The 58,358-nt window shown below is 47.5% G+C and overlaps 3 protein-coding genes across 6 annotated transcripts; 1 reads left to right on the top strand and 2 right to left on the bottom strand.

Moving 5' to 3' along the window:
- Nucleotides 1-2,346: 2,346 nt before the first annotated feature.
- Nucleotides 2,347-24,394, top strand: ALDH9A1 (aldehyde dehydrogenase 9 family member A1). Of its 3 annotated transcripts, none has more exons than XM_030571465.1 (12): nt 2,347-2,365; nt 5,059-5,262; nt 6,385-6,530; nt 8,093-8,222; nt 9,452-9,586; nt 10,253-10,449; nt 11,896-12,036; nt 15,800-15,988; nt 19,061-19,148; nt 21,199-21,340; nt 22,815-22,927; nt 23,461-24,394. In XM_030571465.1, the coding sequence occupies exons 2-12, from the start codon at nt 5,085-5,087 to the stop codon at nt 23,553-23,555; spliced, it is 1,554 nt and encodes a 517-aa protein (XP_030427325.1). In that variant the 5' UTR covers nt 2,347-2,365; nt 5,059-5,084; the 3' UTR covers nt 23,556-24,394. The 3 variants fall into 3 exon arrangements, with proteins under 3 accessions (XP_030427325.1, XP_030427324.1, XP_030427323.1); XM_030571464.1 differs by lacking the exon at nt 2,347-2,365 and adding an exon at nt 2,940-3,219; XM_030571463.1 differs by lacking the exon at nt 2,347-2,365 and adding an exon at nt 3,356-3,479.
- A 1,672-nt stretch (nt 24,395-26,066) lies between these two features.
- Nucleotides 26,067-43,324, bottom strand: MGST3 (microsomal glutathione S-transferase 3). Of its 2 annotated transcripts, none has more exons than XM_030571468.1 (6): nt 43,233-43,324; nt 33,542-33,665; nt 30,319-30,392; nt 29,400-29,457; nt 27,766-27,838; nt 26,067-26,319 (listed from the first exon to the last, which is right to left on the bottom strand). In XM_030571468.1, exons 2-6 carry the CDS (start codon nt 33,656-33,658, stop codon nt 26,210-26,212), a joined length of 432 nt encoding a protein of 143 aa, XP_030427328.1. In that variant the 5' UTR covers nt 33,659-33,665; nt 43,233-43,324; the 3' UTR covers nt 26,067-26,209. The 2 variants fall into 2 exon arrangements, with proteins under 2 accessions (XP_030427328.1, XP_030427327.1); XM_030571467.1 differs by lacking the exon at nt 43,233-43,324 and adding an exon at nt 36,759-36,869.
- Nucleotides 43,325-49,342: 6,018 nt separating this feature from the next.
- Nucleotides 49,343-57,886, bottom strand: LRRC52 (leucine rich repeat containing 52). The gene is made up of 2 exons (XM_030571469.1): nt 57,253-57,886; nt 49,343-49,605 (listed from the first exon to the last, which is right to left on the bottom strand). Exons 1-2 carry the CDS (start codon nt 57,875-57,877, stop codon nt 49,343-49,345), a joined length of 888 nt encoding a protein of 295 aa, XP_030427329.1. The 5' UTR covers nt 57,878-57,886.
- Nucleotides 57,887-58,358: the final 472 nt, after the last annotated feature.

Genomic DNA, 58,358 nt, shown 5'->3' with positions numbered 1-58,358 from the left:
GAAAAGTAGAGCTAATTTTGATTCTATTAGGAATCTATCTAAAGACTGCTCAGCTGAATTCATGTTGAGCCAATGGTGCCCCAACACCAGGGCTCCTCTACTAAGAGCTGAAATCACTGAAGGGGCTGAGCTGAGCTGAGATCAGAGTGCTGTGTTAACCTGTGGGGGAGCCTGAAGACCTATTATTAAGCAGCTAGCAGAGCGGAGTGGTTTGCAGTGTTGGAGCAGCCCATAGAGCAGTGAGCAGAGTGAAGTGGTTTGCACGGACAGCTGGAGGAGCAGCACGGCTGGTGTGGTGGAGCGGGTTGTGGTGAAGGCTGCAGCAGAACTTCACGGAGAGGTGGAGCAGTTGGCCCTGGCCCACGTAAGGTGCCCCTCAACACCCTGTGTGGACTCTTCCCCCCTCTTTCCACCCAGGCTAGGGGGGTAAAACTCAGCAGATAAACTCTTGAATTCTGGGGTGGCACTGACCAGAGACTTTCGGGTTGTTGGACTTTGTGGTAATTGGACTTAAGATCCTAAAGGGGAAAGGACATTGCCAAATGTACTTGGAGGTGGGTTTTGTTTATGGTTTGTGTTATAATCCTGTTTGTGGTGTTTCTCCAATTGGATGCCGCATTGTTTCCTTCCTTTATTAAAAGGATTTTGCTACACTCAGACTCCATGCCTGCGAGAGGGGAAGTATTGCCTCCTAGAGCCGTCCAGGAGGGTGTGGTATGTAAGTGTCCCAGGTCACTGGGTGGGGGCTTGAGCCGGTTATGCATTGTGTTATTAAAACAGAACCCCTGGATACTGAACTCGGCCCTTGTTGCTGCCAACTCAGAGGGGCAGAAAGGTTACATTGGGTTCATAGAATAATAGAATATCAGGGTTTGAAGGGACCTCAGGAGGTCATCTAGTCCAATCCCCTGCTCAAAGCAGGACCCATCCCCAACTAAATCATCCCAGCCAGGGCTTTGTCAAGCCTGACCTTAAAAACCTCTAAGGAAGGAGATTCCACCACCTCCCTAGGTAACCCATTCCCATGCTTCATCACTCTCTGAGTGAAAAAGTTTTTCCTAAAATCCATCCTAAACCTCCCCCACTGCAACTTGAGACCATCACTCCTTGTTCTGTCATTTGGTACCACTGAGAACAGTCTAGATCCATCCTCTTTGGAACCCCCTTTCGGGTAGTTGAAAGCAGCTATCAAATCCCCCCTCATTCTTCTCTTCTGCAGACTAAACAATCCCAGTTCCCTCAGCCTTTCCTCCTAAGTCATATGCTCCAACCCCCTAATCATTTTTGTTGCCCTCTGCTGGACTCTTTCCAATTTTTCCACATCCTTCTTGTAGTGTGGGGCCCAAAACTGGACATAGTACTCCAGATGAGGCCTCACCAATGTCAAATAGAGGGGAATGATCACATCCCTCAATCAGCTGGCAATGCCCCTACTTATACAGCCCAAAATGCTGTTAGCCTTCTTGGCAACAAGGGCATACTGGTTGGTTTGGGATAGCGTTTGAGGATGGTTGGATAGATAGGGTTTGGATAGAGTTTGGGTGTGTTTGGGGTAGCATTTGGGTAGGATTGCATTGGTAGGGTTTGGTAGAGCTGCATGGGTTTGGGGTAGTGTTTGGGTAGGTTTTGGGTAACATTTGGGTAGTGTTGGCTAGTTGGTGTTTGGGTACAGTTTGACTCGGTTTGGCGTAGCATTTGGGTAGGGTTGGATAGGTAGGGTTTGGATAGAGTTTGAGTGGGTTTTGGGGTAACATTTGGGTAGGGTTGGATAGAGTTTGGTGGGTTTGGGGTAACATTTGGGTAGAGTTGAATAGATCAAACTGTCTGCAAAAAGTATGGGGTGGGGTTTTCTGAGGCAGGCCCGCCCAGAGGATTCAGGGGTCCTGAGGACAGGGCCAGTGCAACCATTTAGGCAAACTAGGCGGCCGCCTAGGGCGCCTAGTGGTTGGGGGTGCCTAAAAGTCCCCTCAGACGAGGAGGTGGAGTGGAGGTGAGCTGGGTGGGGGCCGCACGGGGAGGGCTGCCCACAGTAACGAGGGAGGGGGCGCACAGGGGAACAGCTCCCCGCCCCAGCTCACCTCCACTTCGCCTCCTCTGCTGAGCACACAGCCCAGCTCTAAGCCTCCTCCAACCAGCCCCGCAACCCTGGGGGGAGAATTAGAGCAGCACCAGCGTGCTCAGTGGAGGAGGCGGAGCCGAGGTGAGCTGGGGTTGGCTACCCAGGCAGGGTTAGCTGCCGTAGCAGGGGGAGGAGGGCGGGAAGTCTGCCCAGGCAGGGTTAGCTGGGGGGAGGAGGGCGGGAAGTCTGCCCAGGCAGGGTTAGCTGCTGTGGCGGGGGGAGGAGAGGGGGGAAGAGTCTGCCCAGGCAGGGTTGGGGGGGGAGGAGAGAGAGGAGAAGGGGGAAGTCTCCCCAGGCGGGGGGGCGGGAAGAGTCTGCCCAGGCAGGGTTAGCTGCTGTGGCGGGGGGAGGAGAAGGGGGAAGTCTCTTCAGCCGGGATTAGCGGGGGAGGCGGGAAGAGTCTGCCCAGGCAGGGTTCGCTGCCGTGGCAGGGGGAGGAGAAGGGGGAAGTCTCCCCAGGCGGGGTTAGCTGCAGGGGGGGGAAGAGTCTGCCCAGGCAGGGTTAGCGGGGGGGGGGAGAGTCTGCCCAGGCAGGGTTAGCTGCTGTGGCGGGGGGAGGAGAAGGGGGAAGTCTCCTCAGGCAGGGTTAGTTGCTGTGGGGGGACAGGGGGAGTCTCCCTGGGCAGGGTTAGTTGCCATGGCGGGGACAAAGGGGGAGAGGGGTTAGCTGTTGCAGTGGGGGGGGGAGTAGCTGCTGTGGGGGAGGCTCCCAGGGTGGGGGGCTGAGTTAGCTGCCATGGGGGGGCAGGGTTAGCCGGGGGGGGGGGCAAGGTGGAAGTTTCCCCTAGGGCTTGAAACTTCCTTGCACAGGCCCTGCCTGGGGAAAGCGGGGGAGCTGCAGTGCCTGTTCTCACCCAGCGGGGGTCTGGGTCATTGCAGCGGCGGGAGGGCCCTGCAGTCACTCCGCATCTTCGGCAGCTCGGAAGGGCCCCCAGACCGCCCTCTCTGAGCGGCCCTGCAGAACGGCGGCAGGATACTGGGGCACCGGAGTTCTCCCCTCCCCCGGCGCGTGTGGAGAGAGGGGGCAGAGGGCGAGTGGCGGTCTGACCCGCCCCGCCCCGCGCCGCGGCTCAGCCTGGGACACGCAGGACGGCCCGGGGGTGCGCAGACTAGCGTGTCGGGTCACTGCCCGCGTTCCAGCCCTGCTCACTCGCTGGGGCAAAGGGAGCCCCGCCGCCCATGCGCGCGCTCCTGCAGCGCGAGGCTTGCGGGGGGGAGCTGGGCGAAAAACGGGGCTGTCGCTCGCAGGGCGCGGGGCGGGGCCGAGCACAAAGAGGGCGCTGCGCCGCCTCGCCCCGCCCCGCTCTGCGCAGCCCCGGGGTAAAGTCGAGCCGTGCAGCTGCACTGAGCTGTTCTCGGGGTGAGTGACGCCGGGTGGGCGGACGTCCGGCTCCTTTCTCAGCCGCGGGGCTCCCGCCGCTTGCGCCCCGTGAGGGGTTATGGGGGATTTCATACCCCGCCTCTCGCTCCCCCTCCCCCGTATTGGCGTCCCCCCGCATGGCGGCTGTAGGGGATTCTATGTCTCCCCCCCCCGTGCCAAGGTTCCCTCTGCAGGGGGATTCTGGGGGAATACCACACCCCTCCCCCTCAGTGCCAGGGTTCCTCCTGCGGGGGGGCTATGGGGGAATACCACACCCCTCCCCCTCAGTGCCAGGGTTCCTTCTGCGGGGGGGCTATGGGGGAATACCACACCCCTTCCCCTTAGTGCCAGGGTTCCCTCTGCAGGGGGCTTCTGGGGGAATACCACACCCCTTCCCCTTAGTGCCAGGGTTCCCTCTGCAGGGGGCTTCTGGGGGAATACCACACCCCTTCCCCTTAGTGCCAGGGTTCCCTCTGCAGGGGGATTCTGGGGGAATAACACACCCCTCCCCCTTAGTGCCAGGGTTCCTTCTGCAGGGGGGTTATGGGGGAATACCACACCCCTTCCCCTTAGTTCCAGGGTTCCCTCTGCAGGGGGATTCTGGGGGAATACCACACCCCTCCCCCTTAGTTCCAGGGTTCCCTCTGCAGGGGGCTTCTGGGGGAATACCACACCCCTCCCCCTTAGTGCCAAGGTTCCCTTTGCAGGGGGCTTCTGGGGAATACCACACCCCTCCCCCTTAGTGCCACGGTTCCTTCTGCAGGGGGGTTATGGGGGAATACCACACCCCTCCCCCTTAGTGCCAGGGTTCCTTCTGCGGGGGGGTCATGGGGGAATACCACACCCCTCCCCCTTAGTGCCAAGGTTCCCTCTGCAGGGGGCTTCTGGGGGAATACCACACCCCTCCCCCTTAGTGCCAGGGTTCCTTCTGCAGGGGGGTTATAGGGGAATACCACACCCCTCCCCCTTAGTGCCAGGGTTCCTTCTGCAGGGGGGTTATGGGGGAATACCACACCCCTCCCCCTTAGTGCCAAGATTCCCTCTGCAGGGGGATTATGGGGGATTTCATGCCCCTTTCCTGCTCTTCCCCCACCAGTGGCAGGGTCCCCTATTCAGGGAGTTATGTGGGGTTTCATACCCCTTCCTTATCCCCCTCCCAGTGCCCAAGTCCCCTATGCAGGGAGTTATGAGGGATTTCATACCCCTTCCCTGCCCTTCCCTCCAGTGTCAGGGTCCCCTCCATAGCAGAGTATGGGGGTTTTCATACCCCTCTGTCCCCACCCAGTGGTGGGGTTTTCTCTGTAGGGGGTTATGGGGGATTTCATACTCCTTTGTCCCCTTCTGTGCTGTGGTCCCCTCTGCAGGGGGGTTATGGGGACTTTCATACTTCCTCCCACTCTCCAGTGGTGGGATGCCTTCCCCTGGTGGGATTATAGGGGTCTTGCACATCTCCCCTTCAGTTCTTCCTCCAATGCTTAAGGCCCTTTCTTTTCCTTGTGCATGGTGATGCTGGTGGTTCCTACAAATGAGCCTGGAGACTTGGTGATTGACAGCTGTCTCTGTTTCTCTTTCTCTGTAGCCTGTTCCTGTTGCCTTGCCCCTTGGATGCTCCCACGGCCCAGCCTGTCCCTTCTGCCTCGATTCTGCTCCTTCCTCCCCATTGCCACCATGAGCAGCAAAACCAGCACCTTCCACTTGCAGCAACCACTCAACTACCGGGCTGGGGCCCGAATTCAACCTGTGGATGGAAGCCACAATGAGGAAGTGTATGAGCCAGCGACAGGTAACTGACTGGTTTCTGTGCCAGTAGGGCATCTGGGATCCTGGATATCTTCAGAAATTGCCTGAAGATATATAACAACCTGCCAGTGCCCATGAACTGGATTGGAATGCTAGATAGACACAGCAGATGAAATCCCAAGCTTCACTGTGAGGCCCAGCCCTCTGCAGTGTCTCCAAGTAACTGTCCCTTTGACTTGGGGAGACAAGGTGGGTTAGATAATATCTTTTCTTGGGCCAAATTCTGTTTGTGAAAGAGACAAATGTCCATGCTCACACAGCTTTCTTTACTAATCTCTTTCAGCAACAGAAATTGGTCCAGTAAATCATATTACCTCACCCACGTTGTCTCTCTAATATTTTGGGACCAACACGGCTACAACAACACTGCTTCCCATTTGGGTAACACTTACACAGCTTGTCTTACCCATAAAGATGATGTTTAACAGGTTCTCTTTCATTTTGACTTGCATGGGATAGGAAAAGGATATCTGATACAAGGGCTCTGGAGAAAGAGAGTTAGTGCAGCAAATATTACTACAGCAGCTAAGTGGCCTGGATTTCGCATTCTGTTACATCAGCCCTGGGGATAGTTGGGTCCCAAGTTCTCATGTGGACTGAGCCCAGTGCTTTCTCAAACTTAACAGAATGGGGCGGGAGGCACTCGGCAGATCCCTGGTGTGCTGAGGTAGACAGGAAAGCATGGACTTCTCTCATCTCTCTAGCCAGGTGCCCTGCACTGCTGCTACACACCTTAACTAACCATTGAAACAGTTCACCATGGGTTGTGATGGATTCTTCATCACATGAAATCTTTTAAAAAGATATCCAATCTCAATTTAAAGATGCTGTAGTTCAACCACAAGTTATTGGGTTCAGTGTAGGAATTACTAGACGAAATCCTATAGACAGGAGATCAGACTAGATGATCACTGATTCTTTTTTTGTGGCCTTAAAATCTGTTTGCATACATGCAAAAGCAGTAAGAGACAGAATGAACACTTCTTCTGATACTCTAAACCATGGATCACATTGGTGCTACTCCTAGAAATGCTTGCTGACAGCGAGGTTAGTGGCAAAAATCTCTGAATAAAAGCTCTAAAATATAAACCTTATTTTTTCTTAGGTCGAGTGATGGGCAAGTTTCTATTCTCTGGGGAGAAGGAGGTGGATCTGGCTGTGCAGAGTGCCAAAGCTGCCTTTAAGATATGGAGCCAGAAATCGGGCATGGAGCGGAGCAGGGTTCTGCTGGAGGCTGCCAGGATTATCCGGGTATGTGGTGAAGCTTTTCTCTTGTGTTGGAATGGAGTGATCCTGTCCTTGATCCTCCTCCTGAGCTGTTCTTTTAACCCTTGACAGCTTGCTGTTTGGCTGTGCTTGCAGCACTAGATAAGACCACTAATGCAGTAACACTTAATCAAACTGCATGAATAATGCAGAGTTTGAAAGGCATCTTTGATCAGCACAGATAGTAGATTTCCTTGGGCAGAGCTTGGTCTCCAGTCTCATCAAGGCAGTTTTGTTGCATGTGACCACTAGCTCAGTCTTTTGTCTCTTCAGAGCCCTAAATGTGCCTGGCTGCCTTCCCTGTCACTTGGGTCTCCCATGTCCCAAAGAATATAGGCCAAATTTATGCCTGAGTTGAGGTCTCTGGATTGCTTATCCCACTACTGTAGTTTCTGTATCCTTACAGTAAACTTAGTTTTGTTTGCATCAGACATATAAAAATCCATGTAAGCTGGCTAGAAGTGAAACCTCCCAAAGTCCAGAACTTCTGTGCCTGCAGAAAGTACAGGGCACTATCCCTGTCTCCATTTGCTTTTGGAACTTAAATTGCTTAACTATTAGACTGCCTGATCTTCATAACTACTAAGGGCTTGTTTACACTTAGCTACACTAAGCTGCAGGGCTTTGGAGCGGAACCTGGAGCTGGAGCACAGACCAGTAGGTTTTTGCCCAGAGCTGGAGCGGAGCCAGAACAGAGCAATTCAGAAATTTGATTGCTCCAGATCTCTGCTAAGCTGTAGTGCTCAGTGAAAACACTGCCTACGCCGATGGGAGAGTTTCTGTCCCTCCTGTCGACATAGCATTTTCTACACTGGGAGTTATGTCAGTATCCCTGTAGCTTAGGGGTGTGGATATTCCACACCCCTGAGCAACATAGTTACACCAATATAAGTTTGTAGTATAGGCCTGGATTTAGTGCAGTAACCCTGTAACTGGAATGCGTTAGAATGGGACTCTTGCTAGGGCAAATGAAAGAATACGTACACTGAAAAATACATACATACTTGGCTGCATTTCAGGTTTGCCTCTGCTATATTTTTGGAGAGATTTGTGCTTATTTTTCCTTCATAGTCCAGCTTCTCCTACTGTCTGACCCCTACAGTGGCATTGTAGCGCTGTGTTCATGACAGTCTGGTGATAAAGATGATTTACCAGCAGAATTTATTTTTAAATCCATGGTTCTAGCCTCTTTAGGTCCCTTTTGGATTTTTCTTGTCCTTGTTGTTTGCAGTTCCTCCCAATTTAGTATATTCTGTGAACTTCCTTAATGTTTTGTTTTACTCCAGTTTCTAAATCTAAATGATCAATAAATCTAAACAAGGATGTTAAGCAAGAGTAGACCTATGGCAGACCCCAGCAGGTCTTTGTTTAGATACTCCTCTACACCCAGCTCAACACACTGGTGAACTGGTAAATGGCAAACACAGCTTTAGAGAGGGTTGGGTCATCACTGATGGCAAAGATGTCTTCACCTGTGTTTGGAAGGCAGCTGGCATGCTGTGGGCGGTGCCAGTCTGTCTAATGCTGTTACTGTGCTGCTCTTACAGGAACGGAGGGAAGAAATTGCCACCATGGAAACCATCAATAATGGGAAATCCATCTTTGAAGCCAGAGTAGATGTTGACATATCTTGGCAGTGCCTGGAGTATTATGCAGGTTTAGCGGGGGCTATAGCAGGTGAGAGCTGTACCGGTCACTGGAGCCTCATTCCTTTCCCCCAGCTGTGAGTCAGTTATTTATATACTGCAGTGATTGTTTAGTCAGATGATAAATCTTAAGGCCAGTGGAAAGTCCCTGGCTATTTGGAATAGGGTAGAATTTTGGAACCATGGTATCACAACACTTTTTATGCAGTGGTGAGTTAAACCTGGGCAAATTCTGTCCTGCTTTAAAACCTGTGTGACTCCATTGACATCATCAGGAGTGGCTGGGATTAAATTGGGCTGGAATGCAGTGACCAGGTAAACAAGGCAGCCATTCTATATGCAGCAAGAGTCCATTTATCATCTTTGGGACATTGATGCTGATTGTAATGGGAGAAAGGTAACTGACTACACCTCCAGTGATATCCCTGTCTTTAGTGCAGACTGGACCTTGGTTTAACATCTCTTAAGGATGGCTCTGCTAGTAAAGGCTTGACCATAGTCTGGAGCTCAGCTATGAATATAAATGGATAAGGCTGTAGTAAAGCAGGTAACAAATGGAAGTTTTCTTTTTTGTCTTTATATTCAGGAATCAGATTCACTGTTAGCTGGCGCTTTCAGATCTGGATGAGATCTGGGCCCTGTTTTGCTAGGATGCTGTTTATACATGTAGTGAGAGAGAGTTCCTGCTCTAAAGAATTTACAGCATAAATGGACAAGACAAAGGGTGGGAGAAGAGAGGCTTCTTCTCTCCTTTTTACAGATGTAGAAACTGAGGCACAGAAAGATGTAATTTGCTCAAAGTCACACATGAAGCCTGTAACAGAACTGGAAACTGAATCCAGATTGCTTGACTCTCAGGCCAGTGCCTTAACCACAAGACCTTCCTGCCACTGTTGGCATAATCAAGTGCAGCTGGTTTCAGTGGGCTTGCAGGCACCCATCTGGGCCAGCAATGAATTTTTTCTTTAGTGTCTGTCCTTTTGTTGGTTCCAGTGGCACCGTGGGGATTTCACTCTAATTCACTAAGGGGAGGAGCTTTTCCTTGAGTCAAGATCTTAAGACCTCTTTGGGCAAACCCCATTTGGTGTTACTGGTCTTGGGGCACTTGCAAACCTGTTAGTATAGAAGGCTTTGCTAGATCCCACTTTGGGAAGTGAGGCAGGGAAGTGAGTCTGAAGCTGTCTAAGGCTTGAAGGTTCTTTGTTAGTTTGTCCATCTAACTATATATATTCTCATTCACCTGTATTTATCCCTGCCCAGGTCAGCACGTCCAGCTTCCTGGGGGATCCTTTGCTTACACCCGAAGAGAGGCGCTTGGGGTATGTGTTGGGATTGGAGCCTGGAACTATCCCTTCCAGATTGCCTGTTGGAAGTCTGCCCCAGCCTTGGCTTGTGGTAATGAGACCCCCTGTCTGTGCAAGATTTTTGTGATTTGGTGATCAGGTGGTGAAGGAGAGAGTCGGGTTAAGTGTTCATGGACTAAGAGCTCCATTAGTGGGTGACGAAGCATCTGTTTGTCTTAGATCTGTTTCTAAGAGACGCTTTTTCTGGCTGGGAGGGGAGACAAGGGCAAGGGAGAGTTAGCAAATAAGTTATGGGGTGGGATCATGACAGGAAGGGGGTGCTGCTGTTGCCTCACACCAAACAGGTAGGAGTTTCAATGGAAGAGGGAGAGAAAGAGAATGGAGCAAAGAGGTGAGGCCAGCAAAGCAGTAGCCCTGCTCCTCCTCCTGACTTAGTTCCAGTAGCAGGTGCCATACTAGCACCTTCCTGTGGCTGTGAGACTTCTGTTGCATTTGCCCCCCTTTGTGCCCTCATTTCATCAGTTTCTGAGAATATGCATTTGTAAATGCTGTTGCTGCCCTGCCTGGATACCTGTCTGGATCAAAAGGGGAAAAACTTCCATTCACTCTCCTGTTTTCAGTGTCTTTGCAAAATCCATTGTCCTACTGGAGGGTGAGATATCTGAACATGCAACCCCCTGCCTCCCTGTCCCCAGTGTCTCTCAGATTTTAACACCCCTTCTCTTCTCCACTCCCCGCTCCGGCTGGATTCACATAGGTAATGCCATGATCTACAAGCCGTCTCCCCTCACCCCCATCTCAGTGGTACTGCTGGCAGAGATCTTCACCCAGGCCGGTGTGCCAAATGGGCTATTCAATGTGGTGCAAGGGGGAGCTGCCACTGGCCAATTTCTGTGCCAGCACCGGGATGTGGCCAAAGTCTCTTTTACTGGGAGTGTACCAACTGGTATCAAGGTAAAGACCACCCTGTGCTAGGGGGCAAGGCAAGGGACTTCTAATTATGCACAAATACTAGAGGACATGCAGCAGAGGTAGACCCTCCTACAAGCCTGTGCACAAGCAGCCTGCCCTGGAGAATGGGTGGGCACATGGGGCATGCCTTGCAGCTATTCTGCTGCGGCACAGAAATGTCAGACACAGGGCTGTACTTGTACTCCAGGCTGGCCCTTATAGCATTAGTTGTGGGGTGTTTTTTTTCAGGGTGGGGGGCTTGAAGGTTGCCTCTGCTCTAGAAAAGGAGCTATTAACCAGATAAAATCCATGGAGAGTCTCTGTTCTGATAGTTTTAAACTCCTCAGCCTGTTATGGCCTGGTGAAGAGTGTTCTCTAGCAGAGAATAAATACAAGTACCTAAATGGGTAAACTTGGGTCAGGATGTGTTTTGAACTAAGTAGTAAAACAACACATGAGAACTCCTGGAAACTAATATGTTTCCCTCCAATCAATCCAAACTCAGGGTAAATTAATATGCAGAGACCTCTCTTTTCCCAGGGGGTGGAGGGAGGAGAGGTAGCAATCATTGTTAGTAATTTTATACCCCATGTTATTGGACATCTGTTTACCTAGCAATAGTATCTTGGAGAATAAACCCTGACCTACAGCAAATTCCACTCATGTGCATGCAGTGAGACCATTAGTTCTTTGGAGCTGAGGAAGATTTATCCTGCAGCCATGTGAGTCTGGAACTCAAGCATTTCCCCCTAGAGAATCAATCCCTCCATTAGTGTGGGATACTAACTGATCCTGGCCATTTCCTGTGGTGGGGATCTAGCTCATTCCCCTCAGTTTCTAGTTGCAGCCTTTTCAGAAGCAAATGAAAATACTCACTCAGTCCCTGACAAAGTCTCTTTGCTGAGAAACCAGAGCCCTTGTCCATTCCCTGAGGCAGGTGAGGCCCCCAAAAGATGTGAAGAAGAGAGTAGCACAGCACAGACTGGGTCAATCTGCTTCTGGTATTGTAGATATTTTCACACACACATGCCCTATGTGCACCCTTGTCTGGTGCTGTGTGTCTGGATCCTTGCACTCAGTCTTATTACATGTTAAAATTTATACACCCTTAAAACTGTAAATCTTCAACATGCACAGCTCTTTGGGTTTCAACTACCATTTTAATCAGCAAAAAGTCTCTTGTGTCCATCATGGGGCAGCAGTCTGGGAACAGTCCTGAGTGCCCCCCATCAAAAAAAATGCAGTCCCCAGTCTTCTGAATGTGATTTACTTCTGTTGTTGCAAAGGGCATGTGTGTGGGCTGGGAGTGAATTTCTCCTCTGTCCCCCTTCTCTAGAATGGGGGCATGCATTTGTGATCTCCTGTGGCCCTTCTGGACCTGATTGGGCCCTCAGTCTCATTTCTGTTCATCCCCCAGCAGCCTGTCCCTTCTGTCTTTGTTTGTATTAGATCATGGAGATGTCAGCCAAAGGGATCAAACCAGTCACCCTGGAGCTGGGGGGCAAGTCCCCCCTCATCATATTCTCTGACAGCGTCCTAGAGAATGCCGTGAATGGAGCCCTGATGGCCAACTTTCTCACGCAGGGCGAGGTGTGTAGCTCCAAGGAGATGTAAATGCTACCTGCTTACTCTCTACTCTCATGTTTCCCTCCTCTCCCCATCTGCAGCCCCACAGATGCTACAGCGATTGATGTCCTTAAAACACTCAAGTTATATTCACTCTCCTTGTACCTGACAGGAAAAACTTCCCTGGGAGCAGTGTCCATGATGGAACCTGTTTATGAAGTTTCTTTCACAGGCCTGGGGAAGGGAACACACTAGAGCTCTGTACAGAACTAGTGTAGAGCCCTGCAGCGGGACTGGGGTCCAGAGGAGCATGTGGTAGTGGGATTAAGAATAGTCCCACGCAGGGCTATAGCACACACCTTGTTGTTTGAGGGGATGTCTCCTGGATTCTGCCTCTAATGAGAATCCTGATAGAGGGCAAAACTGGGGTTCGAATGCCTACTCCTGTGCCACCTCTAGCTCCTTCCTCACTTGCCCCAGCAGGTAGAATCATTCTCCAGAGTGGTGGTGGTGGCTCCAGGAGCTGCTTCTGTGTAAGATACCAGCCCCTAACATCAGCTATTGGAATTAAGCCTGCAGCACAGAGATCAGAATGTCTGGCTCTTCATCCCTACTGCAGCCTCTTTGGATTCCCTTACTGACTAGATCAGCTGCTGTGAGTCTGCAGCAGTGTAGGGATTTCCTCTCTTGCTTGCTGATGATGCTCCCATCCCCATGCCAGCTTGCAAGATGCTTACTCCCTGTGGGCCCAGCCCCAGGGGCACTTTGGGGCTTTCTGTAACATTTATTGCCATAATAGCTAAATGCTTAAGTGTCCCTTTGGGGTTTGAACAGCTAACTCTGATTACACTGCTCTACAGCCAAAATGCTTCAGAAATAAATATAGTCCAACTTTACTAATTCTGGGTCACTGAGAACGAAAATGATGCTTAAAATTGTTGATTGGCTCTCGTTTTCAAGATATGCAATTGGGTCAGTATATACGACCCTTGACTTGGGAATGGCGGAGGATAAGTGAGTTATAAAGGGAAGGGATCTCAATTTAAACCAGAAATGACTAAAATACATCTTTGACTGGATCTATGAATAAATCTATGACTGGGTTTGGACAGTACTTGGTTTTTAGGCAAAACAATGAATGATGCAATCTGAAGCTGGTATTGCGTCATACATGATATGAATTGTATCATGTTATTCCTAGAAGTCATGGATGATGCAATCATAACGAAGCTTACATCACTCTGCTGAACAAATTGCCCTATATCAGCTCTAGAAATCATACAGTGTCGTGCTCTCTTATTTGTCAGTCTTTGATTTTGCAAAGGGACACATTTCTGTTTAGCCAAAGTGAGCAGAGATGCCTCGTACTTGTGTGAACAGTGCAGATAACTTCTGCTATGTTTGTGGTGAAGTGACTTTTGCATCACAAAAGCGCAGTATAACCACTATGGTTAAGAAAGCCTATCACCTTTATTTTGGCTGCAAAATTGGAGATCAGGACAAGAGGTGGGCCCCACACACATGCTGCAAAACTTGTGCAACAAATCTTCACCAGTGGTTGAACAGGAAAAGGAAATCTATGCCTTTTGCAGTGCCAATAATTTGGAGAGAGCCAACGGATCATACCAGCAATTGTTACTTCTGCATGGTGCCTCCAGTTGGGAAAGGTGTGTCAAAGAAGAAAAAGTGGACTCTGCATTATCCAACATTCCATCAGCTATACGCCCAGTACCCCACGGAGAAGGACTGCCGGTTCCTGATGCACCAGAATCATTCTCACTTGAGTCAGACGAGGAAGAGGATGAAATTTCTGGTCCTGAACCATCAATGTCACAGGACCCACATTTTCTCCCATCCTCCTCCTCTGAACCACACCTCATAACACAAGGTGAACTGAATGACCTTGTCAGGGATTTGGAACTACCCAAGAGTAAGGCAGAGCTGTTGGGCTCCAGACTACAGCAGTGAAATCTCCTGGCAGGCTATCAGGGCAAATGGAGCCCATCAATGCTTGCGGACTATTGCTGGACAGTGACAAGAGATGCTGCATTTAAGGAATACAAGAGACAAGCCAAGAAGCGCCGAGTAGACACTGAATAGGACTAAACTATGTGCTTAATAGTTTTTTGCCTTTTTGTTTCATAATAAATTTTAGTTATATAACCCTTTTGCTGATTTTTAAAGTGTTACATAAACAGGACAGGTGAAATCTTATCATGTAAAGCAACCATAAACACATGAAAAGACCTAGGTTTACAATTTATGATTAAAACTCTACTATCTACACAATATACATAGACATAAAATGTAAAAACTTAAATATCTTAGAAACAGTAGCCAATCAGTTGTTTTAATTGTCATATTTGAATTCAGCACATCAAAATACATAATAAATATCACATTTTATCTCTGAAGCAGATGACTTCTCAAAAATTGTAGACCAATGTTATCCACTGCTGGTGGCCAAATGTATTTTCACCACTTGGTGGCACCGAGACCATTAAAATACAGTAGAGTTGCATCATACATGAATTTAACTATATGCGCTCGGCAAAAAAAGAAAAATAATGATTCTGCCACCATTCCAGTCAATGAGCATATGCCCCAGAGTGAGCATGAGATGGGAAACTTGAATCTGCTGTTCCCTCAGTCTGTCTCAGTTCCTGTATGCCTCTCATAGTGTGAGCCTCTCGCTGCGCTGAGTGTGATTCTAGTGTTTAAAGATACTGTCAGAAGTGAAAGTAAGCTGGTACAGCATACTGGACCACACCGGCTTCCCCAGGCTGGCAATTTAAAGGGCTGGAGCCTTGGGCCCTTTACATTGCCTCCCAAGCCCTGCTGCCAGAGCCCTGGTGTAGTAGCTGCAGGGCTCTGGCAGTGATTTAAAGGGGCTGGGGCTCCCTGCAGCAACCTGAGTCCTGGGCCCTTTAAATCACTGCTGAAGTCCTGCCGCCACTACCCCGGGGCTCCGGCAGCTGGGCTCGGATGGTGATTTAAAGGGCCTGGGGCTCCATACCGGCTTACTTTCACGTCTGAGTATACAGTACTGTACTTTATGGGCGATTTAAGGAATTTTCAAGGGTAATTTTGACTGTATACGCAGTTTTCGCCTTATGCGCTGACTTCAGAACCTAACCCCTGTGTAAGATGTGACTCCACTGTGTTTTGTGGTGAGGGAGTGGACAGCAAGCAGTCCCTTTGCCTTGATTGCCCCTGGGGATGGACTGAGCTACATAATGCAGTTTGCTTCTGTATCATGTCCAAACAGCCCCCGAGTTGGGAGGGAAGGTGCCTGGACTGTTTTGAGCTCCTCTCTAATCAATCAGACTGCCATGCAAACAGTAATCATGCTAGTGGCCCGTATGGAGCAGGTGGTGATAGAGAGGAGCTCAAATTCTTCAGCTCACTCCCAGTATAGAATCATAGAATATCAGGGTTGGAAGGGACCTCAGGAGGTCATCTAGTCCAACTGCCTGCTCAAGGCAGCACCAATCCCTAGACAGATTTTTGCCCCACATCCCTAACTGGCTCCTTCAAGGATTGAATATGTTTGAGGGAAGATAGTGAGGGGGTTAAACTTGGTAGCTACATTGGTCACTTAATAGACACTTGCAGCCGAATCCCATTTCTTGGAGGTAGTGTAAGTGAAACAAGTGGTTGGTGCATGTGCTGCTTCGGTGGGTGGGATAATGTGCCATGTGGGGAGTCCTGTGGGCGGCCATAGTATGTTACATACTCCTCTTCCTAAAGAGCCTTGTATAAAATACTGCTGATTCTGATGTCCCAGGTTTGCTGCAATGGCACTCGAGTGTTTGTGCAGAGGGAGATCCTGGAGGCCTTCACGGAGGAAGTGGTGAAACGCACCCAGAAGATTAAAATTGGAGATCCACTTCTGGAAGACACAAGGATGGGGGCCCTCATCAGCCGCTCCCACCTGGAGCGAGTCCTGGGGTTCATTAGTCAGGCGAAGGAGCAGGTGAGAGCATCTGGCTTTCTTGGATTTGAGGAGGCTTGTTGGAAAGAGTCACACACGTTGGGGAAGGGACTTTCCATCTCCCTCAGCTGCTAGTTTAATAGACAGGCAGCATGTTCTCCCTACCCTTTCCGGGGTGAAGCCCTTTCTCTGCTGAGGTTGAATTATGCATGCCAAGAGGGTACATATAGAAGGGACACAGATTAAAACTTACACAATGGCTTAATGTTGAATCAGAGTGGTAAGATATCATGCCATTCAGATACTAGTGTCTCAGCAGGGCTATGGGCTCATGGGGCTAGATAGTGGACATTGTAACATGTAAAGCAGAGATGGCAAACACCTGGCTTGCTTGAATACTGTAGAATCTCAGCTTTCATTTAAAAACAAAATGATAGGTCTTGTGTTTGCAATGAGAACCTTCTAGGCTTGACCCAAGTGTAACTAGTGAAGTGATGTGTGGCTGGTCTGCAGGCAGCCTGGATATAATAGCTTTGAGATAGGTGAACTTCCCAATCCCTGTTAATACCTTTTGGTCTAGCCATGCTAAAGTCTAATGATGTTCACATGTCAGCATTAACTATTTAATGGCTGATCATTTTAGCAGCAGGAATAGGGAGGGGGTCTGGGGTGAACCTTGGAGGGGGTAGAATTGGGGTGATGCAGAGAACAAAATGCAAGGGGGATGAAAGGAGGGGACAGACAGGGAGGAAGAGAAACAGAAAGGAGAGAAGAGAAACAAATGACAGAAGGGTCATCCTGAAGTGGAGAATATTTTCCTGCTGAACATGACCATGAAATGAACAACTAAGGTCCAGATCCTTAACTGGTGTAAACTAGCATTGCTCCACTGGAGGAATGCCAATCTGCACCAGCTGAGGGGCTGGTCCAAACTTATTACCTACAAGCCAGATTTCACCCTTGATCTTTGTGCAAACTTCCTACTGATTCCAGTTGGAGCTCTGCTATAGGTCAAGAGGAGACTATTGTTCTGAATTTGTAGTAAGTGCCTTCAATGAAAAGCTGAATTTGGCGCTCTCTCCACACTGAGTCTGACAGTCCTGGTTTAAAGTTTAACTGCAGAGCTCTTTGTTTAACAGGCCCGGCCAGTAACAGATCACCTGGGCAGATTCAAATTACAGCTCACTGGGCTCTTCAAACAAAGCAGTGTGAAATGCATTCTTCCAGTCACAGGCCAAGTCTAGGGCTCTGTATTACCCTTTCTGACATACTAACAAGGGACTGCAGCTCCTGGCTTCACCAGCCATGTTAGCAATATCATCATCTGTAACAGGAGAATGACAGAGCCCTGAACTTTGGACCCTGGCCAGCTCTTAATACAAACAGCTGAAAACAGTTTTCTCCTTTATCTGCTTGTTGCTTGGGTAGGCTTTCTCTTAAATGGCATGGGCAGCAGCAGATGCTGTCTGCTCAGGCTCTGAGTGGCTCTAAACTCAAGGGTTTTCAGTTCTTAGCTGATAGCAAACACCTGCCAGGGAAAACATGAAAGCCTGTCAAGCTAGTACCCAAGGCCTTGGCTACACTCACACTTTACAGTGCTGCAACTGGGGTATGAAAAAACACCCCCCTGAGCGCTGCAAGATACAGCGCTGTAAAGTGTCAGTGTAATCAGGGAAGCAGCGCTGGGAGCGCGGCTCCCAGCGCTGCACGCTATACCCGTAAGGGATGTGGTTTATATGCAGCGCTGGGAGAGCTCTCTCCAAGCACTGCCGCTCTGACTACACACACACTTCAAAGCGCTGCCGCGGCAGCGCTCCCGCAGCACTGCCGGGGCAGCGCTTTGACATTCCAAATGTAGCCATACCCCAAGACATTGTAAATTTTTTTGCTCCACTGAAACTGGCAAAAAGCACCATGGAATATGATTCCAGTGGGAAAGCTTCAGGAGAAGCCGGTGTACATTTTGAGACTCCTAAAGATGCAGTTGCTCCTATGGCCAAGGACAGGTCACGTGCAGCATAGATATATTGAATTATTCCTGAATTCTTCTCCAAAAATAAAACAAGATTGCTAGTGACAGTGGCACAATCTCAAACTAGGATGAAGCAAGAAGTATTTTGTTTGCTCATCATTCTTGGAACTAGAATACAGGTGCTCCTGTTCAGTAGCAAAGATAAACTATAACGGACATCTTGGTTTTTTTTTAAAAGGCAATTCAATTTGTATCTAAAATTATTCAGTGCGGGTTTGTTTAGTAAAGCATCCAATAAATTGTGTTCACACTGTGGGGAAAAAAAATAGGTCCCAGCTTTATTTACTCCAGAGTCAGTGCTGGTCACAGTGGTGTACGATGGACAAGGCACTAGGGCAGGGTGCCTTCTGCAGACATCTGCTTTAACCCCTTCCTTTCCAGTCCACCTGAGAAAAGCACTTATTGCTGGGCGATTAGCACATGCTTTTAAAAAATTAGAGCAAGGTCAAGCCAAGGGTGGTAGTGGGGATGCCAAATGACTAATGTCCATTCTGCTGCCTGCGGTGGTGCTGGTAGAGTAGAGCAGACCGCTTTCTCTTCTGGGTGGGGTGAACATCCCCATAATGTATCTGGCCAGTCACATGCTACTCAGGCCTTTAGGCATCTCAGCTTATGTGTTGAAGTTCTTGGAGGAGTTTGGAGAGGAAATGTCAGACCTGCTGGAGATGAAGGAACCAAAATAACCTTGGGAATCCAGCTTGGCTTCCCCAAACAGGTGGTGCAAGCTGCTGCTGTTCTCTTGCACTTTGTGGGCATAAAGGGAAGGAGGGAGGGAGGCTTCGTGCTGTTGGGGAACTGGCTAATCCTGTCACTGAGAACTGCCTGCTCTGGTCTCCACATAGCCACAGGGTGATAGCTCCAGCTTTTTACCCAACCAAGCAGTCCAGGGCCTTCACTGGGAAGCTCTCTTTGAAGCTGATTTGACTGTTGCCACCCCTTAAACCCCCAAACTTGTGGACTCCATCATTCCTGTGACTGTGGCCAACTCCAACCACCTTAGGCTGCTGCTGGCCAACAGGCACATCAGGGCGGTGTGCTGGCTCTCTGACACCCGTGTACCTTCTAATTTGGCTTATTTTCAGGGGGCAAAGGTGCTGTGTGGTGGGGAGCTGTATGTTCCTGATGACCTCAAGCTGAAGAATGGCTACTACATGCGACCCTGCGTGCTGGGTATGATTTCTCTTCAGCTCAGTGGAGCTATCTTACACGCATAGGTTTAATGCTAACAAGTTCCTGAGCTCAGTCTGACCCTCTGCCTAAATTGGAACCTGTGAAATGTGTAACCCTTTTCAGATAGTTTGTATAGCTCAGACAGCTGGACCCAACACACAGTACTCTAGAGGCATAGGGACATACTGGGTAAGATCAGTGGTGTATAATTTCTCTGACAGTGACCAGAATCTGATGCTTCAGAGGAAGATGTATTAATACCCCCAGGATGGACAACTGCAAGAGAACTGGCACAACGGGGTGGAAATTTCTCCCTAATCCTGGGTAGATAGTGCTTGCTGTGTGTCCTGAGACATGAAAGTTGATATCCCTTTTAAGAAGTTTTTTCCAAGTAATTTGACTGTAGATGATGATCTTAAAAAAAAAAAAAAAAAAAAAACCCAACCTAATTCTCCTTGAATCTTATGGGGCTCTTAATCTCATCTAGTGGCAGTGGGTTCCTCAGGCTTATTATCATGGCTTTAGTTTTAAAAAAATCACTTTCTTTCATCACTTTTAAATTAAGGCATTTCCTTGTTGTGTGAGAAAGCAGTTCCTGATCAACCTTCTGTGAACTGTTTGATGCACCTCTGGTTGCATCTAGTCTTCATTTCCTCTCAACTGAATTGTCTCAATCTTCCCAGCTTCTGTAGGCCTCTTACTATTTTTAGACCGTTGACTATGTTGCAAAGGGAGTGACTAGAACTGACTATATGGTGTTCAAGGGCAGACTTTGTATACAGTGTAGCAATATTGTCAGCATTTTTGTCTGCTTCCTAACACCTGAGTGCTGCTGTGCATTGAGGAGAGGTCCTTGAGCTGTCCATAACAATGCATAGGTCCATTTTGGAATCAATTTTGAGCCCAGGAAGGATTATGAGAAATTGTAAATGTGTCCCATACTGTGCATTACCTTGCAACTTAGGGCATTTCAACACTGCAATCAGAGCTGTGATTGCAGCATTTGTCGACAGACCACAGCTAGCTTTGATTGAGCTAGTTTGAATAACAATAGCTGAGTAGCTGCAAGTGCTAGCAGTTCAAGTATGTATTCAGGGTGGGGGAGCTTATACATGCTGCTGTGGCTTCACATCTGTTTTGCTTTAGCTAGCTTGAAACCACTAGCTCAGGTATGTCTGTGTGCTGCAATCACCCCTCTGACTGCAGTGTAGCTATACTCTTGGCCCACATTAAATTTCATCTATCACACTGCCCATTTTGCCTAGCTTTGTTATACTCTCCTGAAGCTGCTGCAACCCCATCTAGTTGTTCAGCCCCAGGGCTGGTGGTACAAGAATGGAGGGTGGGTAGGCTTAAAGGGGAAAATGAGGGAATGGGAGATGTGAAGCAGCAGCTGAGGGCTTTGAATTGTGGGCAGGCAGCTTGCCAACTTCCTGCATAATGCAGAGCCAGGGTAGAAGTCATGTATCCAATGCTATATTTGGACATGATCTTTACTTGTTGGAGGATCTTATAGGCATGATACAGGCAGAAGATGTGCAAGCTTGTGCACACCACCACCATTGCTGCTGCCCCCCCCAGCCCACCCCCCAATCTGCCAGTACATTCAGTCCTGACTTGCAGTACCTTCCTTTGGTCTCACACATAGCTCTGCCTAGCCCTTCAGTTCTGAACTGCAACATTCCACATAAGTAATATAGATAATGGATTCAGGTTGCAGTGCAAGGCATATAGGGGTTCATCGGTTCAGGAGCTTTGAGAAACAATGGATGGCACATGGTGGCCTTGACAGAGAATTGGCACACAAGTTGTAGATTGGAGCTCAGTAGAATGACTAGTCAGAGGGATGAGTGCAAAAGTTCATGCTTGCTCTGCATGTGAGAGGTAGGACATGCCACCCTCCCCCACCTGCATTCTACCCTAAGCCCTTCCCAACTTGGCCAGTGGAGTGTCAGTGAAGGTGCTCTGTCAAGGACAGTTGTGGGCGGGCTGGGAGTTTACATACAGAATTCAGCATGGCAAATTCACACATGTGCTGCAATACTTCCAGGGGACTGCAGAGATGACATGACCTGTGTGAAAGAGGAGATCTTTGGGCCTGTCATGTCCATCCTACCATTTGACACTGAGGAGGAGGTCCTGGAGAGAGCCAATAACACCACCTTTGGGCTGGCAGGTGGTGTTTTTACCAGGTACAGGTGGGGGCAGTGTTCAGTCCTTGAAAGGTACTAGCAATAAGGGAAGAATGTTACCAAACTAGAACACCAAGTCCTAGTGGCAATTCTGCTTCACAGATGCTCTCTTAACAGCCACAGAGAGCAGCAAGATGGCTCAGATCAAAACAGAGCACTATTATTTATTTTTTTGTATATAATCATAACACCTAGGAGTCCCAGTAATGGATCATGACCTGGAACAAAAAGTCCCTGGTGCTGTGTTTCATCTAGGACTGGGGTCCCACTGTGCAGACATAGATGAGGAAATGGCCCCTTTCCCAGGAGTTTGTAATGTAAAAGATTAACAAAGTGCACTATGCTGGGAGTACAGAGCTTGTAAATGACTGACTGACAGTTGTTGATTTCCCTCCTCCTCCCCCATTTCCCCTTTTCTAACAACCTGTCTCCAACTGCCACTCAAACTCCTTCACAGCCCTGCCTGTCTTCCCTGCCACAGGAAGACTCTCTGCCTCCTTTTGGGACATGCACACACCAAGTGTCCAAAGGCAGCTTTTGCCTGCTTTCCCTTGCAGTGCTGGGGGAGAAGACAGAACTAGTACACATGGAAGGCAGGCTAACAGCTCTAAGTGCTACCCTAGGTTTCCTGGCAACTAGCTGCTACAGTGGAGTCACATCATATGCACATTTACACAAATTCAGCTATGCGTGGTCTGGGGTTCCATCTGCTGGCTCCTACCAGCCGGGGAATGCGGCCCTGCTCAGCCTGCTGCTGGCCCGGGGTTCTGTCCAACGAGCTGAGTGGGGCCGGTGGCTGGAACTCCAGACCGTCAGCTGGCTGAGCTGCTTAGCCTGCCGCATCTGGGGTTCTGGCTGCTGGCCCCGCTCAGCCCAACGGATGGAACCCTGGGCCGGCAGGGGGCTGCGTCCCCTTGCTGGCAGGAGCTGGCGGACGGAACTCCAGACTGTCAGCTGGCTGAGCCACTTGGCCCACCACTGGTCTGGGGTTCCGGCTGTGGGCCCCTTGCAAGCCAGGGTCCCGGCTACCGGCCCCACTCAGCCCGATGGATGGAAGCCCGGGCTGGCAGCGGGGCTGTGTCCCCTGGCTGGCAGGAGACAGCAGACGGAATCCCAGACCGGCAGCGGGCTGAGCTGGTCTGGTGTTCCAGCTGCCAGCTCAGCTCGCTGCTGGTCTGGGGTTTTGACTATACGTGATTTTTGCCTTATGCGCTGGCTTTAGAACCTAACCCCCACGTAAGATGTGACAGTTCTGTACATCCATTGGGCAGGCACAGGTTGGGTGCCTCTCATTGGGGTCAAAAACCCTGCTTGCGAACTAGATTCTCAGGCACTTCTCCACAGCTCTGCTGCTGAGCATGGTGAGCAAAGGCTGCTAGTGGGACTCGCTGCCTGCCACTTGAGCTGTCTGCAGAAGGCTGGGGGAATTGGTGTGAAAGGGAAGCTTGCACTAAACCTTGTCCTTTTCCCACAGGGATATCCAGCGCGCTCACAGGGTGGTGGCTGCTCTCCAGGCTGGAATGTGCTTCATTAACAACTATAACATCAGCCCTGTGGAGCTGCCCTTTGGAGGATACAAGATGTCAGGTGAGCAAGGCACCAGCTGTGCAAAACCTACTAGAGCTTCCCTTTTAAACCTCTCCAGCCTACAGGAATACATGTCCCTACTCCAGTGATAGCAGAATCAAGTGGTGTCAGCCTAGGCTGAGACACCAAAAACTGAGGCTGTCACACCTGTGGGAAGCGAAAAGCCACTCAGCAGCTTGGTTGCTATTTTGAGCACGCAGGGCTGCAGTTAGAAACTGAAGGCAGGAGGTTGATGAGGGGGCTGCATTGTTACACACAGAGAAAGCAAGGGAAGGGAATTTACATGGCCTGCTATGGCTCCTAGCTCAGAGCTGACTCAGCAACTCAGTTTAGAGATAACTTGAACTGCCATGTCAAGAAGCTAGTGATGCTGTACTGCTGCCTACGGGCAGGGTTATCCTTCTTCCAAGGGCCAGAAGCGTGCATGGCTGAGTCTGATCACATGGCTGGTGACAGAGCAACATCACAAAAGGGTGAGTGGCAATGACTGGCACTACCATCTCACTCTTGAATATGGTGTCTGTCCCTTCCAGGGTTCGGCAGAGAGAACGGCCGGGCAGCAATGGAGTATTACTCGCAGCTGAAAACAGTCTGTGTGGAGATGGGTGATGTGGAATCTGTGTTCTAATGGCATGGGCCTCACAGAAGAGCAACAGGCTGTCCCACTCAGTCAGCTAGAGATTTTTACTAAACTTCTAGATGGCAGTAACAAAGTGCTCTGAATGTTCTGTGCAAATGGGGGAAGCTGGGGTAGTGTGCTGCAGTCTTATGCATTTGTGAGTAGGGGGGCCATGGGACACAGAAACAGTTGGGGTTCTGGTTTAACTGTCCCATTCTTCACAATTTGCCTGGGGCACCTAGGACTAAAATCAGATTAAGTGACCTTGATTCATCACCAGCAACTGTTGCTACTGAAGTTAGAGCCAGTAGACATAGCAGCTGTTTAGTATAACAATTTCTGATTAACTACTGGGTCATGCTCTGACAGTTCATTGTGCATGGAGAAAACCTACAGTGATGCTACAGTCTCTGTAGCCAGAGGTTTCCTTCATGCACATGGAGCTGTATGAGAGCCTTGGTAGAAGGATGACTGACTTCTCCTAGGCCAGTTCTGAACAGCAATACCCTTATCCTAAAACTATTTCAGCATAGAGGGGTGTTGGAACACTGGCCATCTCTATAGGGGAATGGTTGCTGACAGAGGCTTGGTTGGGTCTTTTTCCAAATATAGCTCATTGTGCAGTGAGAACAACAGTGTATAACGGCATCCACCTGCAGCTATGGAATAGTGCTAGTGCTCTACCCTAGAATCACCTAGGGGTATTTGCTGGTTTAGTGAAAGGTGTTTTGTTATCCCCCAGGGCACTAACAATTAGGCAAGCTATTCTTTATGTACACATGCAATTGGAGAAAAGTGTTTTATACTCCTTTATTTTAGCAATCAAATAAACATGCTGGTATATGGCCTTATCTGAAAGATCTGTGTATGGAAGAATGGGAGCTGTAGCTTGAAGTGCTGGCTTCCAGTGAGAGAAGACTTAGTATTGTAGCAGTCAATACAAGGGTCACTTGCAAGCAAGTTAAAGAAATCTTGCCAGTTGTTTTAGAGAGGAGCTACAACTCTCAAACGTGGGGTAGAGGACTAGTATGTGAGCAGGGAACAAGTACTGGGCAGGCTCAAGCCATCCAGGTTGGAGTTTAGCAAAGTTAACTCATAAAAGTACCATCTACAGCAGAGCTACTGCCTAGATCTCTCACTGCATAAAGGACCTAAAAGGCACCAAGATCTTTAAATCAAGTGTAGTATCAAAGGGAAAGGCTCAGAAGAACTGATCTGATGGGTTCAGAAGGGCACTGCCAAGTGCAAAACTGCCTCCTGTGGCTCTTTCAAGAGATGAGTTTCTGCTACTCCTCCAGAAAGGTGGCAACGTACAATGCAGTTAGCATAGTGTTCAGTGCTAGGACACCAGCAATCTAGTGCTGCCCTGGCAGCATTTGAGAGCAGACTGCACCCACCCTTAAAGGGACTGACTGTGGAAGAATTAAAAAGCTGTGTATGGCTAGCTTAGCTAAACAGAAGTAGGTAAAGAGATTAACAACACTGAGGCATTGAGCATAAGGAACAAAAGGATGAAATTAAGGATAACTGGAGTTTTGCCTGTTCAAAAGTTAAGTGCATTATACTGAACTGTGGCAGTTTCCACTTCCTGTTTAAAACAGTAGAGGGAAACACCCAGCATTGCCTGCCCTAGATAATCCACTACATCCCCCCATCTCTGAAATCAAAGCACAGAAGGCCTTTCCAGCAGAGAAACTCCAAGGAGCAGCTGAAGGTTAGCAATATTATACCAACAGGAGAAGCTTAGATGCAAGGATGGTGCTAGTGCTCTTCCCCAGGGCACAGCTGCTTTGGCCCTCACCACCTCCATCTGCATACTTGCTCATCTGCCTGAAGTACAGACTGCAGGGTAAAACACGAACAACGTCTCGCTTGCAAAGACTGCAGCAGACGTACCAAAGGACAGCTCCTTCTCTGAGAAGAGGGATCATAGGATTCAAGGGCTGGGCTAAGGGCCACCTTTGGAGCAGAGGGGGCAGAATTTTCTACTTCAGCTGCTTTGTTCCCTTCTATTGCTCTTAAATGCTATAATGCTGCTTTAACTGTAGTCAGCAGGATGAGATCTTAGTGATAAGTGTCAGTGATCCTGCTTTTTATCTAGTTCAGCTAGCACTGCCTGTAGCAGAGGCTAAGCCTAACCCAGGAACAAGAACTGGGTAGTAATGTTAGGCCAACACCATTGTAGGCACCAAGTGATCATGCTTGTGCCTGCAGCTCACTATAGGGAAAGGAAGAAACATCTTCCTGGCTAGGACCTGGATACAACTCAACCTTTTCTGATCACCCACCCAGAGGAGTCACTTGCTGTTGGAGATCAGATGCGACTGTACCATCCTAGCACATGGATGGAGATGGACGAGGAGGCCCAGTTTGATCTCTGACAGATCAGGTGAGGCCAATATTATACAAAAATTCCAGTTTACTGGACTTCTGTATCCCAGTAAGTATAGTACAGGCTTTTTTCTAATCTCTCTCTGTATTATTGCCCAGGACTACTATAAAAAGCCTTTTTACCCAAGATTTCAAGATGAAAACAATTCCTTTTAATTTTAATTAGGAAAAAACTAGTTAAGTTTATTATCCAAAAACACCTTCCCCCGAACCCTCCCACCATTCTACACCTTGGAGATTCTCCACAAAGCTGTGAAGGGGATGGAGGCTGGCTACTCTCTGGAGACCCACTCAAGGTGCTGGAAGGCTGAGTACAAAGTGTTCCCCACCAATCCAATGAGTGCAGCCGAACCAATGGCCCCTCTGTTTCGCTTTCCAGGATCTGTAAAAGAGACGAGAGACCACAAAGACTTAGCTAGCTCAGCATTATCCCATGCTACAAGGAGGTTTAATACACTTTTAACAAGATAGCACTTGGGGAGTGGGGGTGCAGGTCAGCACTCAACTTGCTGTAGAGGAAGTTCATTCTCAGCTGCATAGTTGGTTCATTTTTGAAAGGGAAGCCAAAAAGCTTTTATGGAACGTCAAAATTTAAAAGCACGTGGGTAAGACTGTTGCAGGCTCAAACCTCCAAGCTCAGCCCTACAGGTCCCTTAAGGTCTAAATCCTGAATTCAGGATTCCAAGCTTCCCCTGCTCCAGTTGGTGTAACTGACACCCTGTGGAACTGCATCATCAGTTACCCAAGTTCTATTCCCCCTGTGTGTAAATGGATGAGACTTTCCCATCTGAGTCTGCGGTCCATCACTGCTTTGGAGGCTTGTGACTTTTGTATTTCATTTTACACAAATGCTTTGTGTTTCTTTAACCCTATCACTTTGACATGCCACTCAAGCCAGCCGCCCAAAAACCAGTGGGGTTCCAGGGCTAGATTGGCAGGCTGTAGCACTCCACCCAGAATACCCTACTGAGAGGAGACTGGGTCTGTGGGCTGCGCACCTGAATAATGGTACTTTGGAGAAAGTGAGCAGCCAATGAGTGACAGGGAATTTTAGCTCTTCTGCTCACTGGATGCTATCCTACAGATGGAGGTTTAAAGGGCTGTTGTCCTTCCACTGTTCAGTGTTTGCACTGCTTTTTGGGGAATGGGGAAGAATCATCTGTTTTCCCTATTATCATTCAAGTATTTATAGAAGCACCAGCACCATATTAGGTAGGTGCTGTGGACACAATTAAATAGTACAGATTTGGTCCAGAAGAGCATGCCTGTCATGGATTGAGGGAAAAAGAGATAGTTGGTCAGGACTGAAAGGACTTGCTCTTTAAGTCAAAGGATGCCACTTGTGTGTGTGTTGGGAGAAGGTATCAACACAAACCTCAGTCTATCTTTTTCCACTGTGGACAGAGTTTCTTTTCTTAAGAAGGGGGAACACGTGCTGCAGTTCTAATTAGGCTACTGTACCTTTGAGACTAATGTGCCTTCACAAACTCAGAGAAGTGAACAAGGGACCAGGAACTAGAGTTCAGTTTCAGGGCGGAGCAACAGATACCATGGCACTGGGGGTAGCCATATTTAGCTCATCTTATTCTCAGAATAGAGCTCCTTATACAGAAGGACAAGTGTATGCAGACTCTATAATGCTAAGTCTTTGCTGTCACCCCAACATATGGGGCAAAGCCACCAGCCTCCCTTCAGTGGTACAGGAAACCTTATTCACACACCACCACCCCGACTCACAGGGCAACCTTCCACTGAAGAGGCTAGGTGGTTAGCACTGGAGACCCCAAGTCTCAACTGGGGCTCATCCTTTGTCAGTCTAAAGACTCACCTCCTGTGTAATAGCCATAGGCATAGAGGACTCTCCCAATGATCCAGGTGATGCCAAGCCCAACAGCGACACGCTAGAGAAAAGCGGGAAAGGTTAAGGATTTTGGAGCTGAGGAAAACTTACTATGCTCCTTTGGCTGCACAAACGGGTACTCTGCTTTATAAACACTGGCTATCAACATGGTAAGGAGTCAGTGTAGAGAAAGAATCTGTGTCTCTAATAATTCCCTCTTGTTAAGCTGTGGAGTCCTCACCCAGTCAGCAGCACCAGAAATCAGTGTCACAGAGGAGCACAGTGTGGCAATGCCATGAAATATAGCATGTGGAGTGTATCAGTGTCACATTACCACCCCACCCCCTGTCCCTCCCGCAGGGAGTACAGAGAGACACAGATGTCATATTATCATAAAATTGATCCTGGTGTCATGAGTCTGTGGCATGTTCCCTCCTTTCCATCCACCTCCCAACATCCCTAGTGACCAGCCAGTCCTAGGACCACTTGTATAGTGTAGCCCTAATTTACCAGATCCGGGTTAACCAAACTCTTACATCCACCAACTGTTTTCTTCGCTGTGCTCCAGATCTTTCCCCTCATTCAGTGTCCTAAGCACAGTGGAGAGAGCACTACCTGGTGCAGACTTGACAGCATTAAAGGGACTATGGTAATTAGAAATGGCTAGTCCCTACAGCCACAAGTTGTTCTCTGTTCCAGGCATGTTGAACAAAACCAACCAGTTTTCATAAGCTTCTGGGGTGGACCAGAGATAGGAACCCAGCAGAATTACCCCTCACTCATATATTGCAAGTAATCTCAGCAAATACAAATGCATAAGAATGGCACTTCCCCCTTTGAAGACACTGCAAATTTCCACCTAACAGCCTAGTTCCTGCTTCTCAGGCTGTGGTTCCAGTTTGCCAGACTCAGACCTCAGTTGAACCTGCCAGTGCTGCTCCTCCAGTCCCTCTGCACCAGTGCTTCGCAAAGGACAGCAATTGGTTTTTGCAAAAAGTTTCAAATCTTGGCAAGTTTTTCATGAAAGTCATCTGGATTTTGGAAGACAAACCCAAATCTGAATATTCTTCATTCCTTGTCCCCAGCCCTTTTTGCTAGCAGCAGTTAGAAAAAAACATTTTTGGTTTCTCAATGGAAAATTTTCCATGGAGATTTTCATTTTGATAAATGCTTTAAAAAATATTGTTTTTGACCGAACAGTTTTGACCAGTGATCTTTGCACGTGCTGCAGCCCACCATGAGGACTGGAGGGTCCTGAGGCTCACTAGGGGTTACAGTGCACCCAAGTGAGCTGGAGGCAGCAGCAGCAGCTCCAGATGGCCCAGCACAGGTACATGGTTCAAGCTGGGAGGCAGCAGCCTCATGTATGATGCGCTACACAGATCAGGAACCTGTCTTACAGAACAATGTCTCTCAGCTGTGCAAGGTGATTGCTGGCTCCCACCAGCACCTCCTGAGCAAGTACAATGCACAATGGGCTAGAGTGGAGCGTGCTGAAGATTGATCAGGCAGACTTTGCCTCCTCAGGAGATTTTAGCACATTCTCCTGCACCCAGCATGAAGGAAGGGGAGAGTAGAAACAGTCTCTAGTCATTTCAAACCTGGCCAGGGACATGACTCACCGGGTGGTAGACTCCGCCCACAGCTAGGAAGAACAGAAAGGAGGGATAAACTTCCAGTCTGAAAATAGAAGACAGATTTGGACTTGTGACTAAACTCTAAGAGGTTTTTTGTTTTGGTTGTTTTTAAAAAGATCTTTGTGGAAATCTAGACTATCAATCCCTGCCCATCCCACCTTCCCCCCCACTTCTTAGAATTGGGCAACATATTTTAGGGAACACCCTCAGCCTGTATAGAGACCTACAGAAAGGGACTGGACTACTCAGAAGAGGCCTCCAAGCCCAGCTTTTAGCTGCCTCTGCAAGAATGCTGTGACAACCACAGTGGTGTCTACACACAGTGTGTGCAGTAATGGATGCACAAACCCTTGGGAATCCTGAAGATCCCAGAGCCACTGCCCAGGATCAGCAACACGTTTGTTTACAAAGCCTGTAGTTCCCTTTTAAAGTCATTGCCAAATGCTAAGCCACTGTTTACTAGCTGGGGAATGGGAATACACCAGCCATGCTCAGTTTGAGAGCCATGTCTCTGGGCCAGTGACCAACAGGCCATTAATTCTCTAGGAGAGTCAGGCGCTCATCAGGCAGTTGAGCAAATGAGACCATCAAAAGGCAAGGCACGACATACCTCACTAGAAACACAGAGCTTAGGATCTGTCCACAAGGGCAAACTGCCAGGGCTGTGATATAACATGGTAGTCCCCACCCAGGTGGGACCAGACCGTGACCGCAAACGAACCCCTGGATGAGGGCCTCTCTCATCTACTGAGCATTATGCTGCAGTAGAGCCTTACATTTTCTCAAAGCCCAATCCAGACAGTCACAGACAACGCGTTTAGCAGCAGCAAATGCTACAGTCCAGGCATCGAGTGCTTAATAACTTAAATCTTCAAACCAGCCCTCAGGACTGTCCGATACTCACGTGTTCTGGTGTGCACGCTGGATGCAGTTGAAGAGATGCCCATGTTCAGGGTCTGTGCTATACATGGTTGGATACTGTTAAAGACAACATAGCGTTAGCAAACACATGGAGCTTTGCGGCCTCTAAAGACGTCACTTGCTGCTTCCTGCAGGAGCTGTTATTTCCTAGAGCACTCACCCTAGGCGAGCTGAATCTCTGTTTGTTTGGCAAAACCACTTGACTGCTACTGAACGATGGGCTCCCCATAAACAACACATCAGAGCCAGCCTTTTATGTTCTGATCCAAATCCCCCTGAACACCCCATTCTATGCGCTCACGTGTAGGGAAAGAGCAGCAGTGGTGCACATAAAACCCTGCAGCCAGATGCTGCTGCAGCCTCATACACATCCACTGACTGGCCCTCTCTTGGGGATGTTTGAGGGCTATACCAAACAGCTCCTCCACGCCTTCTCAAGTTTCTAGAATCACACCCTGGAGGAAGTGCCCCGAAGTGCCAAAGCTGCTTCCAAGCACAGTAGGCTCCACATGCCAATGTCCTGACTCACAGCGGCAGCCGTTAATAGTTCCCAGGGTGGATTCCGAGATGAAGTTTAGTTTGCAAAAGGTCCTCTTTGCTATTGTTCCTCTTAAATGTCTCCTTTACATTTTATAGGCCCTCCTCACCTCTATTTTTAAATGCTCCTCTAATATCTAACTTTCTCCTGTCCCAAATCCAAACTGGGTTTTTCCCAAAAGCAAGATCTACCCACCTAGTAGCAGGGAAAAGCATAAGTAGATGGGGCAGGGACTATATGGTTATTTGCTTGTCACCATGGCCTCCCAGAGGATTCAAGGGGCCTGGGGCAAAGGGGGGGAGCAGACATAAAAAAAAAGGCACCACCCCTGCAGCTCTTGTACTAACCGGTGGCGCTATGAGTCTGTCAGCGGCGGGTCCTTCACTCACTTCTATCTTCATCAGCAGTGAAGGACCCGCCGCCGAAGAGCCACGAAAGAGCTGGAGCAAGCGAAGGGCCCACCGTCGGGTGAATAAAAATTAAAAAGACACCTGTAGCTAGGGAAGGGATTCTCGGCCAGGGCTTGTGAAGCCCCTGTGGGGCCCGGGGCAAATTGCCCCACTTGCGCACGCACGCACGCACGCACGCACGCACGCACGCACGCACACACGCACACACGCACACACGGCGGCCCTGCTTGTCACAGGTCTCTTAAGTTGCTCTGTTTCAGACACCCTTCAACAGCCCCCACTCAGTCCCAAGCAGCCAGTCTGCCACATTGCTAGCTGCACAGATCTAGCTCTCGAAATCGGCACAGAAACACCAGTTCCCCACCCACCCACACTCATGGAGGCATATTGCCAGGCTAACGGGTGGAGAAAACCTGTGTTTATGTTCTAAGTTTTGGAGTTCTGGAAAGTCTTGGGTTCTGCAGCTGCCTAGGTTGTGGGGTGGGGGTGAATAGAGCTAGAAGGTGCTGTAGCAGGGAGGCAGCAGCCTGTGCCCGAGGACAGAGGTTAGAACACATCAGCAGAGCCAGTCCCATTCTGTCTCCCCCAGCTTGAACTCTCAGCCCGTTGTTGCCAGGTCCTATACCTTGCCTCTCCTGGGGAAAGAAATGAGGGTGCCTAGCAGCAGCAGGAGACCTGGCACAGTGACCAAGAGGGGGAAAGCTTTCAAATGCATCTATGTGGATACTGGAAGGAGACTGCTGCAACTGGGAGACAGAAGCAGAGATTGGGGCTGAGTCAATAGCTCTCTTCCACTGATTTCAAATCTTAAGGGTAAGAATACCCACTGTGAGGGTAATTGCAAGCACCCCCCTAGGAGGATCATACAAAGGTTAAGATAATAGCTAGCACTGTGGGGGCAAGCTAGCTAGGGCTCTGGCCCAGGCAATAATGGGGAATCACTGCACAGTTCTAAACTATTGCACCTCACTATTTTCTCCCATTTAGGACTGGCCTACACTAGAAAATTATTATTGACCCAACTACATTACTCAAGTGTTTGAAAAATCCACACCCCTGAGCAACGTAGTTAAGATGACCTATGTCCCTGTGTAGACAGTGCTAAGCCAATGGAAGAATTCTTCTGTTGACCTAGCTGCCACCTCTCAGGGAGGTGGAATACCTGTGCTGATGGGAGAGCCCTTCTCATTAGCATAAGTAGTGTCTACTTGGATGGAGGGAAAGAGATCATGTGATCATTGCCTGTTAGGTCCACTCCCTCTGGGGCACCTGGCATTGGCCACTATTGGTAGACAGGATACTGGGCTAGATGGACCTTTGGTCTGACCCGGTACGGCCGTTCTTATGTACACTGAAGCGCTGCAGCTGCACTGCTATAGTGTTTCAAGTGTAGACAACCCAAAGAGTCAGTGATAATGTGACTGCTGCTATCTTGGCCAACTTCCCGGAGACAGAACCAGGGACTCCACAGCTATAAGCATGAGACTCTACAGCAGGAGTAGGCAACCTATGGCACCTGTGCCGAAGGCGGCACGCGAGCTGATTTTCAGTGGCACTCACACTGCCCGGGTCCTGGCCACCGGTCCGAGAGGCTCTGCATTTTAATTTAATTTTAAATTAAGCTTCTTGAACGTTTTTAAAACCTTATTTACTTTACATACAACAATAGTTTAGTTATATATTATAGACTTATAGAAAGAGACCACCTAAAAACATTAAAATGTATTACCGGCCTGCAAAACCTTAAATTAGAGTGAATAAATGAAGACTCGGCACAGCACTTCTGAAAGGTTGCCAAACCCTGCCCTACAGCTTGAGGTGAAGAACCAGGCTCTCCAACTAAGAACTGTAACAGACCCATCAGACAGGGATGTATATGTAATACACATACAGTGATTAGTTGGTTACAACGTTTGCTGAGTGGACCACCACCATGGATATGCTCCTCTGCAGAGAGCTCCTAGGACATGGTGAGGCATAAGGCTAAGAGCCAAACACTGGAGAAGTGTAGTATTATCATGATATCCCCTACTGTGATGTTCCTTATGTACTAGGATCTAGACAAGACCAGATTCCCGTTCCCCATTCTATGTGAGTAATTTGGTGACTGGTCCATGAAGTCTTGGCTTTCCCCTAATTGCCACTGCTTCTGCCATACTAAGCCAGCTCATGAGATGCCTGGGCCTCTTTCCTTCAAGACAGCCAGTGGCGGCATTCTTGGTGCCTCAAGGGCAAGACCAGCCACACGACATACTCACCTCCACCTTGTACTTCTTGCGTGCCTTTGCCACATTCACAGCAAGGTGTGTTATCATGATAAATCCGGCAACACCGGTCAGGACCACATAGCTGTATTCCTTGGAGAGAACCACCATCTTGACACTGTTGAGAGAGGAGTGTTTGATTACAATCTCCGGACAGGACTGAGAATCCACAAGAGACTATTAACCCCCAATGGTATGAAAAGTCTGGATTTACTGAACACGGACCAACGTCCTTCCAGCATGGGGACCTGGCTGCCTGAGGGAAGTGACAAATCATGGAGCTTTCAATTCTAGGCTGCTTGCTGAAATCCAGCCCAAGGAGTTAAGTACTATGTGAAATGAGTCAGGGTCTCTATGTCCAGTTCATATTAGGCAAGTATGTGCAGCATAACCCTCACCATCATAACTGTCTCCTCACTGGCACTTTCAGTAGAGGGGCCACAGATGGATTGGGCCCTGGAGTCAGAGTGCCCCGTAAGTGGTTCTTTAGATCAAGATGAGGCAACCTTGGGTGGTGCATGCAAGGAGACAATGGGTTGAAGCTTGCCCCAGTACTTATACCTCATCTGTGACTGTGGTCTGGTATACACTTCAGTTATATCAGCAGAATCTTTTCACTGAAAAAGTTATATTAGTAAAAAACCTAGGCCATGTCTACATCTAAAATTTTGCAGCGCTGGTTGTTACAGCTGTATTAGTACAGCTGTATAGGGCCAGCGCTGCAGAGTGGCCACACTTACAGCAACCAGCGCTGCAAGTGGTGTTAGATGTGGCCACACTGCAGCGCTGTTGGGCGGCTTCAAGGGGGGGTTCGGGGAACGCGAGAGCAAACCGGGAAAGGAGACCAGCTTCGCCGCGGTTTGCTCTCGCGTTCCCCGAACCACCCTGCAAACCGCAGGGAAGGAGACCTGCTTGCTCGGGAGTTCGGGGAACGCGAGAGCAAACCGGGAAAGGAGACCAGCTTCGCCGCGGTTTGCTCTCGTGTTCCCCGAACCACCCTGCAAACCGCAGGGAAGGAGACCTGCTTGCTCGGGGGTTCGGGGAACGAGAGAGCAAACCGGGAAAGGAGACCAGCTTCGCCGCGGTTTGCTCTCGCGTTCCCCGAACCACCCTGCAAACCACAGGGAAGGAGACCTGCTTGCTCGGGGTTCGGGGAACGCGAGAGCAAGCCGGGGAAGGAGACCAGCTTGATTACCAGAGGCTTCCTCAGGTATGCTGGGATACCTGCTTATTCCACGGAGGTCAAGAAAAGCGCTGGTAAGTGTCTATACTTGATTACCAGCGCTGGATCACCAGCGCTGGATCCTCTACACCCGAGACAAAACGGGAGTACGGCCAGCGCTGCAAACAGGGAGTTGCAGCGCTGGTGATGCCCTGCAGATGTGTACACCTCCTAAGTTGCAGCGCTGTAACTCCCTCACCAGCGCTGCAACTTTCTGATGTAGACAAGCCCCTAGTGTGGATTCAGTTATACTGGTATAAAGGTGACATATTGGTATCATGACCTCCCCTCCCATACAGGAATAGCTATACTGCTATAACTGCATCCACATGGAGGGTCCTTGTTCTGCTTTAACTGTACTGCTATAATTAGAGCAGTACAACTTCTAGGGTAGACAAGACCAGTGATGGGACAGCTCTCTCTTGAGGGGTCTAGCTGACATTTTCAATAGCACTAAATTCACTTAATTGTTTAGAATAAGTCTTAATAGCAAGTATGTAAATTCTGCTGTTGCAGCTGTCCCAAATTCTAGATTAGGGCCCTTGTCCTCCTCCCACTGAAGTCAATATCAGGATGACTATTGACTTACATGAATGGTGTCACACCAGAAGACAACAGATACTTGTGACCTGAGTGGGGAGATGTTACAGGAGGTTTAACTCTAGACAAAGCACTGCAGACGGCCTTCCAGAAGCCATTTTATCTCAACACTAGCTGTTGCCAAATGGTCACTGACACTGCACACAGCATGAGGGCTAGTGGGAGGCAGAGCAAAGTTGACAAATGTACCCATGTGAGTGAAAAGGGGAAACCATACTTCAGCCCAGCTAGCCATTGGCAAACTGAGTAATGTTCTTCCTCCCAGCAGCTAGAGAATAGTGCGAGGGAGCGGGCTCAGATTAACAAGCACACAGCAGGCCTCCAGAAGCATCTAGTCTCTGGTATTTACCAATAGTTGCACATGCAGCTCCACTGGCTAACAGGAGAAGACCTTGCAGAAGTGTTATACACAAACCATGTCTCCTCATATACAACCCCTAGCCCTGAAAATGAGCTTTCCCAGTTCAGTTGCCTCTCTCCATCACTGGGACACGGTTCTCTCCATTTACAGGGTCAAGTCAAACCTAACTGATTCTTTCCATCTGGTGATTCCACTGTGCAGTGAGCCCTCCTACCCTTCACTGCCACAGAACCAGAGCAATCCTGAAAGAACATGTTACCTTAGGGAACTGGCACCTGCTGCATACCATTGCTATGCTGCCAGCACTCCTGAGCAATGGAATGGAAATTCATAAGGAAGCAGGTTTAGTCTCACACTTACAAGGATAATTATAAGCAGCATGGAAAGGAATGAGGTTATCAAGGACAACGGCTTAGACTTTGCACATGAAATCTTGCAGGTAGTTATTTTAAGCATTCATGAGAACATTGCAAATTAAAGCAGATTTAAGGCTGTGAGCACGAGCAGTACCCCTTGTTAGAACAGTTACTACACTTCATTTAGACTATCGTAAATGATCAGCATTTCACAAACACAACAGGTCAGCAAACTGAGGGTCTTTTTTTATTATAAGCTGAATGCAGAACACCAACTGCCAGTGGTGATCAGGAGCAGCAGACCGCTACTACTACAGAACACGACAGCGCCATTACACAAAGGCTTTCACCCATGGAAGCGGACACCCACGCTCCACCAAGGCTGCTTAGCCCGCAAGTAAGATTTGAGGCTTTATGATTAGTATTGAAAAGACTTGCACTGCATAAGACCAGCCTGTCTGAATGACTACCTGTCCCAGCGGCTGCAAGGCTGGAGCTGTGGACTATAGGCAGAGCACTTCTGAAATGCCCTCTCCTTCCACAGGCACCAGGGCCATACTGCATGTAGCACTCTTAGGGTTTGTCTACACTACCACACAGGGTCAATCTAAGATACACAACTTCAGCTATGTGAATAGTGTAGCGGAAGTCAACATACTTAGATCTACTTACCCTGGCATCCTCACTGCGGTAAGTTGACAGCTAACACTCTGCCGCTTGACGTCGACTGCGCTTGCACTCCTCGTTCTGGTGGAGTACCGGAGTTGACGGGAGAGCACTTGGCGGTCAATTTATCACATCTATACTAGATGTGATAATCGACCCCCACTGGATAAATTGCTGCCTGTTGATCTGGCAGGTAGTGTAGACAAGCCCTTAAGAGACTCAAGAGGTTTCACTTGTGTTAACTGAGGGGTGCTTTATTGGCTGTGTTGAAGGACCCCTGCCCCCATTTTTGTACCAGCATTGGCTCAGCGAAACACCCAAATAAGTTACTAGCCAAGAATACTGTTTAAAGGGGAGTCACCTCTCAAACTTGCTAGGATCATCTGGGTATCTTTCACCTTATCAGTTCCCTGCTATTGCAAGGGTGTTGGGCACAGGCAATGCCTCAGTTTCTCCTATTCTCTGCCCATTTCACACAACAGTTTAGTCTCTTGATGGACTAAAGTGCTTTGGTTTCACTATTGTCATTGTACACAATACAGGGGTATTGGGATCTAGTTTAAGGCCTGCGATATTCAGGTCAGACTAAATGATTTAATGGCCCCTTCTATGAAACGATGAACCCACCACCTTGGGGCAGCATCCCTTCATGTTTCTGTAAAGTCAAAATTGCTATATCAATTTCAGCTCTGTACTAAGACTCACTCATACAGGGCCCTTCACTAGAAAAGGGTCATAGTCCAACAATCAAATGCAGCAGCCTGACTAAAGAACTTTTAAAACTTATATTGGAAGATTAAAGCCCACTCAGCTTTCCAAATAGCTAACTAGATCATAGGGCCTCATGAAGCCAAATGACTCCCACTGAAGCCAGTGGGGCCATGTCTACGCTAGGGAATTTTACAGAAGAATTCCTGCTTGTTCCAACATTGGTTCAGCTGAACTGCTGTTAAGAACCATCATAAGCTCTACTGTAGACAAGACTGCGCTGTTTTTACCAGTGTCAAACCTACTGAATGGGTAAAAATGGGTCTGGCTGCAGGGGCCTTGTGTTTACACTATCACCTCTTTATCTGAACAGGTAGGATATATATTTTGTAAGGCTCCCTCTAAACAATGCTTCTGAATCTTTCCATTTACTTTAGTGGAAGTTGGTCAGGGCCCCATAGTTGGTCATTTGTATGTTCCCACTTGCAAGTATTCAGACCAGAGACTAACAACATTATAAGTCAATAATATACTTAAAATCATACCAGGAGTGCACATAGATTTTTTAAATTTGAATGGTATGGTCCAGGTAATCAGGTTTTATTAAAAAACATGTACAACAGCATTCTGCACCGATTATCTCCAAACACAAATTGGAAACAGAACAAAAATCACAGAAATTGCTAGGAATAAAGGCATAACGTCTTCACATTAGGATTACTAGGCAGATACTGACGCGAACAGTTCACCAATACAGTAAACTGGGTGCAATCAAACAACATGCATTTTTATAGCCAAGTGCAAAGGCAGACATTTAAAAACAAAGAATGTAGGTAACACTTACAAAAAAGCACTGACTCTGAAAAGGACGTGGGGATCATTGTAGCTACCAAACTGAGTATGAGCTCTCAGAGCAATAGGGTGGCTAAGATGGGTTATACTGATACCTGCATGTAGAAACAAGAGGATATACTGAATAGGATCGGAGGGGTGATATTATGTCTGTATGGCCTTGGCTACGCTGGCGCTTTACAGTGCTGCAACTTTCTCGCTCACCCTTGAGTGCAGCAAGTTACAATGCTGCAAAGCGCCAGTGTAAACAGTGCCCCAGCGCTGGGAGCGCGGCTCCCAGCGCTGCAAGTTAATCGCCACGGGGAGGTGGAGTACCTGCAGCGCTGGGAGACCTCTCCCCCAGCGCTGGTGCTGCAACCACATTCACACTTCAAAGCACTGCCGCGGGAGCGCTCCTGCGGTAGCGCTGTACGGCTGCAAGTGTAGCCATATCCTATAAGACACTGGTGAGAACATTACTGGAATACTTTGTACAGTTCTGGTGTCCACACTTTAAAAAAAATGTTGGAAACTTGGAGACAATGCAAAGAAGAGCTACAAAAATGATTCTAGCTCTGGAGAACACAGATCGATTTAGCTCATCAAAGAGAAGGTTAAAAAGTAACTTGATCCTGGTCTATAAACCCCTGCACAGGAAGAAATCAGATACTAGAGAGCTCTTTACCTCTAGCAGGCAAAGGCCCAGTGAGTTCCAATGACTGGAAGTTGAAGTTAGATGTACATTCAAATTGGAAATGAGATGCAACATTTTAAACAGTGGGTGTAGCAGAGTGGTCATCAAGGGATTAACTGGGTTACTCAAAATATTATGGGTTGGAGCCATGCTCCACCCCTCCCTTACTTCCTTATTTAGTGTGCCCCGCTCCTGTTTGCATGTAGTTGAATACAGCAGTATTTTCCAAGCCTGAAATACTGTAAGTAAAATGTGTTTCTTGTGCACTGAGCAATTCCTTTACAGAAGAAGGTAATTAACCAGTGGAACAACTTACCCAGAGAAAGGGTATATTATTGCTCATCACTTTGAATCTTTAGGTCAAGACCAGATGTCCAAGAACATCTAGAGAAATCCATAAGTTATTGGTGTCACTACCATTCTCTTATGTGGTAGGAAAGAATAATTCACTGCAGGAATGACTAGGTGAAAATTCTAGGACCTGTGTTATACAGAAGGCCAGGCTAGATAATAATTGTAGGGTCTTTTGGCCTGGATCTGTGAATCTATAATTTTGCAATATTAAAAAGACACGAAGTCAGTTTTATTTCATAATAAAATCAAAACACATAAGAAGATGATGAGATCAAAGGTAACTAACTTTAAAAACTGCATATGGTAATTTAAGAGTATCATCAAATGAAAAACAGTAAGGAAACAGAAACATGCTTCCAAACTTCAAAGATAGTAGAAAAAAATTATCAAGAAAGTTACTTGTAAGCGTGTCACTGAGTATGTTACAGGCCCATTGCTCACTAAACGCATGTTAACCAGATAAATAGTCGAAAGGAATGACTAAGCAAGGAATAAAAAAGTGTTCTAAGGAAGAGTCTGCAGACAACATCTGAAGACAAGTGTGGGAATACTGATAGCAACATAGAGACACTTTCACCTGATGCATGGAGTCTTACCTCTGCTTCACAGTGGCATAAGTCCATAGGTCACAAGCAAGTCTTAATGACCTTGGCATTGCAACACTGCTATAGATGTTGCAAGTCTGGCTTTCATGATGACTCAGCATTGTTGGAACAATTCTGCTAACTGAGCCATGACTGAAGGAAACTATGATAGCTTACCTCTGTGCAAAGTCAATCATCAGTCTAGCAGTAACAGAATCACCGTTACAGTGCAGTGAGCCAACTGACAACTTTTACAACCACATGGCATAGAACTACTTGGGGTGGAGTTAGCTGGAATAATCATGTCAGTTGTAGCAAAGGCCAACACAATCATAGATTATATCCAAGTCGGTATTATAAAAAACATTATATGCTTGTACAAGACTACAAGGAGGTTACACCCAAGTACAGTAAAAGCAGGCAAAGTATTTCAACAAGACTCAACTTGTCTTATTTTTATGACCTGCAGATACACTGTATTTCAGCACCCTTTGACCGCAATCACATAGACTCTGCTAACAAACTGAATGACATGGGTCACAAGGTTGAATTCATTACCCCTGAATTGCAAGTACTTAGGGCTTATCTACACAACGAAGTTTTTTCCAGAATAAGGTAAAGTGTGTATTTAAAAGCAACAATTATTCTGGAATAGTCAGCATGGGGAGTTATCCCAGAACAGCTATAGCAGAATAGCCATGGCCAATTTCCCGAAGCAGACAAGACCTTAGAGACTTGAAACAACTTGAGTTTAAAGGATTGAAGAGGATGCACACCACTACATATTCCAAGACTCAGAAGCTTGTAGCAGCTCAGTAGGCAACTAATAGTAATGAATAAAGAAATACATATTACTAATTACAGAGTAGATTGTGTATTAGTTATCTAGACTGTAAACTCTTTGAGAGAGCCAGAAGTTTGTCTGCACCTTTCTCAGCAAAGTGCACAGTGCGCTACTATTGGTTCTTTACAACCAGTTAAATATTTTGTCTTTCCCTAGGACCAACCCAGTAACAATCTCACAGCACTTTACAAACATTAATGAATTCACATTAAACATTTCATTAGCTTGGAGATAAGAGTATTCAAGAGCATTTCCTTTCAACACCCTCACTACAAACCAAGGGGATCACTAGTTAAGGCCACAAGTATTCAGAGCAAACTCAGTGCTCTGAACACTTGGTATTACCATCAACACTTCATGTAAACCTCATAGGCTGTCAGCTTCAGAGCAGTCTCTAGCTTCCAACACATGACCATCTACCATACCCGATTAACACTCACATGCACAGACTTCATTCCAGACAGGAAGGAAACATGCATTTGAGTGAGGCATTTTCCTTCCAGGTAATAACAACACATTAAAAATGTTTGGATTGAGAGATATTGGAGAAGCAGGCTTGGGGGTCAGTTGTCCAGGCTGAAAGACTTGATGCCTGGAGAACTAATGAAACAATGAAATCACAAGTGCTGAGAGTAAGAGCTGAGAAATTGCAATAAGAAATCAAGATGGTTCAGAAGCCACTGGTTAGTTGGTTTTTGTTAGTCATTCAAGTTAAATAGGACTTAACATTTTTAATAAAGGAAGGCTTTGTAATAGCCAGCACCTCTACAGATTCTTTTAAGGTGTTAGGGTTCAATAAATGTCCTGGAACTACGCTTTAAAACCATGGTAGATCACACTCAACATTCCTGGTATTTCTATGGTAAAACAAGCACTACATTTTAGAAACAAAACCCAACATTCTTCAAGCCTTCTTTATATATCATAAGTAGCAAAAAAGAAAGGGAGGGGAGCACAAGCTCCATTTCATTAGTGCCCACTGCAGGTCACCTTTAAGAAAGCTCCATGCATGCAGTTTTGGTCATAATTTAGGGTATGTCTATACTACAAAAAAAAAAAAAAAAAACACAAAACCAAACACGGCAGCGAGTCTCAGAGCCTGCCTCAACTGACTGGGGCTCACATTACAGAGCTAAAAACAGCAGTGTAGATATTCCCACTTGAGATGGATGCTGGCCTCTGAAACCGGTGTTGAGCAGAGGCTCTCAGAGCTCAGGCTTCCAGACTTCAGTCCAAATGTGAACACCTACACTGTTATTTTTAGCCCCACAGCATGAAGACAAGTCAGCTGACCCAGGCTCCCAGACTTAATATGCTGACAAAGAAAAGTGACCCCTAGATTGCTCTAGGGATGTGGAACAGGAATCTGACAAGGCACTGGTTTGTGTGAACACATGGCTTGAAGGTCAAATGGGAGGAAGTGGGCCTACAGAGGCAACATGGAAACAAGCACCTAGGCTGCAGAGGCTAGTAAGCCCAGCAGAGCTGTGGCAGGAGGACCCAGAGCAGACAGGGAAGTCTCCAAGAAGTGGCTGTGGGCTAGGCAGGGATCAGTACAGCCTGCAGGAAGAGCCCACAGGTTTGGCGGGGAGCCAGGGATGGAAGAAGCTGCCCACCGCTGAAGTGCAGGGAAAACTGCCAGCCTGAGGAAGCCCAGCAGGAAGCAGCAGTGTGCAGGATCTGAGCCTACACACAGACCTCTTGGGGGAGTGTCATTAAGTAGAACAGCAGCTGGGGCAGAGGGCACAGGGACACTGACACAGCTAAACCAGGAGGAAGAGGACACGGAGGTGGCTGTAAGAGGACCGAGGTAACGACACTTTGAGCAACCCTCCCGTTTTCCAACTCTGGAGCAGGATCTGTTTCTGTCATTACACCGGCAACATCTCCTGGGCCAGGCCCCAGCCTCGCCAAGCGCACTGAAGGGCCAAAGACAACTTTAATCTCCAAAAGAGAATGACTTTGACTTTATGCAACAGCCCAGCTACTAGGTCTAGAGATCCTAGGCGCTGGGAGATTATCCGTGTCCCCCCGCCCCTTGGCCTACACCCAGAGTTTGGGGGCAACAGCCCCATGGCCTCTCCTCCCACCTGGGGGAAGAGGGGCTACCCGGGGGCGCAGAGCCAGCGGGGGAAGGGAGGATGCTTGGGGGCCCAGAGCCGGCGGGGGAGGGGGAAGGGGTTGCCCGGGGGATGCAGAGCCGGTGGGCGGGGGGGGGGGGAGAAGAGGGGCTGCCCGGAGGGCGCAAAGCCTGCGGGCGGGGAGGGAGGGAGAAGAGGGGGTGCCCGGAGGGCGCAGAGCCGGGGGGGAAGGTGGCTACCCCGGGGGCTGCTGGGGGCTGCTGTCCCGTCCCTGCCCGCCCCCAGGGGCACAGAGGCGGGCACACGGGCCGGGCTGCCCGCCGCAGGCCGAGGCGCCAGGCCCGAGGGTGGCTCCCAGCTGGCTAAGAAGTCGCCCGGACTCACCTGCTGCCTTTGCCGCGCAGACACGATGCCGGGAGGTGCGGGCAGTCCGGGCACGGCTATTGACTGTCTCCGCCAGAAGCCGCATCCGGACCCGCCCCGGGCTCCGCCGAGCCACCGCCCCGGGGGCGGGCCCGCAGCGCCGCGCACACCCGCCCCCTGGCCCTCAGCCTGCCCCACCCAGCTGCCGCAGTGGAAGGCTGCTGGGCTTCCGAGCTCAGCGTTACCCAGAACCCTCACAGCGTGCCCAGAATCACCGTGACACCCCACAACACCCCTTCTTCCGGTGGACATACCCCCACCCCCATAATCACTGGGATATCAACAACATCTCTTCTGCCTAGAGGGACTCACTGCACCCTCAGAATCACCGTGACACCACACAACACTCCCCTCTGACTTGGGGACACACACAGTGCCCCCATAATCATGGTGACACCCCGCAAGACCCCCTCTAACGCCCGCCCACCCCCGCTGGATGCCAATAGGACACCCCCTCTAACAGGGAAACACCCCTATAATCACCGTGACACCAAACCACACATACCCAACACCCATCTGCAATCACCACTGAGAACAGCCTAGCTCCATCTTCTTTGGAACCCCCCTTTAGGTAGCTGAAGGCTGCTATCAAATCCCCCCTCCACTTTTCTTTTCTTCAGACTAAATAAGCCCAGTTCCCTCAGCCTCTCCTCATCAGTCATGTGCCCCAGCCCCCTGACCATTTTTGTTGCCCTCCACTGGACTCTCTCCAATTTGTCCACATCCTTTCTACAGTGGAGGGCCCAAAACTGGACACAATACTCCAGATGTGGCCTCACCAGTGTCGAATAGAGGGGAATAATGACTTCCTTCAGTCTGCTGACAATGCTTCTACTAATGCAGTCCAATATGCCATTAGCGTTCTTGGCAACAAGGGCACACTGTTGACTCATATCCAGCTTCATATACATTGTGACACTCACCTATCTAAAGCCCCCCATATGAACAGTCCCCTGTAATCACTGTGACAACCTCACTCCACAGAGTCCTTTATAATTATTGGCTCCCTCCAAAAGACCCCCTCAGTCACTGACATTACCCCTTGCAGTGTCCTTTTTATTCACCAATATGCCCACTCAGCTGCTCCCATTTAATCACTGGGAAATACTCACAGAACCCCATATAATCACGAGGACATCTCCAAAGAACTTTCTATAATTTCTGAGACACCCACCCACAATATCCCCTCAAACACCATGCACAAAGTCCCCTCTTAATCAGTCCATCACAGGGTCTCCCAAAATAACTCACTCAGCCCTCCATGACCATTGAGGCAATCTCACATGGTACCAATCCTCAAGATATCTCATATGCATATGGCTTCTTATGGATAGGATAGATGATTCTTTCTCCTGGGGAAAAAGGTGCTGACTGAAACAGAACCAGAAGATGACCCTGAGTCGTATACTGACTGAGGCATCTGAACCTTAGACTACTGGGTTGTTAAGTTGATGAGGGAGCCTGCAGGGCAATGGATTCATCTTCACTGATGATTATGGACTACTTAAAGAAGCCATTCCTGGTTGGCCAGGACTCACTGAGGTGGGCTACTAGCGGTGGTTCAGAGTAGAAAGGTTTGTCTCGTAATATTGGCTTAAAGCAGCAGCATGTTGGCTGTGAGATCCCAGCAGCCAGAGACCAAATAAAACCAGAGGCTGACTCCCTTGTGGAAGGAGTGGAGTTGATGGCATTCACACAATTTTGTGCAATCCTGCTGGCTGGACGTAAGGAATGGGTTTATTGTCACTTGGTTGCCAATCTAAGAGGTGCTGTACTCCTGCTGGAGAATTTTCTAAGTGCTGAGCTGAACTATGGAGCTGTAACCCTAGCTAGGAAATCAGGGTTTAGGTGATGAAAAGCGGGTATGCAGTGAAGGGACAGTCTTGAAGAACTATGGATGCTATTTAAAGGATTTTAGTGGGTTGGAATTTCTTGCTTTGAGCCATTACACATTCCTGGGTTGAGAGTCACAAACAGCTCTGCCTAGTTTCACATGGCAGACCTACAGCAGCCTCTACTGTTCCATTCCTGGCTCTCTGCTATTACTCTGATAGTGCATTTTTTTTAACGAGGAGATGCGCAACCTCCTCCTCATCCAGATGACCATAGTGGACATGTCCAACATGTCACAATTAGCCTCCTCTGTTTGTCTTGAGGACTTTCTGAATGCCACAGTCAGCAGAGCATCTGATTACATCCCTTCCCCAGGAAAGCAACCATGGTGAAGTTCTACCAGAGAGCCCACTTTCTATTGGTGCTGGGAACCGTGCATAACACCCATAGTTCCTGGAGTGCTCCCAACACTGCAGCCTTTAGGAACAGGAAACATTTCTATTCAATCCATGAAGATGCTGTGTGTATGAAACATGCAAACTGCCAAATTTTACTTTGCAAACTTTTGAAATTTTTGTCCATAGCCTTTAGATCTTCCTGCATTGGGAGACTTCTTTCCTACATACTCAGAGGAGGTCATGCACTTATAGAATCCCTATATTTATCTGTCAAGCTAAGAGTTAATTTGACCATAGTAAGACTATACCTTCCTTAATCAATAGCAGGTGTTTTTTTCTCTTCCACATGTGACCAATTACATTTTTAGCTATCATAATAAGATGGTTGCCAAGATTTTGATAAAAGTTAATCACAGCAGTATTTGCACAGAATCCTAAGGGGGGAAATGGCTGGGTAAAATGGAATGTGGAGTCCTCTGATGCCATTTGAAATGTCTTTGACCTTCAACTAGAAAACTAGTATGACTGTACAAAACCATCACAAGTGGCTAAAGAAACCAGTGACAGGTGGTTTCTAATTTCTCCATTTTTGGGTGTCCAGCTCTAGCTTGAGATACCTTGAACAGGCCTGATGTTCAAAAGGCAGGTGCTTATCCCTTTCTGAAAATCAGGCCCTTTAAAGATGTCTCAGGTTGGGCACCCAAAAATTGCGGTCTCTAAAAAGACTAGTCATTTTTGAAAACTGAAACCCAGACCTGTTATATTTTCATTAACATTTATAGGAAGTATCATTTTATTTGTCATTTTTCACGTGTCATGTATCCTTTAAACCAGTTTGATCTGAGTTTCTTTCACAATATAGAATGACACTTTGACATATGGTCTCTAATGAGTATGTGAGTCCTAATAAGACATCTTTGTGATATATGTTTAAATTTCTCTTTTCATTTTTAAGATAGGAGACATCAGCTGAACAGTAAAATTTCAACAGTATCTAAGATTATCTGACTGTTTTCTGTTTAATCTCATGGGCCAGACTGTGATACCTTTACTCATGTTGAGTTGTATCTTCCTATGCAAGTAGTTCGATTGAATTCAGTGTGAGTACTTGCTCTGTAGTTATTCAGCATGAGTATGAAGATCATCTTATGGCCTCTTTGAAGTAGCTCATTCTATTACAGTATATATATTTTATCAATATAGTGCTCTCTTAGTACACTGTGGTGTATCCTCAATGAAATTATATTTAAGATCATTGAGTGTTAATTCCAGCCATAGGCTCATGAGTCGTTTTTACAATCTATGTTCAGGTCATAGCATAATTGCTGTAAGACAATGTGTGAATTTTGACTATGCTTGCTGAAATTTTCTCATTTTTGTCCTTTTTCTTCAACAGATGCAACTTGAATCAGATCAAGAGTCCAGCGTTTCACACGTGAAGTTGCTTTCCTTGTTCAATGTAAGGTGATGATTCTTTTGGCAATCAACAGCGCTTGTGATACTAAGGATCTTATTTCTATACATTTTACCTCTGTCATGTTCTGTATACATAACTCTGAGGTGATTTGTATCACAATGCCTATAATTTCTGATGATACTGTCACATGTAACTAGTAGTTTTGAACATTGCCATACAATATGAAAAAATTTTAGCTTCAGTATAGCATCTGGTACAATATTTAGAGTTTTGGGGCTGGATTCTCCCATCATCTAAGGCCACAAGCAGTAGAAACCAGGGGAACACACTGCAGGGGGAAACCTGGCAGAGATAACTCTTCTGCCTCTTGCACCAGCAGCTCCTCACCTCATCCTTGAATATGAAGGGAAATATGCTGGTGGGAAAGCTTAGGCAGAGGGGGATTCAAGCCTTCTTCTTTAAAGCACTGATCCAGCAAAACATTTCTGCCTGTGCTTAACTTTAACATTGTCTTAGGACTACTCAAATGCTTAAAGTTAAGCACAGGCTTAACTTTGCTGGAATGGTTGAAGTGCTTGCGGGATCAGGGCCTTTGTCTCCAATAGCTAAGGAGATGCCTGCAAAAGGTTGATTTTCCAAACTGTATTTATCAGGCCTTGTGATGTCTACAAGGATTCTTCACAATTAAGTAGAGCACCTTTGATTTCTAAGCAACGTTTGTCTGACTGGGAGGACTATCACACCAATATGGCCTTTAGGTCTTGTTTACATGAGAAAGCTGCATTGGTTTAATGCAAGGCATCATTTTAAACTAGTTTAGTTAAACCAATGCAAAAGCCTGTGTGGACACTCTGATTTTGGTTTAAACAAGGCTTATTTCAGTTTAGCTTAAGACAATTAGGAATCAGTTTAAACTAAACTAAAATAAGCCACTCTCAGTGCAAACTCAGGTCTAATTTGTAGTCTCCTAGCAGCATTTCTGTTTCCTTGATTTTTCCTACCTTTGAATATGTAGGTTTCAGATCAGTATGGGCCAGACTGTAAACCTATTACTCATACTAGTGACCAATTACTCACATAAGTAGTCCCCCTGAAGTCAATGGCAATACTTATTTGAGTACCTGCACACCAGTGTGGATGAGGGATTAACAATCTAGCCCTTTCATTGTAAACTGTTTGAGATGGGAACTGTGTAATATATAAGTGCACAACACCTATCACAATGGGGCCCTGAATGGACACCTTAAGTGCTACTGCAATACAAAGAATAATACTCTACATATGTGTTAGTGTCATTTTGACAAGACTAATCTTTTAATTATAACTATTATTATTTTCTACTTGCATTTTTAATCACTCTCTTTGAGTTAATTCTGTCTTTACTGTTATTTTCAGCCCCTCCCAAATTAGTCTCTTTCATGAAGCTGTTAAGGAAGTCCAGACCAAACAGATCGCTACAGCATCCTACTAAACATCTTCCCCAAACTCAATAGATTGCCGTTTATTGTTACCATATATTTATTGTCCTTCAGGCAGTTTGTTTTCCAGCAGCTCATGTCCAAACCAATCTGCATTAATCTTTCAAGTAAGATTCTATGAGACATGCTATTAGTTTTAGCCAGTAAGAGCTAAGTTGAGCTCTTCCTGGCTGCAATATTAAGGGGATGTTAAACATATATATCAGCTAGAGGTCACTCTATGGTGATCTTTCTGTAACACTTGGCTGCTTCATCTCCAGCATCCTTTGGGGAATAACTTGTATATCTTTTACAAATCATACTTAGATTGCAAGCTCTCTGGAGCAGGGGCCATGGCCAAAATTTTCAAGAACAGGAGCCTGAAGTTGGGTTCCTAAATCCCTATTTAGGCTCCTAAATAAATGACCTGATTTTCAAAAGCATTTAGCTCCCAGCAACTTCCAGTGATCACCATTGCTCGACGTTTTAGACATTTTGAATGCTCGACATTGTTGAAAATCAGGACACATAGTCCAAGAGCCTAAATATGAATTTATGAGCTTGACTTTAGGCCCCTATTTTTGAATGTCTTTGCTCATGGCTTTCTACATATGCAGGAAGGTTCTTAGCTATTTTGGGGCACTCCACAAAGAACAAATACTCATTATCTGGCTAGTTGATAGATGAGCACTTACCATACATTTGGCAGGCATCAATTAGTTTGTCAATGGCCCAAGCCCAGGGAGAGAAAGAAATTTTGGAGAAAAGAAGGAGGAAGTAAGAAATTCCCAAAAAGAGGGTTAAATTACAGCAAAATGATTCCTGCAGTTATATTTTGGGTCACAAGAATCTCATCTGGAAAGGCAGATAGATGGGGAAAGCCCAGGGGGACCAAGAGAAAGGTGCATCTAGTATCAGTCTCTGGCATCCCAGCATAGTTATTCATCAGAGCTTCAGAGGCTAGTTCTAGGTGGTTGCTTCTTCGTCTTCATCTTCGTCTTCATCATCCCCCCTTCTTGTTGTGTGGAATTCATATAGCACTACACACATTCCAGCCAACCAGGCTGCCACAGTGCCCGCAGAGAATATACAGAAGCCAATCAGACCCAGGAAGGCATAGTCTGTATCATGTAAATGAAGGAGACATGTGTAGTGGAGCTTTGACTCCACCCCAGGCATTGACCAGCCATGTAGAGCTGCTGGGCTGTAGCAGGAGATGTTCTCAGGATCTGTAGAGGAAACACAGAAGAAACCCTCTCTTGTGTATGCCTTGAGCAACAGTAAAGAGGAGTCCGGAGGCAACTTAGAAAAATAACTTGTCTTCATGCAAATGTCCCTAGTAATAAAGGATGCTGGGGAGGGTAAAATCAGTATGGTTTTATCTCTGTATCTGAATAACATATGGGATGAGCCTGAACACCCCGAAACTTGGGGCAACTTCAGTTTTGCTTGTGGATCCAAACACAGGTCTGCATAAAATGTTGGTGCTCTGTTTCCTTATCAGGCATCAGTAGCTTTTAAAAGGCCTGGCTGGGGCATTGTTTTTTAGTACAGTTGGGCTCCCTGACTTGCCCATAAGCTGCAGCTGCCCATCGGGTCCCCCTTTGCTGGTGGGATGGGGTTGGATGCATGGAAAATCCATCTTATCTGTATCATCTCACCTGTATCTGTGGCAGTGGCTCACATGAGCAGGGAGCTTCTTATTTCCCTCCCAGCTGGAAAGAGAGGTGCTCTTGGTCAAAGGCCCTCAGCCTGGATATGTTTACCCGCAGCATTAAAGTTTAACTGCAGTTCTCACCCTAGTCCCAGGGAAACATAATACCTCCTGCCTGTTTCACACACAAAGTGTTGCTGGAAGGTAGCAAAGCCTGACAGGGAAGAGAATGAGAACAGACACATAGGCCTTCTGCCATTTCTATCAACTCTTTATTCACCTCTCTCTGGCACCCGTGAGTAGCAGCCATGATGCTGACAGGGAAGATCCCTCTTCTCCCCCTCAGTCCTAGCAGAAGCTGCTCTTGTGACGTTATTGACACAAACTGTGACCGTATAGACCATTGTTGCAATCAACGTTCTGTAGTGGCACCAAATCTTGTACAAAGGAGGTCAAGTAAGGTGTCTATGGAAGGGGTATGATTTGCTGGTTATGATTATGCTATCTGTATGCATGTATCATTTTTATATTTAGAGTTATAAGTATTGGCTCTATACTGTCTATATTTCAAACTCGTGCTATGCTTCTGGGTGACACCCCAGATAGCTTGGCATCAGCACTGCCTAGCCTGCTTGATGGCCAATTAAGGACCATCAGCTATACAACTGACCCACTGAGAGAAGGCAGATACACCTTATGACTCAGCGAGGCATGCAGGGACATGCCCATGGAGGGAACTCTAAGGCTTTCAAGCCATGTGCTGGGCAGCTTGTGCTTGAGACAAAGGAAGCACAGGCCACATGGCAAGAGGCTATAAAAGGCAGGTGCATCTTCTCCGTCTTGTCTTCAATCCTGCTTCTTACCTCTGGAGGAACTTTGCTACACTGAAGCTCTGAACAAAAGACTGAATGACCCATCCAAGCTGTAGATGTACTCCAGAGACTTGATTTGAGCTTGCAGTTTATTCCAATACTGCTACAAGCTTGAACCAAGAACTTTGCCATTGCTGTATGTCAGTAGCGTAGCTACAGGGGGAGCAAGGGGAGCGGCCGCTCCCCCTGACCACATTCCCCAAAAGTGGCACCTTTTTAATTTTCATACTCACTCGGCTCCGCTTCCGGGTCCTTCTGCTTCCTGGTCTCACTTAGCGCCTGCTCCAGCCCCTGCTCTGGCTCTCCCCCATGGCCCCTGCCCCTGCTCCACCCCAACCCCACCTCTTCCCACCCCAGCCCTGCCCCCTTTCCCCTGAGGCCTGCAGCCAGGCCCGACCCTGCACTCACTGGTAAGTCGAGCAACCCGTCCCCAGCCTGCTACGCTCCCCTGGCTCCCAGCTGTGCTGCTGGGGGGTGGTTCCCCTCTCCCCCCAAGCCTGGGAGCCAGGGGAGCAGAGCAGGCTGGGGCCATGGCCCCCAGGCCTCCAGCGGGAGGCCTCTGGCCACTTCCTGCGAGAAGTGGAGTGACCTGGTCCCAGCCTGCTCCACTACCCTGGCTCCCAGGCATGTGGGGAGGGGAGAATCGCCCCCCAGCACTCACCAGTGGCGGGGTTGGGAGCCAGGTGAGCAGAGCAGGCTAGGGCCGGGTCACTCCACTTCCCGCAGGAAGTGGCCAGCCCCCTGTCTCCCACAGAGGCCTTGGATCAGCCCCTCCCTCTCCCTTGTGGAGGCCTGGGGCCAGCCCACCCCCCTGCTCCTTCCCATGGAGGCATGGGACCCCACACTGGCCCCCTCACAGGAGGGCTGCATAGGGCACCAAAAGGGCTAGGGGCAGACCTTTTCTTGTTTAATTCTTCAGTAAACTCCTGCTCTCCACTGCAGGAGAGAGGTGGGTTTGAGAACAACAGCCCAGATCCTTAAAGGTATTTAGGGTCCTAATTCCCAATGGGCCTTAGGTGCCTAAAACCTTTGAGAATCCGAGCCAACTAGCTCTGGAGTCCTGCTGTGAGTCTGACGGAGGAGATGCAATCTCTGAGGAGGAAGGGTAGCGGACAGATGACACTGGTCGTCATCCCTGCCTGATGGCTATTACATGAATGTATGTGTGCTTCACCACTATGGATAATGTCCAGATGCAGCTGGCATTTGGGGTGGGGGAATAGGGAGGAGAAAGGTAATGCTAAATAATAATTAACAGCATGGCCAGCATTGCAGCATGGAATGAAGGAGGGACAGCAAAAATCCCCTGATCCTGCTCAGTCCATCATAATAGGGTTTGAGTCTGAAAGCCCGCTGAGGTCAGCTGAAAGACTCCCCTTGACTTTACTGGCTTTGGATCAGTGAGTCGGGGTCTCTTAGAATAGACTGCTGGGGGCTGAGCCTGGGGACTGCTAGCAACTCTCACTTCCTACTCCCTCAGCATCTTGCAGGATCAGGCCTTTCATCGAATAGAGTAGGCTGCTCATGTCAACCCCAGAAAGTTGAAGACAATACTGCAGAGCCCCAAAATGGGCTCTACTTTCAAAAGTTTCTGACCTACTGGGGAATTTCCTCCAGTGCCTGTTGGTCATATTCTGTTGTCTTTTATTTTCAGGGGCTTCCTTGGTCTCTTTCTTCTTTAACTGCAGAATTATGGTTCACCCTTAGGGCTGGATTCTGATCTCGTGTTCAGCTGTGTAAAACTACTGAAGCCAATGGAGCTGTGCCCAAATATGCCACAAAAGAATTTGACAGCGGGGATACTCCAAGTTTTCACTATTGTCACTGAGAACAGGATCTGGCCCTCAGCAATTAAATGGCTGCTTTTTTTATGGCCAATGATCAAATTATCCTGTAATAGCTTCCTGAAGAGATTGGCATTGATCAAAAGAAAGGGTGGAAGTTGTCTTCCTGTTAGCATAAATGACTGAGGTACGAGGTGGTTCTATTCTCTCACCTCTCTAGTTCAGTGTATATATCACCATCAGTGGGCTGTTGAGCCTTCAGTGTGCAGATGATACACAGTTCTGCATCTCCATTTTATGTGACTTATACAGTACATGAGGTGAGCCTTCTCAGTCTCTAACAGAGATGGGTACCTAGATGTGAATTAGCTGGCTTATTCTTAATTTGAATAAGAAATAATAGTGGTAGTTTGGGGGAATCAGCCAGAAGAAGTGGCGAGATTTACAGCAGTTCTTTTACCTGAAGGACTATGCCTACTTTTTGTTAGTCATGTTTACAACCTAGGGAATCTTGATCTGGATATTTAGAGAGCAGCAGTGGCCAAGAATAACATTAATCTCTGTTTAGGAAGAAGGTTGTTAACTTTTTTGCCAGTTACATATCTTGCCATGGTCCATGCCTGATGGGAGTCTTATGATGCACTGTGGTGGCTCAGTCACAGGGAGAGACTGTGGTGCATCATGGTAGACAGTGTAGCTGGGGAGTAAGGCACGTAAAGGAGAAAGGCAGCATGAGGGAACTAGCATTATAATTTCCTTGAGGCGTGATGGCTGCTCAGCTGGACACAAAGATTGTTGTTTGAAAATGAAATATTTCATTTTGACTACACAAACTAAAATTAAAATGTTTCTGTTCAATGAAAAGAGGCCCAAGAAAAATTTTGGGATGTTTCTGAATAGAGATTTTTTTTGGAATTTATTTTTCTGTGAAGAATTTCACCTGGAGCCAGTAAAAACTCAGAATTTCCAGAAATTCTGACATTTTGAATTTTGTTTTCAAAATGACCTGGCTGCTGTGTGGACAATGTTTTTAATTAATCACATCCAGGGCATTTTTAGCCTTCCAAAATGGGTGGTGCCTTCTTTTATGTGTTTGTTCCCCCTGATGTTAGAACCTGGCTACACCACTGCTGTTTGTAATTGATTACTTTGACCAGTTTTAGCTCTCATCTATATTTCTTTGTTTTTATGAATAAACCTTTAGATTTTAGATTTCTAAAGGACTGGCAACAGCGTGATTTGTGGGTAAGATATGACTTGTATATTAACCTGGGTCTAGGGCTTGGTCCTTTGGGATTGGGAGAGCCTTTTTTCTTTTACTGGGGTATTGGTTTTCATAACCATTCATCCTCATAAAGAGTAGTGCTGGTGGTGATACAAGGGAACTAGAGTATCTGAGGGAATTGCTTATATGACTTCTGGTTAGCCAGTGGAGTAAAACTAAAGTCCTCTCTGTTTGACTAGTTTGGTGTGCCTTAGTAATAAAGGACATCCAGCCTTGGGCTGTGACTGCCCTGCTCTAAGCAATCTGTCCTAAATTGATACTCTCAGTTGTGGCCGCTTCGTTACAGCTTCCTTACAGCTCCTCCTCCTTCTGTCCTGCCACGTGAATGTCTCCAACACGCACATGAAATCTGTGATGTGAATATTGAGACTGACCTCTCTCCTCATGCAAGAAAAAACACACTTATTATTAAACACAAATAACCAAAGCCCCCAGTTTCCCACAGCTGTTGCATGGGGCTTCAGGACTGATGCACACAGACATCTGCTGTAACCCTCTTTTGTATTGGTGCCTATAATAATACACATGGTTTCTTACACTCCGATGTACTTTCTCCCATCTACAATATTATTACTATGTTGAGTTCTTTACACAACTCCATAGGCATGTGTAGCACTTACAGGCAAACAAAAGAGCTTCCTGCCCCAAGACAGGTACTTAAATAACTTTAACTCTGCACTGAGTAACACCAGCCTCCAATTTTCCTTTCTTTGTTTTTACTGAAAGTCTTGCACAGCAAATCCTTAAACAATTACTATTTTCAGAATCCCCTCTCAGCATTGTGCTGTGTGTAGTTCTTTAAAGACTGGGGCTTGTGTACATTTGGAGTTGGGAAAAGCCAGCATACATTTCAGTGACTCTCAAACACGCTCTTACTCTTGGGACCAAAACAACTCTGGGAAAGTGAAATGGAGACTCTTCTACCCTGTGCATAAGCAACAGCTACAATCCAGTTACATAATCTTTTAACTGAGGCAGAAAAAAACCCATCTGGATTTAGGAATTTCAGGAGACTTAAGAAAAAAATCATCTTTCAGGCCCCAACTTGGGAAAGTGTCACTATTGAGAATAGCACTTGAGCATGTGCTTAATTACCACTGGAGTCAAAGGGATTTAAGCAGGTGCTCATGTGCTTTCCTGATCCAGGACTTCATGTTGTAAATTGAGTCAATTTGCTCTGGCATCCTTGAGAATGAGAGAGAACATATGGGAGCCCTACAATAGCTAAAGCACAAGAGAGACTTTCCTGAGTACGATCACACTTAATGTCCTATTTTACACTCTGTCAATCTCCCTCAATGTAGGGCCTGATCCAAAGTCTGCTGCAGTTAGTAAAAGGACTCCCACTGAGTTCAGCATGGGCTCTCTATCAGGCCTTTAATACTGAGTGCTGTACAAAAGGTATCTGCATTCAGGGCAAAACCGACTGAGATAAAAGTGCTGTGATAGTGTGAGTAGAGAAATGGTTTACCCCTGCTCCAGCAGAACAGCTCTCACTCTTAGGGAAAAGGTCATTGCCTGTACTGCTCATGTAACAAAAATATAGTCAGGGTATGAAAGTAGAGTGAAGTCCTGGCCCCACCCCACTGAAATCAATGACAAAATTCCCACTGACTTCAATAGGGCCAGGATTTAACCTGTGGAATCCTGTCCCAGGTAGGGTCCGAGAGGAAAGGGAGCTGACTCAGTTTCATTCTCATGTGTGTTAGTGCACAGAACAAAATTGCCATACAGTTGGCCCAAATGAATGTCTACATTCAAAGAGAGACACCCAGGAATGGAACAGCAGGACGATTTACAGGTTAGGATAGGGGTGCATTGGCAGAACCATGGGGAGCTCTTGGTTGGAAAAGCAGGGTACTAGAGGTCAGAACCGAGGTGGGCTGGGAATGGTGTGTGAGGCCCCAGGGGTGGAATAATGGTATCTCTTGCATTTTCACTTGAGGGTTTTCTTAATCTATCATTAAAAATGCAGAAGTTTAACACCACTAGCAAAAAACTATACTCCAGAATGGAACTACAGAAATGTCCGGAAGTTCAGAGGAGCAGCTTTCCCCATCCAGATCTTGCCCCAGAACTGCCTATGGGTAATACAGAGGACAGACACATGGTACTTTGAACTGATCACAGACTACAGTGTCACCAGCTGAGGCTAAAGCAGGAATTTTAAAGGTCTAGCAGTCTCCTTGTTTCTTATCACTTAAAGCCAGTTCTTGATTGTTAGTTTAGCACTTTGTGCTTGCATGCGTGCACACACACGCACACACACATGCACACACATACACGGGGTTGTTTGTATGTAGCTGAGGGGAGATATGATTGCTCTCTATAAATACATAGACGGATAAATACCAGAGAGGGAGAGAAGTTATTTAAATTAAGGGCTAATGTGGACACAAGAACAAATGGATATAAACTGGCCATCAACAAGTTTAGGCTTGAAATTAAATGAAGGTTTCTAACCATCAGAGGAGTGAAGTTCTGGAACAGCCTTCCAAGGGGAGTAGTGGGGGCAAAAAACCTAACTGGCTTCAAGACTGAGCTTGATAAGTTTATGGAGGAGATGGTATGATGAGACTGCCTACAATGGCTTGTGGCCCATCTGTGACTGCTAGCAGCAAATATCTCCACTGGCCAGAGATGGGACACTAGATGGGGATGACTCTGAGTTACTGCAGAGAATTCTTTCCCAGCTGTCTGGCTGGTGGCTCTTGCCCACATGCTCAGGGTCTAACTGATCGCCATATTTGGGGCCAGGAAGGAATTTTCCCCCAGGTCAGATCAGCAGAGACCCTGTTGGGGTTTTTTTGCCTTCCTCTGCAGCATGGGTCACAGGTCACTTGTTGCTTTAAACTAATGTAAATAATGGATCCTCTGTAACTTTAAGTCTTTCAGTCATGATTTGAAGACTTCAGTAACTCAGCCAGAGGGTAGGGGATCTATTACAGGAATGGGTAGGCAAGGTTCTGTGGCCTGTGATATGTGGGACATCAGACTAGATGATCATGATTGTCCCTTCTGGCTTTAAAGTCTAGGCACGCATGGGTGCTCTTGTATGTGTTTGATGGTGTGTATATTATTATGTTCAGAGGGCCCAATCCATGGCTAAGGTAAATAGGCATATTTCAGTTGACTTCAATGGACCTGTGCTACTTTACACTAACTGAGAATCTGGCCCATAATTTGAAGAATAACAGTGACATTCTGATACAGAAAGCAGAACCATCTGCTTAGTTCCAGCCAAATCTTGGGGTGTCTGGGCTGGCCCACAAAATCCTCACCTGGGAAGTGAACGCCACTCTCTTTCATCCAGATGGTGAACTCCAAGAAGGAGCAGTTACAGTTCCAGAGGTTTTCACTTAGACCCAGGGACTTCAGATTGGGCAGATCCTTGACAATGCTAATATCCAGGAACGTCAAGCCAGTCCGGCTCACATCCAGGTGCCTCAGCCAGGTGTTGTTGGCAAAGGAATCCTTCTCAATCTCCACCAGATTTGGGTTGTCTGAGATTTTCAGCACCACCAGGCTACTGAGCTGGGAGAAAGTGGTGAAAGTGACCCGGGTGAGGTTGTTGAAGCTGAGGTCTAGGTAGATGAGCTTGTTGAGACTGATGAAGGCGAAATCCAGGTCTTTACTAATGGCATTCTCCCTGCAGTCCAGATAGACCAAGTCACTTAGGAAGTTCAGCTCCACCGATGGCAGGTAGGAGATGTTGTTGGTAGCCAGAATCAGCTGTCTTGTGTCCAGTGGAATGGTCGTGGGGAAATCTTGCAGCTGCTGCCCTGTGCAGTTCACTTCCAGGTATTGACAGGTACACTTTGCTGGACAGTTCAGGCTCTTTGCCATCACTCCCATTCCAAAAAGAAGCACCAGCCACAGGGATTTGTGGCCATTAGGAAGGGACATGACACGGTACCTTATCTACTGTAGGTCCTCCACACTGCTTTAGCCCTTCAGAGAATGCTGGGGAAGAGGCCCTGGAGAACTACAAAGCACCAGTCCTGTGCAAGCAGTTTTCTCATTCCAGTAAGACCAAAGAGGAGTTGAGCTGTGAGGCTGTTTGGAAGCTGTCTGTATCCCTCGCTCATGCAGCTCCCTGGCAGATTGCCTACTTGGCTGCTTAGAAAGAGTTCACCCTCTTTGTGCTTGAAAGTAAAGAAGAGCTGCTTGCAAGTGGGAACATCTTCGAGTCACACTGGTTGCCAGTTGACACCTTTGTGACGTCAGCTGCTTGCAAAGGCAGCCTGGCTTCAGAGAGAGAATTCTAACCTGGCCAGCAGTGCAGATCTGTGTGTTTGAGCGCGTGTATACAAATGTGCCTGTCTCTGTCTCAGGCATGCACAAAGCTCTGTGTGTGTGGCTGTACTGGAAGAGTGTAATGTTTGAT

The sequence above is a fragment of the Gopherus evgoodei genome, chromosome 8, assembly GCF_007399415.2.
Source record: "Gopherus evgoodei ecotype Sinaloan lineage chromosome 8, rGopEvg1_v1.p, whole genome shotgun sequence".
Lineage (NCBI taxonomy): Eukaryota > Metazoa > Chordata > Testudines > Testudinidae > Gopherus > Gopherus evgoodei.
This window is presented reverse-complemented; position numbering and strand designations above follow the sequence as displayed.

Excerpts from the sequence above, each read along its gene's own strand:
- MGST3 (XM_030571467.1), bottom strand. Across the intron at positions 27,839-29,399 it reads TGGGCGGAGTCTACCACCCG|CGTGTCGCTGTTGGGCTTGG; the intron begins GTGAGTCATGTC and ends GCTTTTCTCTAG. Across the intron at positions 26,320-27,765 it reads CTATGGCTATTACACAGGAG|ATCCTGGAAAGCGAAACAGA; the intron begins GTGAGTCTTTAG and ends TCTCTTTTACAG.
- ALDH9A1 (XM_030571465.1), top strand. The coding sequence starts at position 5,085 with ATGCTCCCACGGCCCAGCCTGTCCCTTCTGCCTCGATTCTGCTCCTTC. Across the intron at positions 9,587-10,252 it reads TGCCCCAGCCTTGGCTTGTG|GTAATGCCATGATCTACAAG; the intron begins GTAATGAGACCC and ends GGATTCACATAG. Across the intron at positions 21,341-22,814 it reads GCAGGTGGTGTTTTTACCAG|GGATATCCAGCGCGCTCACA; the intron begins GTACAGGTGGGG and ends CTTTTCCCACAG.
- LRRC52 (XM_030571469.1), bottom strand. The coding sequence starts at position 57,877 with ATGTCCCTTCCTAATGGCCACAAATCCCTGTGGCTGGTGCTTCTTTTT. Across the intron at positions 49,606-57,252 it reads GAGTGGCGTTCACTTCCCAG|ATCCTGAGAACATCTCCTGC; the intron begins GTGAGGATTTTG and ends TTTCCTCTACAG.